The following is a 60,948-nucleotide window of genomic DNA, read 5'->3' on the forward strand; positions in this document are numbered from 1 at the left end:
ACAAAGCTACAATACTACTCGGTCCATACTAATATGCATACATAAACAAACGACTAATGTTTTACAAATATAATATTGTACAATGGCATATTATGGGTAATTGTTTTATCACGCTATATTCCCCATTAGTATATCTAGGCCTCTAAATGAGCAAATATAAAATTATATATTACTACTACTTGCATGAGTGAGTGTGGCTGTGTGTGTAAGTGTGTGTGTGCGCGCGCGCGCGCGCAAGCGTGTGTGTGTGTTTGTACATGCGTGCGTACGTTGCGTGTGTGAACTTACACCGTATAGACATAGATTAAGATGGATTATATAAGTATGATATACTTAAAAAAGTACGTATCTTTATCGAATTAGAGAGAGAAAAAAGTACTTAAGTTTGGAAATTACAAACAATAAAAAAAACAAGAGAACAACAGGATCAAAAAACACACAACACAGATATAAGGGTGGTCTAGTTACACTGTCATGATTAAACTGGTTTGCACAGGTATTACACATACGTGAATATAGACTGTTAATGATATGATATAACAAAAAAAAACACCGTCAGTTCTAACACGGAGAGCCCTATGTTACCGGCGTCGATTTGTGCTAGCTGAAGCCCTGCTGGCGTACGATAGTGAAGCTACCGCCTTCGGCCATGGTTTGTTGAGCCACGTCTGAAAATGTTCGTAATCGATTATCTCAGAGCGCTCTTTACCTCTGAAGCGTGCATAAAGCTTCCCATCGAACGACCACGCTCGCTCCACCGTCTCGGGCTCCTTCAGCCTAACGGACGCTAGAACTTCAGCGTTCAATTATGTCATTCAAGAAAATACCGGAACCTTTGAGTAGCTTTGCATTTCGCATTACATCCGATTTTGTTTGGCGCCGTATGAACCTGACGATGACCGGTCGGATCTTCTCTCGGTGATATTTCCCTATCCTATGCGCTATGTCTATATCCTCCTTTTCAACGCGCAGACCAAGCTTGGAACTTAAAAGGGACGACACATGTTCAGTCAACGCTATTGAGGACTGAAATTCTTTGTCTCCTTGTAGACCCGTAATTCCGTGTTTCTACGGCTATACTGCTCGTGCTCATTTAAAATTTCTGCAGTACGCTTTTCTGAGTCATTTAGCTTTGTTTTCAGGTCTTGTAGCTCTTTGTCTTTGCAGGTTATTTGACAATGTAACGATTCAATTTCCTTTGTCTGGTCGAAGATGTTGCATTCAATGATTTCCAACCTTTTGACGGCTCAGCTAAAAGATTTATCTTTGACTTCATCGAACGTTTCCTTAATCATGGTACGAATAATGGAGGTGTCATCTTTCGTAAGGACTGTAGACAACTTAGAACTAATCTCTTCGAGCCGCGATTCTATTGAGCGAATTGATAAACTTTCATAGATTGTTGCTTGGGACTTTCCTGTTCAATTTTTTTCTCTTTCGAGTCTTTCTTGGACTTCGGCCCCTTTAAACTTTGAATACAGACGAGTCTAATGAGCTATTGTCTGTTAACTCGCTCGCAGTAGATGAATGCTGGCGTTTGTTCATGATTTCACAACTATCACGGGATTAACGGGACAGTATTCACAATAAACCCTTAAACACTCTTGTTCACTTTAGCTACTGTCACGGTGAACTATTAACATGTTTATTGATGCGTCACAGAGGCGCCAGACAATGGCAATGACAATCACAATGTGTGTATACACATATTATGTCAATATCCAGGGTCTTTCTCACACCCCACCCGTCAATAGAAAAATACAAAAGCTTGAGCAAAGGCCTTCACAAAGTCACAAACCTCGTTATTATTTTTTTACATGTCACATCCTGTTTAATAAACTTCACATCGCTCACAAATGTTATTTGTGTGCTCACATGCGTTTTTTTTAGTTTTTAGAATTACATTTTAGAAGATAATGAGTATGAGTAATTAAACACACTAAAAACATATTGTTTTTGCGCTGTCTGTTGGTTTGTTTGTTTGCGTCAAACTTTAACATTTGCCACGACTTTTGCAATATTGAAGATAGCAACTTGATATTTGGCATGCACGTGTATCTCATGGAGCTGCACATTTTGAGCGGTGAAAGGTCAAGGTAATCCTTCAAGGTCAAAGGTCAAATATATAGCTTCAAAGCGGCGCAGAAGGGGACATAGTGTTTCTGACAAACACACTTTTGCTCAAAGGTACTATTTTTTTAATCTAGTTGTTTACATTTTTTTCTTGCACAAAAGTATCCCTTTTTCAGTGTTTCTAGTGTGTACTATTTAATCATACTCTAACATTATCTACTACAGTAGTGTAGGTTCCAGCTGGTGTCAATGGATTTATGAACAAAACAAGAAAATAAGGATTTCCAAAGCCCAAGAAAAAAGTGGTTTATAAGGTGAAAACATGTTATTATTTACTCTTTTTAAAGATTTCATTAGAACTGGTTCATGTATCACTGAAGCATATGTTATTTTAATTGTGCACATTGTTCCAAACTTCATAATACAATGTTAATATAAGAAATTCTTGTTTACCCCTATCACTTTTGACCATTTCAGAAAGTGATTATGTCCTTAACTTTGTTTTCATTTGTCTTACTTCTTCTGAATAAATACTGAAGAACAGTATGAAACTCATTAGCTGTTATGTAGTTTTATAAATCATCTTTTTAAATTTGATATTTAGAATTAGAGGTTTATAATTTTAATTATCAGCTTCTATGCGAAGATTTGAAGGTCAACTTTTGTTAAATCTGAATAAAGTTTTTATTGAATCGTATATTAATGCTTACCATTATGTATCTGCTTGATACTTCACTGCAGTTATTAAAGTGTTATATTGAACGCGCTTTCCGGTCTTTTAAATGTAAGATGTTTAGATGTCTCTAGTTGAAAATGTGAATGTTTTGTGTGAGGAACTAATTTGCATAAAGCCGAATTAAATACCAAAACTAACCTACTTACATCGATGAAGCGAAGAAAAGAGCGCTTCAATTCTTATACAGTCCTACTCAGTTACTACCAGGACGGCTAGATTTTAGCCATCGGCTTATCAGCAGAACTAATAAGTGTTAACTGTTCTGTGGTCATAAAGCACACTCCCCTGTCAGGCTGACAACAGCCTTCTTGGCGATAATAAATGAACCAAGGTGTTATATCTGGCTAAAGCTGAATATGCTGCAACATGTTTCAGAGAGTTATTGACCAGTGTAATTATCAGTTGTGCCAAATATTCATAGCCAATACAACATTTATTTTGATTTTTTATATTTATAAAACAGGTAAGCTTGAAATTTGTTAGTAAAATAATTTTATGTTCACCTTTGTTAGATTTTAAATTTGACATGTTACAAGCACCGAACATGTAATATGAAATGATTGAAATTAAAACTAATAGAAGTTATATGATTTTAAAAGATAGTTTTCTTTACTCTTTCAGATTGACAACCAAAATGACTTTTCATATTCCATCACTGAGGTAACTTAGAATAGTTTTTGACGAAACTGATTCAGAATATATTATCTTTGATGAGTTCAAAGCATTTCTAAAAAACAATAAGTGTGGAGATGAACCAGCAATTTAAAGTGGCAACATTTTCAGTTGGTTGAAAGGAAAAGATCACAGTGTAAAAAGTGTTGAAGGAAAACCTTTATTTAAACTGGAGAGCATATAGTGCAATACTGTATGTCATATCGCGACACACATGAAGTGTGTAGACAGGTTACGAAGGAATTAAGGAGATATTAGTTAAACAGTCAGAGGAAACCCCCATTACATCTACAAAAGAGATATACAAACATATAGTTAATGCTGATTTTCTATCTAAAGTCCTTTTGTCGGAAATTAAAATTGAGGAAAGTGACATTACAACATTAAATTCATTTTACAAAAATGAGTTTACTGGAGAAAGCTGGAGGAAAATATGTTTCTTTGAAATGCATTTTATGAGAGAAGGAGATACCATATATGCAGACAATAGCAAAAATGTTGCTTTCAAATTTTGTAGCCTTATGCTGCATAATTACATTTTACTTTAATTCTGATATACATTATGTTTTATTTTGATTGTGTAGGAAGTTGTAAGGGTTCGAACACATGATATCGATAAGTTTATACATAATGTTAGTTATCGTTAGTATTTATCATTATTAAAATCTAATTGATCGGGTACCATATAACGGCGCAACCTTTCGACTGACTTAATGTAAGCTAGCCTACATAGTGTTGGAATGTATGTCTTGAACCTGAATTGATGTACAATTTGTGTAAGTGGTTACATATAAAACAAGAAGATATACGGCGTTGATTGTGGTCTATGTTTATGAACGATCAAAAGTTATCTCTATGAGATAAAAAGTAGCGGATGCCTTTTTTCTGCGCAGTTCTTAGCTACATCACAAGCAAATCAATTACGGGGTGTTGCGCCAGATTTCGTGGCTTATTTTGCTTTATGTGATATTATTACTCAGATATCTATAGTTACAGAATAGAAAAACACAAGAAACATGAAAATAAACGAGTGCATATAGGTCAGCCGGCAATACTCGAATCTTATTTATTTGCATAATTATAGTATAGTGAATTATTATGCTCATGCTTAATAAACTGGTCTAAATGGATAAATATTTCTAATTAATTTTATCAAAATTGGTCCTTATCATGCAAATGTTGAAAACATATTAAAAATCGATGATTGACATACCACAATAATATCGCCGAATATCTTTATTTAGTATCTTTCTGATCAAAACAGACTTCAAGTGCACAAAGTTAACGAGACGGCGTTTTTATACAGATGTCTGCAACTGACCGCAAACTGACCTTGATACATTGCGGATTGGAATGCAATGCATTAAAGTTAGGTAACAATTCTGCTGCTGAAACGACGGCTTGTTTACGCCAACTATACACGACCAAGGCAACAGCTGTGCCTCAAATATTGATATATCGACAAAGCGACTAAACGAACTATTTACTCCATCAGACAAAAATAGCATAGATTCCAATTTTTTCTTCCTTCAATGAAAAGATCGCAACCCCTTCTGCGAACTCCGGTGATGAACTGTATATAAACTCTGACTTTCACACACTGGCCGCGAATTGACCCGAAACCTCGCGGGTTGAAATGCAATGCAATTAAGTACTAAATATGAGAATATAGCCTTTAGTATAAACGCTTTTGCGCTGGTAATTCTCTGAAAATAAAAGGTGAACGCACAAACTGTATTTATGTCGAAAATTGATTGTAAAACTGTTCTATCTATTGAGCCTTTTCATTAGAGATAAAATTGTTTCATGCAGTAAAACAGTGTTACAAAGACGAGGATATGTTTCCAATGTTCTGGTGTTATACTCAAATCAGCCAATGGAATAGATGAAGTGTATTCATTCGTACCTAGCCGCGGGAAATTTTATTTGAATATTATTGGACACTTACAAAGGTCAAGTCAGGGTGAAAAGCTGGCTTAATACAGCTTACGCCGAAAAAATAAGTGTACACAAATACAAGCATGCTGTTATTTTACAGAGAAGAATTTCAAACAATAAAGTATTGTTCTTGTTTTTCAGAAAGAAACATGATGTTTGATGAACCAGTGCACAGATGGAAAATATGTTTGAAGTAGATCAATGCAAAATTCATGTTGATAAGACTTTAAGTTGGGACATTTTGGTATTTAATATTTATCAACCACAGGATACTACATCTAATTAATTCATTTAATTATATAATTTAAGTTCAACACTCCACTAGCAAATATCATGCTGGATACTCATGTTGATAGTCCTGTAAAGTTGTTTATTAAAAAAATTGTTTTTTAACTTACTGATTAGTAACATGGTTACCCGTTATGTATATTATGTGAACATTTGTTATGTGAATTACAAAGGTGAAGTTGGTATTTGGTGTATAAATTAATGTTTTTTTCCATGAAATGTCCTTGCTAGAAAAGTTTGGGTTACAATCATGACAGTACTTAATATAAATGTATACAGCAGCTTATCATTCTATTATTATAAATTGACAAGAATTCTATAAAGTTTATGTGGCATACTATTAATGCTATTTCAACTTGTTTATATGAACATTAATAGATGCACATTGAAAAAATAAGGAATATTCAATTGCTTACTTCTGAATAATTTGATAATTATGTGTAATAAAAAATATCTGCATTATAATTTTATATAACATAATTATGCTCTGAGATCATTACATACTCTTCGCATATTCATATACTTTACATAACATAGTTAATTAACATGTTGTTCAATTCAATAATAAACTATGTACAAGTTTTGATCTGTTTTTTAATATTTTAATCCATCATTTAAATACAAGCACGATGCTCTTTATTAAAATGTGCTTTAGTTAATTAATATTAATTAACTCTTTGATACCTATTAAAATGCATGCCCCTGTATTTTTCTACAATCAAATTATTCATTTAGTGTGTGAGCAATGTTTAAAACCCTCTGAATTCTCAGCATTCTACACCAGTATCTTGTAATTAGATATGGCCAATAAATCCCCTCATGTTATCACTTCCAACAGTGATCAGCCCTTCACACCACTTTGATAATGACCTCTGAACAGTTATATAGATTAGCCCTGATCTTGTTGAATCTATGGAGAAATGAGTAACCGAGTAGGACTGTATACATGCAATTACGATTATCATTCTGCATATGTTTTCAATGGTTTGGCTAAAATACAATATAATTTGGGATTTATTCGTGCATGAATTTAGTAGGCGCCCCTTTTAAAATATACAGTTTTGACTGTGTGCATGTCGCACATGGCATAATTAAACCAAGTTGTCCCACGCTCGATTTTCTCGTGCGCTTCATGGAGGCAACTCGCTTCATTGAATATTAAAGCCCAGTCAAATGATATACTATAGACAATCAGAATAATGTACACTAGTGAAACATAGGGCAATTGTAATTTTGTAATAAACTGCAAGAAACATAAAATGTTATTAAAGTCAATCGTAACTTGTATATTCGCCGTGCATGTTTGTCGTTTTACAATGATGACTGCACGTAAAATTGGCGTTTAAATGCATAATTCGCTTTCAATAATCCAGTTGAGTATATATATATATAGGGTAAGACCATAGACCGATCTGGTCAAAGGGTACGTGTATCACAACTCATATAAAAATATACCGGCTCGTAAACAAATATTTCATTTTTTTTTAAATATTTTGATAAGTCATGTGCGATGTGGACATAATATGGAAATAAAAGCAAACTACAACCTTACTAGCTTTGAAGACTGTTCATGTTTTGGTATTATTGACACAGCTGAGTAGGTGATTTCGCTTTAGTGCAAATTTTGACGGACAATGAAGAAAGACCGATCACATTAACTAGCCCTAAAATTGATCTACAAATAACCCAATTTTGTGTCACATTTGAATAATTTTCCATATCCTCAAAAACGAATTATTTGACCATTCAAAAAATAAAAAATAAAAAAATATAATTGCAGTTTGAACATTTATTTCAAACATGTACTATAGACACTGGAGTTTCAGGAACAGAAAATCAAGTAAGAAAATACAAAATAAACATATCATATATTTGCGACAGTGTCAATATTAAATATAAGATTTACAATAGTCGTTTCGTTTAATATATTGAAGTTTGAAATAAAATGTTAATACATTTTTTGAAAGAACCATATTTTAAAAGGAACATTCCACAATTTACGAGGATTTCATAACTAAATTACCGCCATGTTTTCAAACAATTAGTAACGTTTCATTCATTCTTTTGCAATCTAACAATTAAATGAAGAACATTGTGAATCTGTTTTATTCCAAGTTTGCAATGTCTGTAAATCTGTACAACAATATGAGTGAATTTATTTTAGCAAACAAAATAACAACGTTTAACTACTTCAAGATCAATTCCAATAACAAGAATATCAATTTGTGTTGCTTAACGAAACATTGTAAATAAAACTCGAAACGAAACTTACTTGAACTAAACTAACTTAACAATTAAATTTGCAAAATATAACAAATTTTTAAGCATATATTTGTGCATATGTAATTATCCAATATTTCAGTGAAGGCCAAGAACAAAGAAGTTGCACTTTCAATTGATTCAGGAACTGGCAGTTGCTCCCGCTGCATTTCACACACATGTTCTAGGACGGGTATGAAGTCATCTTTACACCAATACTGCGGTTTCTTTACAAAGTATCTCTCTTGAATACGATCAATGGTTTCCAATTCGCAAGGAAGCCGAAATGAAAAACCTCGGGTTCCATACGCCTCAGGCTGGTAGTACATTACCATCGGTATCCCATTTGGTGCTTCCGCATGTCTTTGCTGCCGAATCCGATGAGAATTCCATAGATGGGTGAATGATTTCAGATCACGTTGCATCAATGGTATGAAACAGAATCTCAAGCATTCTAAATGCACAAGATCATCAATCCGTAGCAAGCTGCTGTCTACCATATCCTTAAAATAGTTCCTCTAAAACACAGTAAAACTGACTCTTAAATTTACCCCAAAACGTTCTATTGATTGATTGCCAATGGATCTCCCAGTCATGTAACTGTTCATTCCATACATGTTAATTCTGTCATTAAATCTAGACGCTATTTGCATAGCCTGTACCCGAACGTTTTCTGTCCCTGCATCGCCACGAACCAGACTTGGAACGCGACCAATCCGTTTCACAAGGTTAATAAAGACGCCCGCGATAATTCGAGGGTCATTATTCGAATAACATGCCTCCAGCCATAATATTCATCTGGAAAATCCATCAACCGCCCCGTGTATAGCAATTCCAAAAGGCTTTAGCTTATCATACCCATCCATGTGTATAGTAAAATTAGGACCTTTATTGGTATAGACTCTGCGTCGCAGGCGATGTGCAGACCTGAGAACAAAACCCTAAGAATCAATTACCTTCAATACACACCTTGTTGTTTCTTGGATAACTTTGACATTTGTGATTGTGTTGACCAGTTTCCATATAGTTTTATAACCACATTCAGCCATCCCTCTTTTATAACTGAACGAATCGCTCGTATAACGTCTGGAAGAGGAGACGACGCGTTGCGTCTTTTGAGTCCTTTACCTATGCAGTATCCGTTTCAGTTGACTCAAACCGAGAGCAGTGTTGTGTAGGAAAAGCAATAATCAACATATATCCAGACGCGTATAGCCCTGTTTGTGATAACGCGAAATCCAAACATCCCTTCCTTGATTTGAAAGTACAGCTAACGATGAGTCAACATATATCAGTGCCACTAAGACACAAATCTATCTGCAATATAAAAAAAAGTTGTGAGACGTTAAACACACGTTTTGCATGTATTAGTTAAAGAGAAAAATCTAAACGAATCAATCGAGATTTAAGCTCTCTAAATGCCCATAAAATCCAACGAACACATTAATATTTATTGTTTGCAAATGTTATTTTTACCTTTATACCAAGCATTCCTGATGTAAAAATGGACTGTCTGAGGCCTTGCGTGTTTTAAAAGAATATACCAGAAACTAAAAATCTGTTCGACGCCGGAAGTCATGAACCAATGTTGCAATGATGTGATGATGTCAAAATTCTATGACGACATGATATGAGAAAGGTGTCATGGCTTAAAAATTAACTCATCGTGTCGACTAAAACTATGATGGCAAGTCATTTCCACAAGAGCATGACGTCGAAAATTATGTAGATTTGTCGACTTAGATCATGTCGACCAAATTTATTTTCAGGAAAAGCCGTAAACATTTACGTCGAGACTTCAACTTAATGTCGTTATGACGAGTAAAATTAAGGTGGGAAAAGCTACAAAAATATGTCGACATACCATGTCATTTCACAGTAAGACGGTATAAATTATTCCGGCATGACCACAGTATTGGGGTGTACCATATACGTTTCCGTAGTTATATACCAAATATATTCATAATGGTTCCAACAACTTTGCAAAATAGTGACTTTTGAAAGACTTCACATTTTCTGAACTATTGGTTTACGCGTTAATGCAATATAAATGCATGATAATTATTTTTCGTGCAAGCTACTCTAACCGTTTTGATATTTACTTGAGTAATGATTGCGAAAATCTTTCCTGTTCATGATGCTTACTTGTCACTGATAAATGCGCACAATGGCTTTGACTATGTTTATGACGACTTAGATTGTGAATGCGACTTATAGAGTTGATTGTTAAAACATTTCTAACATAATGTTGATTTAATACTATTAATGACTTTGGATATATTTATTTTGCCTTCAGATACGAATATGACAAATATGATTATGATTACGATCATGATGATGATGATTTATTATTATGAATATGAATTATGACTATCTTTATGATTATTAAGATTGTGATCACGATAAAAACGACGATGACGATAATGATTGTTACAATTAGCATTTCATCATTAAAATTCATATTAATAAAAATCTATATGATATATTATTACATAGTATAATTGTCATTATCATCATTTTTTAGAAGTAGTATCAGTGTTATCTTTTTTATTATTATTATCCCCATGCTTGTAAAAGCGTGGGATATAAAAAGCGTGGGATATTGTATTGATCTCCGCTTTCTGTCCGTCCTGGTCGGCCACTATCTCCTCCTACAATATTAGCACTAGAACCTTGAAATTTACACGCATGGTACAAACATGGACGGTGACGGCGACGGAATTTTGATTTGACCTCTGGGTCAAAAGTTTTGGGTAAATAAATGGGTAAAATGGATAAAACACTCATTTTACTAACAACATGAAACGCACATGATAATAACTTTTTACCCAGGGGTCAGATAAAAATTCCATATATTGAACCGTCGCACATATGCTCATAGCTACAATGTATGTAAGTTTCAAGGTTCTTGTGCTAATAGTGTAGGAGGATATAGTAGAGAACCACGCCCACCAAATCCTTTAAAATGGGTAAAAAAACTCATTTTACTAACAATATGCGACCCACTTGATAATAACTTTTTACCCAGAGGTCAGATCAAAAATCCAAATAGTGCACAGTCGCACATAGCTACCATGTGTGTAAGTTTCATGGTTCTAGTGCTAATAGTGTAGGAGGAGATAGTGGGCAACCACGCCCACCCAAAATTCAGTTTTAACATAACTTCTTCATTTATTCACAAATTGACTTCAAATTAATATCGAGCAACTCTTATGACAACAGGGTCTATCTCAACCATTCATGTCCACATAACCCACCCAGGGCATTGATAAAGGTAAAGGCAGCTTGGTTCCCGTCTTCTTTAAAATTTATCGAGAGGTCCACGGGTACTACCTCCCCGTACCCCCAAATTTGTTTTCATACCCAAAAGTTTTCGTACCTTTTTGTTTCGTACCCAATTTTTTGTGCGTACCCAAATTGTTGTTCGTACCCAAAAATTTTCGTACCCAATTTTTTTCGTACCCATTTTTTTCGTACCCAATTTGTTTTTCGTACCCATTTTTTTTTTCGTACCAAACATTTTTTTTCGTACCCAAATATTTTCGTACCCAAATAATTTTTCGTACACAATTTTTTTCGTACCCTAATTTTTTTCGTTCCCAAATTTTTGTTCGTACCCAAATTTGTTCGTACCCAAATATTTTTCGTACCCTCATTTTTTTCGTACCCATTTTTTTCGTACCCAAATTTTTCTTCGCACCCCATTTTTTTCGTAACCAAATTTTGTTTAGTACCCAAAATTGTTCGTACCCAAATTCTTGTTGTACCCAATTTGTTTCGTACCAAAAATTTTTTCGGACACAATTTTTTTCGTAAACAATTTGTTGTTATACCCCAAACAAAATTCGTACCCAAATTTTATTTCGTACCCAAATTTTATTTCGTACCCGATTTTGTTTTTGGCATAATTTTTTCGTACCCATATATTTTCTTACCCAAATTCTTTTCGTACCCAAATTTTTTTTCGTACCCAATTTTTTCTCGTTCCCAAATGTTTGTCCTTCCCATTTTTTTTTCGTTCCCATTTTTTTTCGTACCCAATTTTTTTTTTCTTAACCAATTTTTTTTTCCTACACAAATTTGTTTTTGGCATTATTTTTTCGTAGGCAAAATTGTCGTACCCATTTTTTTCGTGCCCTTAATTTTATTTTATCATAACTTCCTTATTTATTCACCAATTGACTTCAAATTAATTCTGAGCATCTCTTATGACAACACGGTCTATCTCGACCATCCATGTCCATATTACCCACTTCGGGGCCCCACCTACATAGGCCTTGCCCACCCAAAAATGACTTGTAATATAACATCTATACGGCGTGGGGATACACGTCTGCCTCTGCCGCGCCACTTCTTATTTGTATTAGTATTATAATATAAGCACAAATGTGCTTTTTGTAATCTTACGTTTATCTTCATATTAACTATATTGCTATCTAAACTTACATAAAAAACCAATCAAATTGTTACAGCTATCAAAGTGACCCTGCTTGTATGACTCCCCAATACCAAAATATACCACGCTTGAACCGAAAACAAAGAATGTGTTTTGTACTGTGTATAATTATATGTTACCCATGTTGTATCGATGTATATCTGGAAGAAAATAAGTATTGTTCTGTTTTTTATATTATATGCGATCCTTATCAATCTAATCAGCACACTCGTGAGAAATCCATTGAGAATGCTAACACACGCAATTGAAAAGTTTAATAGTAATTAATTCGTAATAACACATACATCATTTAGTCACTCAACACCTTTGTTTTGGGGCCTTTGGTACGGTTGTTTATTGCATCACGTATAACTAGTTATGGTATGTTTAATCATTTTATAAATTAGTGAACTCATATTATCGGAAAAGCAGCATTAATCAGACTTAAACTGCTGTTGTTTACATATCATGCCTATGCTTTCGACATCAGAACTGTTAAATGAATAATGTTTTAGTCCACCTTCACTTAAATTGTTATAATAAACATGTCCGGGTGAGATAAAATCGGTGTTTAAATGTGAAGTACAAAATGAACTTCCGTATTGTAACTGACCCTCTATATAGTGTTTCAATTAGTGTTTTTTCGTAGGAGTAGTAAAATTGAGTTATGTAATAACTTTAAAAGTGGCTATTTACACATGTTCGACAACGTACGTGGCAAAAGCGTTATATAACAATTTAGATTAGTAGAGTTATTTACATAACAATGTCTAAGATGAGCGTGGTGTGTGGTGCTGAAAATCTGAGGCACAAACTATAGTGGAGGATATATATTACGGTTGCCTTAATCACCACTATGCGTATTTTGTCTGAAGGTACTGACATTACGTTAGTTGTGCATATTTAAATGATATCGTTCATATAGGGTTATTAATGCATTACGAATACATCATAAGAATATACACACGTAAATTGTTTTGTTTACAACAGATATAATACGTTTAATAAACCATTTGTAATACGGCCGTAAGTATTTAATTAATACTAATAAAATAAACACATTTTGTGTTTTCCGCATATTGTTTACAAAGGTTGATGATCAATGTTTGTATTATATATTCTAAGCATTTTTATGGGTTTTTTTATTTTTACATTTTACTAGCACAAACTTGTTCAACCCCGTGTCTGACCTATGGTCAACAAACAACGCATGCGCTAGCTGTGTGGATGGATACTATCTGTATAACAGCCAAACGTGTGTTCCGTGTACGATCACTGGCTGTCTGACGTGTGACTATCAATATAGTTGTATTTCGTGTAAGCAAGGTAAATACGGTGTAACGTGTCCGAATGAATGTAGCATTGGATGTAAAAACAACACGTGCAATGTATATGATGGACAATTCTTGCGTGGACGGTTATTACGGCCAATATTGTTCACAGAAATGTTCGGAGTACTGCTCTGATGTATGTGATAAAGGCAATAGGTCATGTCCATGTAAATCAGGATACTATGGCAAAACTTGCAAATTTAAGTGTTTCACTGGATGTCTAGACTGTGATGATATAACGTGTTCAGCATGCCCACCTGGCAGGTACGGCCAGTTTTGTCATTTTTACTGTACACCTGACTGTAATGGAACATGTGATATCAACACCGGTAATTGCAAATCATGTCCCTCAAACTGTGTATCATGTGACAGTGTAAATGATAAATGCTACGGCTGTATATCGGGATATTATGGGAAAATATGTGAACATAAATGCCCTTCGCAATGTGCGACTGGATGCGATTCGTTTAACGGTAACTGTGTTAACTGCACGTTGATTCAGTCTGGTAAATATTGTAATGCCAGCTGTCCTTCAAATTGCATGGGCAATTGCAGTTCCACGGTGAAATGTTTTCAATGCAAGGCGGGATACTATGGAGACAATTGTGAAATAAAGTGTCCTACCAACTGCTATGGTCAATGTGATATGCTCAGCGGGGAATGCTTTAAATGTTTAAGCATGTGTCCCGCGTTATGTTCAACCGGATGTGACCATGTATCCGGTGCTTGCAGCAATTGTTCAACAGAGAGGTGTGGTCAAAACTGCGAGTTTACGTACTCTACAAATTGTGTTGAAAACGTGTGTATGGCATCTCCAGAGTCATGCGTTCTGTGTAAATCTGGCTTTCATGGAGTTTTCTGCTATAAGATGTGCCCAAGCAACTGTGGAACGTGTTTTATTGGCACTTATTGCACACAATGTAAAAGTGGTTACTACGGTAAAATATGTCAGAACACATGTCCTAATACGTGCGACAACTTAACGTGTGACATACATTCAGGGGCATGCCACAAATGTATAAACAATACATTATACGGTGAACCGTGCAATATGGCATGCAGTTCAAACTGTAAGTATACAGAATGTTAAAAAGACAGTGGTGCGTGTACCAGAGGTTGCATTCCCGGATATTACGGTCTTCTCTGCGATCACAAGTGTCCTGAAAATTGTTCAAGATCTGCAGACAACACGTCCGCTGGTTGCGACATAGATGGAAATTGTATCGATGGCTGTGTGGGAGGGTCCACAAGGAAAACATGTGGTGATTAAACGACTTTTATTAAAAGTTCATATATTAGTATTTGTATTGTGTCAATGAGCTCAAAATCGCCCAACGAGCTTTAGCATATACATGTATTGTATTTTATATTTAAAAAAACCACTCACTTCATTCACGGTAAAAATCTCTCAATATTTATTTGTAAACCTTGCAATTTCTTAAAGTCTTTTAGTGATACATTTAGAATTAATTAAAAATACACATATACACGTCACATTGACGTGTAAAATGTGTAAAATGTGTAAACTGTTTGTGTTTTGTGCGGCAATTCAACGCATATAAAAGTATGGTTCTACGCAGATGTGAATATAACTTCCCCTGATGGAGTTGAAAACAAGAGTGATCCACCTGTAGCTATCATTGCCGGTGCAACAGGAGGAGGCGTGGCACTTATAATAATCGTAGTAGTTTTTGTGGTCGATATAAAAATGAGGTATTTTTATTCGTCATTAAATTTTACCTCTTTGATCTTGCATATGTATTCCTTGCATTCCATTTATAAAGACGTTTGGTTTGGTGTTTATTATAATATTAGTTATATTGAATCTGCTTGATTTATTAAAAATATGACAATCGTATCGTTGTAGTTGTGTTCACTTTGTGCGTTATGTTCAAATAGTTGTAACGTATCAAATATTTGAACATTATCTATTGAACATTTAAAAAATACTGTATTTACAAAATGAACAAGATCAAGGAGCGTCCTTATGTTTACAAAAACCACGATTTAATGGTGTGGCATTATTTCAAGTTATTAATTTATTTACCCAGCCGACTTCCCCATGTACTGTCAAGACGATAGGCCAACAAATTCATTTATTAATTACATTACTTAATAAGCTAGACTTTTCTTGTTTAAGTAACACATCTTACCATGCATTACAGTGTTAAATGGGTATATAAACAGTCACTTTTGATATTAGAGAAAAAGTCGGCCCACGATAGACGACCGGACATTGCGGTCACATATTTTGAGTTTTTCACGGGATGGCCGTTAGCTTGTTGTTCAGAATATTTAACCGGCATTGGGAAACTTTGTGTAAGAAATAAATAAGCAAAAATAAATTGCAATGAAAACTGAAATGGACTCGTGTACGTGTATCGTGTATCAACGACTACATGGCATAGTGTAAGACTCAACAGACAAATATATTACTTGGTTTTACGTTTGCTAAAATGGTTCCAATACCTTGAATCGCATACAGCACCCTCATCCACACCGAATGCTTGGCATTGACTATTCTACGGTGGTTATGCACATTTTGAACATTTTATGTGTCTAGTCGGTGTTCTCATATACAATTTGTGTATTGGATAAGAATAATATTTCTCTTCTGATATAGTTTCTGGAGGTTCATTTCTTGCTATATTACCATTAAATGCATTGATGATTTCGCTTTTAATAATTGTATGTTATATTGTTATGTTAAACAATTAAAAACACTCTCGGTATTTGTATGAACTTCATTTAAAAATCGACTTTATTATTTTAATCTACATAGGCGGCTTCAAGAAAGTAAATCTCCGGGAAATGTGTACGAAAATAGCGCATTTGATGGAATGCCGGTTCACGCCACAGTCAAAGGTAGTTTTATAGAAACAATTTCATTGACTCAATATGCCTTTTTTTGTAGTGTCAACAAGTAAAATCGATGTAATTTGTAAAGGAACCTTAACTTTTTTAAACATGGTCCAACGAGCTCAATACAAATCACAGCAAACATATGTTTAATGCCACATTTTTCAATTTGGATATAATGTTAATGCCACATTTTTTAATTTGGATATACAATCATAGGTATGATTTTAAACATTCTTATAAATAGTTTTACACGTCCCCATCATTACAACCATGCTATATGACATCTATTCATTGCTGTACTGATCAAAGGTGACAGTAGGACATGTCCGACATATTTCACAAACTGACACGCACATTTATCTTTCAAGACATTATTTTGTTTTTTGTGATATATTGAGTATAATGTTGTTGTTTTTGCTTGTTACATAACTGTTACGCGAATTTTGCAGATCCAACAGGTGGACTTCAAACATCGACGTCAGTCTACAGTAACTTGGACCTTGGACGATAATCCGGATATGTCTCATACATATTCATCATTGGCATTCAACGCTGCTGGCATAATGCCGGATACTTCACATACGTATACGTACCTTGATCCCAATGCTATGGGTGACAAATCTGACCAGTCGAACACATATACGTCATTGGCTAACAATGCGGTTTGAAACAGGAGGATGATTTTATATGTAACATCCGTAGTGAGTAATGAATGTAGAACTGTAGTGAATTATTTATTAATTACCAATGTGTTTTTTGTATAGTACCAGTGTGCGTAATATATCTGTAGTGCTTATGTGAGTTACGTGTGAATTACCAAAGTGAGTTATATGCATAGTACCATAGTGAGTTATATGTATAGTACCACCCTAGTGAGTTATATGTTTAGTACCTTTGTGAGTTATGTGTGTAGTACCATAGTGAGTTATATGTAAAGTGCTATGGTACGTTATATGTGAAGTGCCAAAGTGAGTTATATGTGTAGTACCATAGTGAATTATATGTGTAAAACTATAGAGAGTTATATGTAAAGTACCATAGTGCGTTATATGTGAACAAACATAGTAAGTTATCGTACCAGAATGAGTTACATGCGTAGTACCATAGTGAGTTATCTGTGTATTACCATAGTGAGTCATCTGCATTTTACCAAAGTGAGTTGTATGTGAAGTACCATAGTGAGTTATATGTATAGAACCATGGTGAGTTATATGCATAGTGCCATATTGATTTATGTGTGTAGTACCATAGTGAGTTATATGTTTAGTACCATAGTGAGTTATATGCATAGCACCGTAGTGAGTTATTTGTGAAGTGCCATTGTGAGTTTTATGTATAGTACCATAGTGAGTTATATGTATAGTACCATAGTGAGTTATATGTATAGTACCATAGTGAGTTATATTTGTAGTACCATTGTGAGTTATATGTGTAGTACCAGAGTGAGTTATATGTATAGTACCATAGTGAGTTATATTTATAGTACCAGAGTGAGTTATATGTATAGTACCATAGTGAGTTATATGTATAGTACCATAGTGAGTTATGTGTGTAGTACCATAGTGAGTTATATTTGTAGTACCATAGTGAGTAATATGTATAGTACCATAGTGAGTTATATGTATAGTACCATAGTGAGTTATATGTGTAGTACAATAATGAGTTTTATGTATATTACCATAGTGAGTTATATGTGTAGTACCATAGTGAGTTATATGTATAGTAACAGAGTGAGTTATATGTATAGTACCATAGTGAGTTATATGTATGGTATCATATTGAGTTATGTGTGTAGTACCATAGTGAGTTATATGTATAGTACCATAGTGAGTTATATGTATAGTACCATAGTGAGTTATATGTATAGTACCATAGTGAGTTATATGTATGGTACCATAGTGAGTTATATGCGTAGTACCATAGTGAGTTGTATGTATAGTACCATAGTGAGTTATATGTGTAGTACCATGGTTAGTGGTGAAAAAGCGCTTTAAAATATACTGTCCGAACATTATGAGCCATTTATTATGGACGTTAATCCGTACATCCGAAAATTAAGTATTTGGGCTAAAAATGCCACTCAGAATAATTACAGTATTTGCGTAGTACGCTGAGTTATGCGGGAAGTACCGGTGTGGGTTATGAGTGTGTAGAAGTGTGAGTTAAGTGTGCAGTTCCATTTTGATTTGTGCATATAGTGCCTGTTTGAGATATGTGTACAGTACTGGTGATAGCTCTGTGTGTAGTACGTGAATGTGTATCCATAAATTTTAATAAGATTAGTATTAAATAGTATTCTGTTGTAAAGAAACGAATTTAAACCATTTTTAAAAGTTGTCGATCAATGAATGTCGATCACTTACAATTAAATAGTTGATACGCATGGCTTCTTTGTTTGTTGTTGTTTGTTTAACTCTTTACCACTAACACACGTATTTTGACGCATTTGTAGTCTCTTCGAAAATTACATTTAATTAAAGACCTTTCTTACTAGATTCAAAAGGCTTCATTTCCAATCCTTAGAAACGGATGAGCAATAAATTGCATAAAACCTGAACAGACTGCGAGTTACTCGCAGGCTGTTCTGGTTTATGCTGTTTGCACATAGCCGTTTTGAATTTGCTTTTGAGAGGGAAAGGTTTAATTCATGCAGAAGTTTTAGCTTAAGAGTTTTATATGAATGTTTGTGAGCAAAATCCAAACGGATTGCGGGCAACGAAATCACTTGTCTTCACTTCTTATCAACACGTATTATGTTTTAGGAATGGGGAGTATATGCATTGATCACATTTATTGTGTTAATGTCTTACCATAAGTGTGAACTTATCTAGATCGTTATGATATTGATGGAACATTAAAAGCCATACATATTTTTCAAAACTATTTAATTATATACCATTCGACTAACACAAAAGATAATTATAGATGCATCTTAATTTTTAATTATTATTATACCGGATTTATATAGCGCCCTTTTCATGCAAGAGTGCACGTTCAAAGGCGCTTTACATAAGAACATTTAACGTATCGCAGATACGAATACATTTTGCAACACTGTTTCAAAAGAATCGATCAAATCTACTCTATTATACCTATGCTATAAATACTACGAAAAAACATGCACAGTAACCATATTTTAGAAAGATCAACAAGACACTATAAAACTACCCTATGTGTATAGCTATAAGACAAATAATGAAACAATAAAATCTAAAACTTGAACTATAAGTACTACATAAAAAAACATCATGCGCAGCAACCATAGATTAGAAAGATCAACAAGACAAAACAGAGACATAGCAGAGACAAGGGTAACGTCAGGATACCATTACCACGAGTCCACAAACCCCCAAAGGAATAATTATGCTTCATTTGAAACGGTTAATTCAAGTTCATGCTGATTTGGGCAAGGGTTACGTCAGGATACCATTACCACGAGTCCACAACCATATTTAACCACTTAATTGTGATTGAGGCATATTATATATTACATTTATTAATGGTACAGATCTTTTAGGTAGGAAATTTATTTGAATTTACATTTTAAATTGAATGAATACAATGTTAATGAATTTTTATTAATAAAATATATAGCAAACACATTTTTCTCTGACACAAGAATATCATATACATATCTTCTACAGCACACATACGAAAACAGTGCACATGGCTCAACATATTGCTTTGAATACAGTATACAAAAGATGTGTATGTAACAGCTTTAATTAACTATTGATTATGTTCTAACAAAAGATAACAAACAATGCAATCAACACTAAGCCATTGATCTGAGTTAATAACTATATTTCACTTTTGGAAAGTTGGAATTAAAATTTCTAATAATAGATATATTTCTCAAAACGGCCGAAACACGTGCTTTAAATAAATGAATGCCTTATTTAACACATCTCTTACATTTATTTATATGGAATAGTCCGCTGCTTTTACCAAGACTATACTAACATGAAGTGTGTAATATGAATACTATAATGAGATGCATAACATTCAATGCAGACCGTTATAATATGTGTACAGCGCAATAACAATCTTGTAACACAATATATCAGCAATAGCATGTTTAACATTCAACAACATGTAAGCACAGTTGTGATGAGACCGCTGTATTACGTACGTATTGGTCACATGAATCTATCACTGACGTTTGTATTGTATCGTTATCTGTCGCGTCAGTTATTGTATTTAGACGTTCCGGACTTAGCACAAACATTGCATTGGCATCAATGAAATTCTAAAGCTAGCCATTAATGTTTTTTTTATACATGTATCCATTATCCATCAAGGCAAAACAAATTCGAGGCATTTGACATATAACGCATATAAATAATAAACGCCAATTACTTACATAGGTTTATGAGCTCATAATTCATTTAAAAGGTCTAATTAAAAAAAAGATTGCGAAATGATATCAGCAATGGTTAAAAGGGCTGCGAAAATTGTCTGGTTGAATACTAATTGGCTTCTGTACATGTTTGACATTAATACGATCCATGTTGCCCTATTTGTTCCTTCTCAAAGATCCCAAATGCATTTTAAAATGATATAATGAGAATACATTATCACAATATGGATACATATACTTGATAGCACTGATTTAAAGAGCGAAACCAACTTAATGACTGATACATTTAAGTCAGCATATAAGCGGCTTTGATCATAATTTATATAAACACACACAGACCATCTAGTTGTAAACACACACACATAACTAGCGCGCTTCAGAAATTGAAAGTGACAGTTTTGTTAACCGTTTGGTAGATTTGACATTGATTTTCATGAAATTAAAATTATGCTGTTATTTTTTACAACCAACACTAATTTGTATTTTAACTTAAGACAGATGGTAAGACTTACGAGACTCTGTTTTGATATTCGTGTTGCCATGCGTGCCGCTGAATGTATTTTCACGAATAAACCCATGATGATGCATTATCGTCCATCCAATCCGAAAGTAGACTATCCCCATAATCACCATGGAGATTACGCACAGCAATAACTGGACTACAAAATAACCTTGTGGAAAGTTCGAATCTTGCATCGTTGGGTCAATAAAACATTCGGTTCCATTAACTCCGTGAACCCCTGTGTCAACCAATGCAACCAATAGGTCGCCGTGGTGTAATGGATATGGTGTCCGCCTAGCAACCGGGAGGTCACGGGTTCGATCCCCACCGTGACAGCGTTCTTTAGATCTCCCCCAAAGACACCAAGTACTGGTTCTAGGCCCAGGAAACGGACTCGAGAGCGTTTATATAAGCCTTAGGCTTTCGATGCAATTGAGCTAAAATAAATAGGTTTAAACTAACCAATGCATCACCGTACACAAATATGGCGGGTAAAGCAACAAGACATCAAAGAGCTACACACAAACTGCACATTATTTTAATCTTGGTCGGAGTTATTTGTGTTGACAACGGGTAACGGATTCTCTGGTGGCGTTCTTTTGCAATTCCTAAGACGATAAAAGCTGAAGACATAACGAAAAACATGTGTAAACATCTGAGCGTCTTGCACGCTGCCTCGGATGGGAACACGTACGGACACATCAAACTGTATATCAAAAGAGGCATCCCAACAGTGCAAGCTATGAGGTCTATCCATCCCAGACATAAAATAAACGAGCGGTATGTGGAAGGTGAGTACTTGATGGTATAGATGTAGACGACGAGGATGTTACCCAACACGCCGACAACCATGAGGATAGCGACGTATATGATGGAGGGGATGTTGAGATCCACCAGAGAGTTGTTCAGCTCTGCGAGTGTCACATTTTCCCGAAAATCCTCCCGCCAGACTTTTGGGATCGCAGAATACATGGCTAGGTTGTCTTTTTCGACTTCATAGACTGTAATCAGTAGAGCTTTATTTATTAAATTGATGAAAAACTTATTGATTTATTTCATTTGCTTGACAATTTTCTGTAGATATATGAAGTGTGCATCACTACATTATAAGACAACAGAAATACTATATTGAGATAGATAGCGATATTTAAGATATGTTCTGAAAATTTAAAACCAAGATCTGATGCATAAAATACATGTATTGATGTTCGTGCAATTTCTAGACTGTTTCTACGCACGTTCTTTACATTTATTATTTTCCCGCGTTTTAATAGTAAATCACTTGCTAGAATCTAGAATTAAACACATATCATGTATTCGGCATTTTTTTCAGAATCTGCTTGACGAACAAACAGTTTTATACTTCCTTCCAACACATCTTTTCAATACATTTGGTATATTTGCTGTCTATGTTGCTTTGACCTTAATAATCACCGAAACACGTGGCATTTTGTTTAATGTCGATGTAAATGTTTTGAAAACAAAACGGAAATTCACTGTTCTACAAGTATTTTAGAAAAATCTGCTAAATCATATTATTAACTGTTCCAAAAGCACACGTGTTTGTTGTAGGGACCGATAATAATGACAAACACAATAGCAAAAGCAAATATTCACCTCCTCACTTTTCAGATAAAACTATGCAAAGGCCCTTTTTAACATGAGAATAAAGTAATAACATTCGAAAACAAACTTTAGCAACGAAATCAATGCTTTTTACTAATATATTTCAACGGTAACATTCACGTGATACTCTTCTTAACCGACAATTGACAACTCGATAACCGACGATTTACAAAACAGATAACCGACAATTTACAAAAAAGATAACCGAAGATTTACAACTCAATAACAGATGATTTACCATTCGATAACTGATGATTTACAGCTCAATAACCGATGATTTACAACTCGATAACAGATGATTTACCACTCGATAACCGACGATTTACAACTCGATAACCGAAGATTTACAACTCGATAATAGATGATTTACCACTCGATAACCGATGATTTACAGCTCAATGACCAATGATTTACAAATCAATAAACTATGATTTACAACTCGATAACCGGTGATTTACAAACCAATAACCTTATATTTTTAACCCATTAACCTATGATTTACAATTTGATAACCAATGATTTACAACTCAATAACATATGATTTACAACTCAATAACCTATAATTTTCAATTTGATTATCGATGATTTACAGCTTAATAACCGATGATTTATAACTCAATAACCTGTGATTTACAACTTGATAACCGATGATTTACAATTCAATAACCGATGATTTACCACTCATTAATCGAAAAGTTACAACTCACACCGATGATCTACAGCTCAAAAACCGATGAGTTTCAAGTCATACCGGTGATTTACTGCTCAAAAACCGATGAGTTTCAACTCACACCGATGATTGACAGCTAAAAAATCGATGAGTTTCAACTCACACCGATTATTTACAGCTCAATAACCGATGAATATCAACTCACACCGATAATTTACAGCCCCATAACCGATAAGTTTCCACTCAACAACCGATGATTTACCACTCAAAAAATCATTCGAAAACTCAAGTGTACCCCGCTCAGTATGTGGATACTGAAACTTAAAGTGAATATGCACGTTCTGTCAGTTTCATTTTGCCAGACAAAATAATGGTTCCTTAAGTTCAATAAATAATTAAAAACTAAAATTTAGTTCCTTTGATAACGCAACACGTAATTGAGCTAGCCTAAGTGTTTGTACCCACATATGAAAGAGGCGTTTGTATTATAAATATTTATATGATCGTTATGGACGTAATCAATATGTATATAGTTGTAAACGATTTTTAACATATGCCATTATCGTCAACGAAAGTGTTTTTTTTTTTTATATGCAACGTATTACATTATAAAACTAACAAACTTTTTATCGAGGATCTTGAATGAACGTCAGTGCGCGCGTTTTATCAAACATAATAGAGCTTTCATCAGGCACTATAGGCATGTGTCTAAAGATTTTGTTCCAAAGATAAAACATAAAAAAGCAAAAAAAAAAGGCAATGACAAATGGAAGGGTGAGTAAGTGTTCCTTTATTGGTTTTGTCGATCCTAAAATTTTAAACTTTATCTCGATATAAGATTAATAAGTAATATAAAATAGACCACATTTTTAACGCCATTATTATAAAGCCGCTGAATAAAAATGTATGGCAAAGAAAGGATGAAAGGCAAATGTTGAGATAACGTTAAGCTCGGTACCGCTGAATAGTTGTGCGCTTTGTGATGGATGTTTCGGATCCAAATTAAGGACGATTTCATTCGATTAACGTTGCAAGCGAAGACACGAGGAAACGTCTTCTATGCGAAAAGTGTTCGATTTTTATTGTATTTCCACTATGACCTTCGTATTTATCAACAAACATATTTAAACTGATCGATCTTTAAGCCAAATCGCTATGAATATTAAACAGATTTCGCGCAGTGTTTTAAACAAAATCGCTACAAACATGGTACAGATAACGCGCCCAGTGTTTTGAGGAATTAATCAATATACCGATCAAAGTAAGCTTTTCAAAATGTAAAGGTCTTATTTCAGTTAATGGTGAATGTCTTGATAAACTTGAAATGGAGGATTAAGCTGAATTTAATTAACAGGCAATTATTTTTTAGTGAAAGAAATGCTTACAAAATGTGTACAACGCATCGATATAATGTATTATTGTAAACAGTATCTCATTTGATGTGTCATATGTGTTATAAATATAACTTTGCGGTTACTTCGCTACTTAACCACACAGGAGGAAGATAACTCAAGACTGTCTAGTTTTATGTTTCAATATAATTAGAATATTTGATTAACAGATAACTCAAGAGCATCAAACGTCAAGGCTCCAATCTGTAAATTATACAAATACACATATTAAGACATATGATTAATAATAATTTCTATAATATTATTATTAATATAGATATCCTAGAATTAATAATAACATTTATAATATGTCTTGTTTAGTGGCTTTACAATTGCATCTGAATCTTAAACATTATTTTGCAATACAAATAATAACAAACATACAAAGCAACAAACATATATCACATGACAAGAACATTGCATAGTTACTGTACACAACACACAGTTTAATTACCAATTTGTGGAACTGAATGGATTTCACTCCCTTGCTCCTTCCCACGCTTTCTGTGACTGCTGCAAGTTAATCATGCACAAACATTATTAAGTGCATTTATTAGTAATGAGTTAAAACAATTCAAGATATTAAAATATCAAAAGAAAGAATTGTATCCATTGTGCAACCATTTCAACAACAGCGAAAATATATGACTCAACATTACCAACATGTCAAATCCTTCTTTAAAAACAAATGAAACAGTAACAATGGTTTGAATGCAGTTCAATACAACCAAATACAACATACTAACTAGTAGAAGTCCTGATTAACCATGTATTACTCAAAATATTACATGGAAAAAACCTCTGTCTTTGTCTAACAGTTTCCATCCAAAGACTGACAAAACCATTCCCATTAGTAAGAGAACTGACCACAAAAATAGGTTACAAATAAGTAAAATAGGGTTAAAATCCACTCGGGTACATACTCCCCCGCTTTCCTAAATGAGGTCCCGTCATAAAGTATACGTCTGTGTTTGTCCATGCAATATTACACTAAAATGTTATCCACCATATACACTACAATCTTTTTACAACTACGTAGTACTATTCATATCTGTAACACTACTGAAAGTTTTACATGCAATCAAACTTCATCACACAGATATGTAATATACTTTGTACTTCATACAAAGTATATAGTTATTCACTTTGCTAACTTCCCCCATAACAGAAATTGTGACCGCACATTTCCAAATGTTTTACTTTAATTTTCTTCTTATGTAAAACAATAATGATAAAACACTTATTAAAACATTTTATATTTTATAATTGATTTATGAAAATACATAAAATTCATTTCATAACAGCTCCAATTATCTGGTTAGCTATGTTAGAATCGATTTGATCTAAAATACCAGCATCAAACAATACAGATAATGCTTTAATTTTACAATCATGAGAAGTATTAACCATGCAATTAATATGGTAATCTCTTAGTCGAGTCGGTGGATGTCTTTCTCTGGTAGGTCTTCTAGGTACTGGGACGGGAGGTTTCTCTAGTTGCCTCTGTCGAAACAGACTGACTTCTCCGTGTCCTCTCTGCACCATCTTCTATTCTGACATCCTGTTCATCAGTTCATCAGTTCTTTCTTCAGGTTCGTCAATGGTTTCTTCTGTCCGCTCAGCAGAAACAATTTCTTCTAAGTCTCCCAGACTACTTTCCTGTTTTTCTTCTTGACTCTCTTCAATGTGTAGATCTACATCTGCTTCATTCACTTCTATGCATGGATTCCAGGCGTCCCCAGTCTGTTTTGAAGTAGCTACAAAATCCAATCCATCTTTACCATCATCCTCAGTGACGTCACATATAACTTTCCCATCTGTTTCTTCTTTATCAGAATTCACTTCTGACACCTTTGAACTTTTCTCAAGGCCAATATGTTCTGTTCCTCCACTATAAAAAACTTCATTCTGACTTCTAATCAGAATCAGCAAGTTTCTGTGGAAAACTTTTTCTCTACCTGAACCCATTTCTTTGACTCTGTACACTGGAATGTCTTTTTGCGGTTGATCAATCACTTAGTATTCTTGTTCTTCAAATCTATCAGCAATTTTATGCTTCCCATCAAATGCCACCTTTCTTACTTACTGCATATTTTTCTACAATTCGTTTTGTTGTTATCATCCTAGATCTTACATCCTCCATGTATTCATATGCAGATTTGTTGCCAAATTCCTCTCTTGACTTCTCAAACACTGCATCAATGGGCAGTTTTGGTTTTCTACCAAAAATCAATTCATGTGGTGGAAATCCAGTTGAGTCATGAGGAATACAATTATACGCATAAACTAATGAGTATATATAGTGTTTCCAATCTGTTTTCTGTTCTTTTTCTAATGTTCCTAACATATCTAAAAGTGTCCTATAAAATCGTTCAGGGCCGGCATTGCCTTGGGGATGGTATGGAGTTGTATGGCTCTTTTTTATATTTGTAAAATTACATAGCTTTTTGATGATTTCACTTTCGAAATTGGCACCTTGATCTGAATGTAGGCGTGTCGGTATCCCATAATGTATTATGAAATTGTTGTAGAATGCCTCAGCTGTTGTTTTGGCTGTCTGGTTTCTGGTTGGTACTGCTAAAGCGTACTTTGTGTAATGGTCTGTTATTACAAGTACATGTATAGTGTCAATGCCACCTTAAGCTGGTTCCAGTGTTAAATAATCAAAACACACCAACTCGAGTGGATAGGTTGTGTTAATGCTAACTAATGGAGCTCTCTCATTAGTATTGTTTTTTCTTCTCAAACACCGTTCGCAACTATTAATCCACTGTTCTATATCGGCTACTACACCTGGCCAATAGAATCTCTCTTTCATTAATTTAGCCGTTCTCTCCTTTCCCGGATGTCCTACAGTGTTGTGTAATCATTGTAATATTTCTTCTTTGTAACAGTCAGGTATGACTAACTGTTCAATTAATCTATCTTCTTCCTGAATGATTCTAAAAAGAATGCCTCGGTTTATCTTAAAATGTTTAAATTTCTTCCTCATAATAAGGTCTTGTTTAGAATTAAACTTTGTTGGTATTTTCTGGTCAATTACCGCTTTTCTCCACCTATCAATTAGGGGATCATATCTTTGTTTCTGTCTAATTTCTCTGAACTCTTTCTGTGCTAATCCATGACCTTATTCTTCTGTTGTCTCAATAATATGCATACTAGCAACTGGCAGTGTTTCTATTATTGATCTCACAGTATCTGAGTCGCTATTGCATATAGCTTTGACTGTTTCATCATCTATGTTAATGACATTTTGTGTTTTACATTTCTCGTATGGGTAACGACTCATACCGTCTGCATCGGCATTACTGGTTCCTGGTCTGTAAGTAATACTGAAGTTGTATTGCCCTAATGCTGCAACCCATCTTTGTCCTGTTGTATCTAACTTAGCTGAAGTTAAGATATAATTTAGTGGATTGTTGTCTGTTACAACAGAAAAATGTTTTCATGGCTAAATAATCTGAGCACTTCTCAGTTACAGACCACTTCAAAGCTATAAACTCTAGTTTGAATGCGCTATAGTTCCTTTCAGACTTAGTAAGAGCACGACTGGCGTAAGCTATGACTCGCTTTTGGTCGCCTTGCTGCTGATATAACACAGCGCCTAATGCTTTATTAGAAGCATCTGTGTGTAATTCAAAAGCACTCTCAAAGTCTGGATAGGCAAGAACAGGTGGTGAGCAAAGTATTTCTTTTAATATTTCAAATGTAGCTTGTTCAACTTCAGTCCATTTCCATTCTTTAGAATTTTTATGTTTATTTTTGTTAATAGTAGGAGGCAAAAGTTCATTCAATGGTCTTGATATTTTACTAAAATCTTTGACAAAGCGTCGATAATATCCTGCGAAGGCTAAAAATAATCTCAATTCATCTGAATTATGATCTCAGGTACAGGCCAATTGATAACTTCTTCAATTTTAGCTGGATCTGTTTCGATCCCATTACTACTAAGGAAAACGACACATATTCGCATATTGAGTCCTTGCAAACATTCTTCCATTAGGCGTTGGTGGGTCGCTGGGGCGTTCGTGAGTCCGAACGGCATTCTATTAAACTCAAAGAATCCTATAGAATCTACTGTAATTCCTGTTCTTTCTTTATGTACTTCTTCTACTTCTACTTGATGATATCCTGATTGTAAGTCTATAGTTGAAAAATATTTTGCCCCATTTAAACAGTCAAACATTTTTTCAGTTCTAGGTAGTGCATATGAATCCTTCACTTTCCTTTGGTTCAACATCCTATAGTCAACGCATAATCTCAGTTTACCAGTCTTTTTCTTTAATAGGACAACATTACTAGTCCAAGGAGATTTAGAAGGCCGTATGAAACCACTCGCTAAGAGTTGTTCGATATGTTGACGAACCTCCTCTATCATACCAGGTGGTATTCTCCTATGACGTTGTTTGAAAGGTGTTTCATTGATTACGTCAATCCTGTGTTTTATAGAATTACATTTGCCAATGTCAGTATCAGATACAGAAAATATGTCTTTATGTAATTCTAATTATTCTTTTAATTTCTGCTTTTGATCATGATCAAATATGTTATGCTCATCTATTTTCAACTGATCAAAAACTTTCTGCCTTTCAGATTGTTCAATATTTTCAAATACCTCTTCAGCAATAGTGACGGGTTGAAGTTCACATAGAACAGCTCTTGGAGATATAGTGACGGTATTAGATGTTAAATTTGAAGGGTAATATTCACCTCTGAATAGCCATTTTTCTTAAATTGCACAGCGGCTGGTGTAACATCCATGTATGATGGCAAATTACTCAGGGTTGATTCCTGTACAATAGCTGTTGTATCTGGATGGTTAACTTATTTGTCTAAATATCCCTTAATGTTGATACACTGATTTGGTTTTAAAAGTATTTTGTGCGGTATAGCACTTCTGACAATAGCAATTCTTGGATTTCTTTTCCATTCTCTTTCTCGCAGAACAATTGTTCTTAAACTTAAGTACCATGGAGTGTACATTTTTGTTTTCTGTAAAAATTGATCGCCATTTTTATCCTGGCAATCTGACAAAATTTCCTGCAAAACATTAGTTCCTAGAATAACTGGTGTTTTCTTAGAGTACTTGGTGTCAGGCACAACAAGTAACAGACAATTTCTATTCTTAGCTTTAGGTAAGCCATTTTTAATTTGAATTTCAACTTCAATATACCCTTCATAAGGTAAACTATTTCCATCAGCACATTCAATGTTTATTATATTTGTCAACGGTTGTACTGTGACTGAAGATAAATGTGTATTATAAAATTGTTTTGAAACAACACTTACACAGCTGCCTGTATCAAGTAAAGCAATGGCACTGATATTATTTATTGAAATTAATGCTTCATTTGTGTCACCAAATAATTGTGGGTCTGTATCCTTAACTAATAACTAAACTAATCTGTCTTGCAATTAATCAAATTGTCAATTACAATTTAATTTAATTTAAACTACCCTGTCTTGCAATTAATCAAATTGTCAATTACAATTTAATTAAATTTAAACTGAACTATCATTCAAAATGACATATCACATTGAAGTTGAATTAATTCAATTGTATAGAACTATTCAATTAATTATTGTAATTTACTTTTATTATATATTCAATTGTTGCTCTTTTAGGATACAGTACACTCCACGCGTTTTCCCCAAAAAACGCGCTCCCTCCGCGTTTTTTTTCCTGCTAGCGACAATCGGGACTCCTCGGACAATTCCGCCATATCGGCGATCGTGGTGTGGTGTAGCCCACTGTCCGATGCGTTCAGATTGTGCTAGCGAGTGTTCACGCGGCGTTTGGAGAGCGAGGTGAACTCGATAAAACGCTCGGCGTTACGCCGCGTTCGCTAATTCCCGCGGCGTGTATTACTTTAGCCTAGTCGGTTAATGCAGACAATTTCCGTTCTTATTAATGACCGCCGCGCAACGCCGCGTTAGCAGTGTGCTACTGGGCATACCAAAAAAAACATTGTTATAATAAATTGTTTAAATATTGTAGTACATGTATAAAAAAGAAAATTGTATAAAAAATTAATATATGTTTTTATTCACAGAGACGTCTACAATATGAATAAATACGCCAGGTGATCGTTTAAAGTTTATAAGGATAAATGTTCCGTAAAATTTCCAAATGAGAATAATAATTAGTAATCCGAAACACACTACGATTTTAAATGTTAACACGACGTTTACAAATGCTTCCAATATACAGTAATATAAGATGATTTTCGGCTTGTTGTATTACCAGTTTAAGGTCAAAATACTTTTAATTGACATTTACACTACTGTGACCCAAGCTTTAATCATATTTCGGCAAGCTGTCTACGATGAGCTATTTCGGCTAAATAAGTTTCGACCTTAATTTCCTGAAATAATTATATGCAGCGGATATATTGATGGCTATTAGATTTCCACTCAATACCACGTTTAAGGGAATGCAAACAATGCTTTAATTTTAACCGCTTACTCTTGCCAAAAATTTTAAATAAATATTGACATGCTTGTTCACAAATCGAACGCCAAAGAAATTGAAAGACATGTGATCAACATATTTAATGGCATATATTCTACAACTGTAAATATATAACGAGTAATTATACTGGGGTGTTATGATCAGACTGTTGTATTCATTCAGGGACAAAATTAAGTACTTGTAGACTATATAAACGTTAAACTGTATAAATAGTCAGTCAATATTGCAATGCAATGGTTGGGAGGAAGGTAATAAGGCACCCCTGCGAGTTGAAGTTCATGAATTCATGAATGATTCATGATGTTTATAAAAGTGTTCATGAACAGCTCATGCATAGTTCATGAAATTGATGAGAGCAAGTTCATGGACAAAAGTTCATGAATGATTCTTGAACACACATTCATGTGAAGAATGGTTCATAAACAAGACGGTTTAATAATTTATTCAAGACAGATTCATGATTTGGTTCATGTACTAATGATGAACGATTCATGCACCTTTAAAGATTATGTGGTTCATGAATTGTTCATAAGACATTTTTTACTTTGTTTTAAAGAACTCATGAGGTTTTTTATGAATCTGAAAAATGTAAATGATTCAACAACAAAAATTGTGAAATATTCCCTATTTGGTAAAATAATTGATCTATAACTTTTAATGAACTTGAACTAAGAATTTGATTCAAAAAAGGTATATTGAATAGTTTTGCCTTTTTTATGAACTAATGAAGAACTTTTCATGAATCCGATCGTTTGAAACAAACGTCCTACCCAAAAGTTGCAAAACATTGACATCGATTCCCAACCAAAATCCAATAAATAAAAATGCAACAATTACTGCATACAAATTACACATGCTGTAAACTTTACTTTACTTGATAATCCTCGACAGTAATATGATCCAGAACGTCGATATTTCACAGCAAATAAAAAAAAAAATCTAATACTACCATAAATAATAAATATGCTGTGCTAATATACCATATGCATGAAGATGTTTATACATCAAGTTTTTATGAAACTTATTGTAATAAGCAGACTGATTTCAGGGTGATGAATGTCCCCCATATGGCAAACTTAATCTTGAGTGGGCATCCACGACCGAATGCTGGAAAAAGCTTCAAACAGACAGCAGTGTATTCTGTCTTCAATGTACTAGGCTTGCACTAACTGTACATTAAATGAGTATTATGTCAGTATTTGTTCGTTATTAAGTATAATAATCACTTACGGGAAGTATCTTATTTTTGGGGCTAATTTGAATTTTTAATAGTACTTTTGTCTCGTTTAATTTACCCCAGATAGTTGTCCTACAGAACAATATCAGACCAATCACCATGCAGGGTTAGCCAAAAAAATCAGACTTTACAGTTCATTTCCTGTTCTAAGATCCCAATATATATATTTATATATATATATATATATATATATATATATATATATATATATATATATATATATATATATATACATATATATATTACTATAAACCTTTTTATGATTTTTAATTCTGTAGAGCACATGTGAACAGTTTAACCCATACCAAAAAGGACCCGGAGGCAGTGCATGGTGTTCAATATTCTCAAATATGCGCCAGAAAGGAAATAGGAGTGTGTTCAAGACTTGGACAAACAATTTGAAAACAAAAGTATATGCTAAGCCTGGCAGTCTGTGGCTGGTGACATGTTTTATTTTGTACAAAAAAGACCAGTTATTTATTTTTGTGGATTGTATTTTTTGTCTTTTTTTGTCTTAATTTAATTGTTATTTAAATTCATGAATGTGAAACTTGAATAATTGAATAAATTTATTATGATAATTGAATAAATTTATTATGCTTTAGGTATTCATAAAGGTTTAATGGCCGGTTCATAAAGTGATAATGAAATGTTCATTAATATGTGAGTTCATGAAGGTTCATGAATGATTCATGAACACATTAACTCATGAATGGTTCATGAACTTATATTTCAATAACTAATTAAGAATGTGGCCATTTAACCTTCATGAATAGTTAATAAATGTTGTTCATGAATGATTTACGATTGATAAATGAATGATTCATGAACAAATCATTAAACTCTCACAGGAGCTGTTTATAGTTCATTGTAAATACAAAAAAGTATCGTGTACTTACTGTTTGTTAACAAATAATAAGACATACAGAGAAATGCAAATTTTGTTCGGGCTTATATTCTGAACATATTTGACTTGCCAACCCGTGGTTAAATTATATTCGTATTTCCATGTATTCCCATTCATATTCTGTACGAACCGCCTTGGCATGCTCACCTCCTTTGTAGCCCCTAGTTGTCAAGGACTCCATCTGACATTAGCACTTGTGAAATCATATTTCTTCAATGCAACTGTTCAACCGTTTCTAGCTTGACATACATCAATTATGTAATGGAAATTAAGTAATATTTAAAACAGTAATACTTAATTTGGAAGAACTATTGACCATTACAGTGTGCGCCTTTATTGCACTGTAAAAATGTTTGAATATACAAGCAATATCATATTTTGTTATACATAGGCCTTACTTAAATAGTATGTTTTGTTTTTGCAAAATTGAACTTCAATTTAATGACAATATCTGCTTCAGAATAGCAATCTAATTATAAGAGAATTGATAACAAAACTCATCAAGGTACATCATCAGTAATGCAGTGAATGCAGTAAAAGTGGGATAATATTTGCTGTCAGACAATACATACTAGTAGTTTGAGAAATATCTAAAGAAACATAGCAGTGCTCTGCATTGTATTAAGTGTTTCTATTGGCTTCCCCCCCCTAAAAGGTTTTAAAAAAGTCCCACGAATTTTTCATATACAGTAACGTACAATGCCTGCACGTTTGTCATGTGTGTGGGAATCCCGTAGGACTAGTTTGTGTCTGGGCAGACGGATAGACACTTTTTAAGTTTATAAAATGGCGCGGAATGTCCATCATAAGATAAGTTATTCAGGGGGAAGCAGCTGAAATTGAACTCAACCAGAATTGCACAAATTAAAACCCGAGCCAGATTTGCGTGTAAGCTAAATACAGACACAACTTCGGCACGACACCTCCATCATAGCCTTTGTTGTCGAATAAATACTATTTTGTAAATCCTTATTTTATAACCAAAAACATTTCAACTTAATGATCTGGTTAAACATTTCAAATGATGTTCGTATATTACTTTAATATGAATGGTTTTATGAATGGTTTTATTCCCAGCAGCAATACAAATGTGTTCAAGTGATATACAGTTGCCAAACACGTTGATATTTATTGAATAATTAATACGTGCACGTCATGCATTGAGCACACAATCAATCTTAATATTAGAAATGTATTAACAAAACATGATAAGGTCTGACAAGTGCCTGCAGCACTGCATAACCAAAGTTTGTTTGTTCTGTTTGCATTTTGGTACATACCAATATTATGGTGCAACGGTAGGCACGTTAGGCCATTAAATCATCAAATCCGCAACATTATTATCAACAGCTTCCTCCTCGTCTAACCATAAGAGTGCAGAGTCACACCTTATTGACTTTTTCTAGGAAATCATAAACGCGAATTGAAATCACATAAGAAGATACCAAATCCATCGCATTTTTGTTTGATTACGGTTTCTAAAGCACGAAAGCACGAATGCAACCATGTCGGATTATTGGCACAAACTAGTAATTGCTTAAGACAACATACACTCAACAGGCGAAACAAAGTAAGATTGAAGTTTCCATTTTAATGATTTGATTTTTACAATGAATGTCAAGGGATGTGACGTAAGACCCAGAAGAACATACTTGTCGGGAGAGAAAAACGTTATAAAGGCACAACAACAAAAGATAATATTTAAAAGTTAAAAAGAGGGTTATAATGCCCTATGTCGCTTATCTGAGACATGAGGAATAATATGTTATATGCAGCTTTATGTTGTTTGTATAATAACTATGTGTTTTGGTTTTTGCTCTGTTCGGCACATATGTTGTATGGTAAGAGACAAATTGCACTATATAAATTTAAAACAAAAAGTTACCCATAGGGTGGGGCCGGTTGACCGATGGGGCCTGATGTTAAACCATCTTAGTAGTGGAACACTTTTAAATGTCGCATCCTTAGTATTAAACACATAAAACTTGTGTTTAAAGAGAAACTTTGTTGTTGTTTTAATATTATTAAAACACCCCCTCCCGACACCCGCACACAACCCAGCCATAAATTGACTTACGGTACGATTATCATGTACCAGTTTTTCTTCGAAGCATTAACAACAAGTGTTATTACTGAAGAAGGCTTTGGCTTTACTCTTCTTCATTATATAAATTACTAGCAAAACAAATGAAATTTGTATTGCCAATATACTATGACAGGCATCTTTGGGTGAAAGTTTTATTTGATAAACAACATGCAATAAAACACTGTAAAACATTTGTGGTCGATAAATGTAGAGGATATTTGCTGGTATAAACTAAGAAAACAAATCTTATAATACACATTACACGATTGATGTATGACATTTATACGAAAACAATGGACAAAGGAAAAACATATTGGCAATTATGATGATGATGATGTGGTAAAGAATATGGACGAAGTAATACAATCTTATGCACAAGACATTTCAATACAAAATGGATCACATGTCAAAATAGTTAGGCACCAACCGATATCCGTCCAATAAGATTTTAGTACATAATAACTAATAAATCAGTGTAATATATATTGCAATAAAAAAGGGTTAGTACGGTTAACCACAAAATGTTTGCATATATAAATCACAACAAGTTTAAACAAAAAATTCTATTTATACATCGTATGTTATCTGATGTGTTATTCTATGTTTGGCATTTATGTCAACCTTTAAAGATAGAAATCAAATGTCGAATCACTGACAAACACACAATTCCCAACCATATCAACAAGATGGGTCAGGTCGTAACAGAGCTTAATATATGAAATGCATCAAAGTGTAAACTACTCATGACATGCAAGACTTGTACTTGTAAAGACTAAAGGTCGTTAACGACTTTTACCATAAATACATTTTCTTGTCATTAGAAAGGATCCAATATACACACAGCCTTTTATGTGCTCAAAATAAAACGATGTTTAATATCGTCGCTGTCGTTCTCAAACCTCGTAGCTACAAAATGCCAACTTTTCAGGAGAGAGAAAAAACCGTCTCATTTTTTTTATAGGAAACCTCGTAGTTGCTAATAAAAAAAATTATAAAAACGTTTTTGTCAAATTTGTCAAAACGAAACGACGTACCTATAGGTGAAATGGCGTCGCTACGACTTTTCGCCGGGAAAAAAGCCAACAATCATTCTACAACAGTTCGTCACGTCACGTGGCTTTTTTAAGGGCTCTGAATGGCGTAGAGCTACGAGATATAGCACAAAACACGCGCCAGACTTCATATATTCGGAAAAGACGAAAAAAATATTTTGAAAATTTTGGAGCTAGGAGGTTTGAGAACGACAGCGACGATATGCAACAGGGTAAGCGTATCAAATAATATGCACTACATGTGTGGCATGCATTAATATTACACGGTCCGTGTAAGAGTTTCGTGCAATAATGAATGAATGAGATCATAATCGCTACGATGCATTGAACATTGCATTCAATTAGTCTAGTATTATTTATTAAATTAATGCCTACAATATTGGAGCAATTTGCAAAACAATTTCCTACAGTCGGTTCTTAAGTCTCTCATACAAATAAAATACACCACTGGATTTGCCATATTATTTATCACAAACGACCGTAAACATATATTATACGCTATAATTCCGCCAGGTGTCATATCCTGTGTAAAAGTCGGATAATAAGTTTGGTAAATAATTATCGTAAGGTGTGGAATATATGACAAAACGAAAATTAAAGTAAGCCAACAAAACATCGTTGTCAGCTCTCTAGCAACGCGGTTTATATGACAACTTTGTGTGGATGCAACGCTTACTTTAGGCGCGTTTGCACAATAGTGTTCGCCGTCCTCTGAAGTTGATGTCTTTAGAAGACTTTCTGTTTTTGACGTTACCCTGGGTACTTGTGTAGAGTTTAATTCCAATTCGTTCGAATAAGAAGAACGCACGTTTGATGTGGCACGAGTGTATGATTTTGAAAATCTTAGATGCCACTTCAATTGTAGCCCAATTCTAACGTACAAAATCACCATGATAACAAACGCTATTAAACAGATCGCGAACTGGAGCAGATAAAACACTTTCGGCCATACTGAGTTGGTTTCTTCAAAATGGTCCTCCACAAAACACTCTATGCCTGTGATATTAAACACTCCAGTTTTCACGGTCCTCTCACCGTACACAAATATTGCTGGGATGGCGACAACGATTGCAAGCATGCACGATATCAGACACATCTTGTGTATCCGGGCCGTTTTCATTTCCACCACATGGAAATTACATATGGCGCGATGTCTTTCAGCTGCAATACAGACAAATATAAATACGGCGGCCGCGACGAGAAACACGTGAACAAATCGGAACGTCTTGCACGCACCAACTGATGGAAATTCGTACGGGTGATAGAGGCTCATGAGCAGAAATGGCTTTCCTAAACAACACGCTATTAGGTCTATGAAACCGAGCCATAAAATAAACACCCGGGAAAATGATTTGGGATACGGGAAATAGATACGTAAGACGGTTATGTTGCCGATTACCCCTATAACCAATAATGTCATAATAATAACAATTGCCGGAACATGTAACGTCACTAAAGCGTCGTTTAACTCCCGTAACGTGACGTTCTCATTAAAATTGTGACGCCAGCTTTTTGGAATTTGAGTGAACATCCTTTGTTTTTTCGCCGTTACCTTTTACCTGAAAATAAACAACACATGCATTGTATGACATACCTGTATGTTAAACGTAAACTATTTATGGTTTATGTCTTTTGTTCTAATGACATGTCACTAGAATAAAAGGAGAATGTGTAAAACCCAACATGTTAAATACAATTATAACATACATCGCCATGTGAAGTAACTATGTGTCTTAGGTAGATTATTGCGTCATCTAAGAGGTTAAGTTTACTGCCTTTCTAAGAATTTGAATTTGTAGGCGTAAAACTTTTGTGTTGCGTTCTTTAAATTGTATTTTGTGTTGTGTGCATCTCCGCTATAGAGGAAAAAATGTCACTTGAAGGTTATGTTAAGCTACAATAGATTATTATTATAGTGGGTACTTCCTTTACAGTTTGTGAGTATGATTACTTTACTGGAAATGTACAATTATACGCAGGTACATTTGTAGTACTTTATACAGCTTTGACATACATTCAACTCGAATTCAATATATTTCTTTGCATGTGATATGTGAAGAGATTTATTTTTACAAATATATGTATATCAATCATAGTCAACAGCATACAAAATAACCTGTCAAAGTGCGAAATAGGTGGGCGGTTTCTGTTTGTTAAGTGCTATCGTGATGAAATGTGGCGTTGGTTTGCAAGTGAGCACTGGTCATGCATTAGGAATGTTGTTGATGGGATTTCTCTCTTGCTGTGACAGTTTCCGTATGTGTGCCATATCAATCTGTGACATTGATGTAACATTTGTTAAAGTAAATGTTAATTTAAAAGTTCAATACAATGATCATGAAGATCTTTAATACACGAAAGCTTGTAAGCCAACGGATTATATATTGCTACATTCCAGCTTTTTCAAGGCAGTTATCAACAGCTGGACACACCTGTAGAACCTTAATGTACTCATTTTGGTATAAAGATGCTATTGTATATGTGTCTTAAATTGTAATGTAGACAATCAGTAGTAAGTATTATATTTAAGACTACCAGATGTTATCAATAATTACTCCCTAAACATGTTTCGGGCGTTTTATTATTCCTTTATTTGTATCAACAGTAAGATCGCGCTCCGCAAACCTGTCGGCACATTATTTACACGTCTACAATATTTTCCCCAGTAATGACTCAGTAAAACTTCATATCACGATTCAAAGCCAAAAAGAACCCACACAACATTGAGTGCATGCAGATAAAGCTCCATAAAAATAAGTAACATACTCGGTTTAATTAGTAAAGTTAACATTTGATGGTTTAATGTAAACGAAACAGAATTCTTATTGTAAAGTGTATCATATTTTAATGAAATCATGTATGATCATCATAAGGCACCAAGAAGTTGTTCATCGGATATATGTCAAAATACTATAAATCGTAAAACTACAACTTTCATTAGAAAACAAACATTAAGAGAGAAACTTCTAAGCATTCTCGTCTTCCTTAATGATGATCATTTGGCAAATGGAATATAAATGCCATGCTTCATTACATGTGCTTCTGGCGCATTACCCAAACGTATTTACTAAATCGCATGCAATTAGAAACTTTACCAATAATAATGCATATGAATGGATCTGAATCATTCTAAGTATGTTCAGCATTACTTAAACATTGTTTAGTGAAAGTCCATTAATTGCTCGCTGAAAATGTTTTAAATGCACATCACGTTTTATTTTAAATACCTTTACATATTTAGACATGTTATTCATCTAGTATACGACTTATTGTTCTCCGAAGACCTGGTGAACGTTCAGTAATGCAAGATCATCTCTATTTGATAATACAATTGATCAAAGATTTTGTATGCGATTCAATAAAGGTAAATCTATATTTTCGGTAATATTGCGTTCTATTTGTAACGATATTAACTTGTGAACAGTGAAATATAACGTCAAAATAATAATAATAATAAAATAATAATCAGTATGTTTCGCCATAACATGAACATGAAGACTATACTCATTTATTTGTTTCAAGGTGAAATTCCATGCTTTTTAAAACCGTTAAAAAAACTTTTTTATCGAATTTAGTGTATATACAAACGTTTTTGCACTTCGCTTCGATTCAAAGACGATGTAATTAGCGAGATCAAATATGACAAAGTCGCGAATTTTCACATATTCCGATCTACTCTCCATTTTCATTAAAACTGGTGGTGCCGTGGGTTGGACCCGTGTTCATTCGCCCGCAATAACAAACCGGCATAATAGGGCTTTAGATGTGGAATTTCTCGCAACTTTTGTAAGAAACATAAATGAAAATAGAATATGATAGTGCTTATGGAGAAATTTCTGTTGAACCGTACATGTTACTTTTGTATGAGACGGAATTTCGTGATTGTCAGTAAGATTTTTATAAATCTGACTCGGACAACGAGGAATCTTTTGTCGATGCTCAAAATGACCATCGTGTAGGGAATACGGATTGGTAAAAATATAATTTTTTTTTTTTTGCTTAATGCACATGCCGGAAACAAATCACAATTTATTTTTCATTTCGTTGATTGTAATTCTACAGTACGATGGCGTTGAATATGACTACGGTGTACGGTTCATAATTATCGACACAATACGGATACTTGCTAGAAAACTGAAACTGAATTGATTTATTGAAACTTCAAATACAACTTCCGTTATAGTAATCTGATGAAACCAAAATAAGGGCATGTGTAGATAAAAGGGTCAGGGTGCGACAGGGTGCTGCATCATTGTATTAGGCAATAGTCTGACAGAAGTAAATGTTTATAATACAAAGTTGATTTAACTGGGAGAGCTCTTATATCTTATCTGATACCACACTGTGACTGCAATAATTAACTTGAGATAAATCCCCTGATAATAAACATTTAAACACCTTAATAACAAGAAACTACATACCACATCTGTACGATATAATACACAGCGCTGATATCGTGCGTCAATTTGATATTCACCTTAGCTGGATATTTGCAAAAGATAAGAAAAATAAAATAGCGATCAGTCTCTGTGTGATCTTTTATATTTAACCCAGATAATTATTATAACTGAGAAATGCAAAGCTGTTAAGTGTTTATAAAATCAAGACTAATTAAAATTATCCATGCACATATCCCTTAAGTTATTTATAAGTTGAGAAGTATTCGCCCTTTTATAGTTGGTGTGCTGATAAGCTCTTTATGATAAGCGAAGGGTTAAAAAATGTGTTTTGATATCAAACAATCGATGCGTAGATGCTTATAAAACATAGCGGCATTTCGAATAACCCGTATCTATGATCAACATACATGCATAACAATATAGAGAATACTAGGTTAGCGTTGAATACAGAGAAGTTTATGTTGCGAGGCTTAGAACGCCGGAAGCGCGAGCCTTGGCGAGCGCTTTCGGTGTTCGAGCCGAGCAACATAAACTTCTCTGTATTCAACGCTAATCCTAGTATTCTATTTATCCCATTTGATTTTTTCAACGTGACATTTAACATAAATAGATCTAATAACATTAACAATAATTTTAATTCAGTCATAAAAGCGCTTAAAATCTGACAAATGTAACCATGCGTAGTGATATACATGTATTTGTTCTGGTACGCAAAATAGTCTTTAAAAAATTCACACACAAACTGTAAAACAAGTAAAAATATCACCATATGCCTACATTCAATTTTACGCAGTATGCGAATTTAAACACATTACGACCGCGAAAAGAAGATTTTACTTTACTATAATTCATTTTATTTTCGAAAGAAAATGATCAAAATCCAATATGGCGGCGATTGCTCCTGACAAAATGCTGTCGATGTCAACATACATGTACACCATCGACGACCTAGTTCTGGCTACCATAACTTTAAATGTCGCTTTTTATGATTTTTGACTGGCGCGACTTTGTACAGGTCTGTCAATACTAAATAAACTGTACGCTGAAGTTTCTTTAGCTATGGAAGACCCAATCGTGATACATCGGCTATCTCGGATTCCTCCGTAAGATAGGCCTCGTGGCTAACGGTCGCCATATTGCCTTGTATTACTACTTTACTACCCAAAAGGTTGTCAGTCTATTGTTATGAGGCTGTATACGATGCGCGTTGAACTAGCGCCAAACTTTTTACCGAAACTTTGATATAAATAGCACTATTAACGTTCATTTGTGTTGCATTTTGACCTATTATCCAAGTGATTTACTTTTCCATTTTTATTTAATCACCCTATCATCCAATTTTTAAGATGAAATTACGGTGTTTACAAAACCAACCAAACCGAAAGTGAAACTGGATGCATTACGTTTCGCGATGTAAACATTAAATATTTGTTCAGTTTGAGGAAGCGAATCGATAATAGACGTTGAAATATGTATGCAATACAGACTATCATTGCCGATTGTAGTACTGGCTAAAAAAATACCTTTTATGACAGGTCATGTATAGAACGTTAATCAAATAGTGACCATAAATCACTACAAATGTCAAATGTCTGGGTTGTTCATTAATATAATTAATGCACGTTTCTGATCTAATTGCCTGTATCTAGTTGTAATTAACATGATATTGATAAAATTAAAACGTTTTTTTCATAAATTAACATGACATGTTTTATTTTTATCATTTAGGGAATATATAATTGTATCATTATCATCATTAAATATTCTGAAAATGATCTCAATTATCATGATTACTTTAAAGTAGAATTTTTAAATTTTACTCATTGTTTTTAATGAATTTGCACATTTGCTTGATTCAAAATAAAATGTTTTAATAAGGGTTTCAGTTGTTAGTTTTAACCCATTTTTAGTTCGATTAAATTTAAAGTACTAACTACGTACATGTATGTGAAATGTTCTTGAGTTCGTTTCCTGGGCCTAGAACCAGTACTTGGGTGTCTCTTGGAGATTTCTTAAGAATGCTCCCACACTGGGGATCAAACCAGTGACCTCCAGATCATTAGGTGGACACCACATCCATTACACATCAGCGACCTTTAATTAGTAAATTACTTTAGTATTGCAGCATTATATAATGTAATGTTGCTAAATATTTTTGGAAAATTATTAATGTGCAGTACTAAATAAATCTAAATGCATACAATTTTAATTGTGTATATTGTGTGATTATTAGTTACAAATTCCCTTTTTACAGGTTTACTGGATTATGAAAGACTGATAAACATAAAATTGACAACTCATCTCCCCAACGATACTTTGTGTGGCTCATTCTCGGAACAAACCCATAGTCAGTGAGAAAACTACAGTGTAAAAAGACCACTTGATTGTGACAATTATGGCTGACCAAGCAAATGTTATCATTTAAAATAAAGAAAACTTCCAGTTCAATATACATTTTATACCAATTATGACATTGGCCAACACAGAAAATAATTATCAGGTTGATTTTCTCAAAATTGACTGTTACAATTGGATACTGTTTTAAGCTTCACTCTACTTTGTCTGAAAATAAAAGTCCTTAATGATGTAATAGAAACATACATATTTAATTTTTAGTTTTACAAGGATATATATATATATATATATATATACATATATTATAATATCTTTTTATCGATGGTCAATCAATTTAAGTTTAACTAATATATACATACACATTTTATACATGTGTATGCTTTGATTTTTTTTCTATTGAAGCCAAATTTATATCCTATTAGATAGATAGATAATATCACAGCAGTATTCCTAGTTTGTCTGCAAGTACTGCAGAAATCATGGATTATTATTTTACTGAGTCAGCCTTAATCTTTATATTATAATTGTTAAAACAGATTAAGATGTGCATTATACAATTTAGGATGCATCAAGATTAAAAAATGGTACATGTATAAATTAATAAAGAATCAATAACAATCAGAAACTGTGCATTTTTTTCAGTATTGTGTGGAAGGATTTGAAGTAATTATGTGTTTTTGAAAAATGATTTATGTGAATTTGAATAAATATATAAAATTTAGTGATTTTCTCAGACAAAACTGTTAATTACATACTAAAGTATTCAGAATGTATTTTTGTAATTTTCATTCGAATTTTTTAGTACAAAAAGCACTTTTCCCTGGCATTTGTATTTATAGTAATTGCATATTTTATAATTCTGACAGCATTTATAAACTGTGTTCATGCAAGCATGAAACCGGTTTCATTTTTTTGAGTATTTAAACAAGAGGGCCATGATGGCCCTGTATCGCTCCACTGCTGAAAAAAGGCTGAAACAAATTTCTCTGCATGTGCAAATACTTAAATATAGGCCCTATTTAAGCACATGTACACTTTTGTGACCTTCTGGGCTGGGTCAAATTTAACCCCAGGGGCATAATTTGAGCAAATTTTGTAGAGGACTACTATATCTCACTACATACAAAATGTGGTAGCCCTAGGTCCTAGAGTTAAGGACAAGAATATTTTTAAAGTTTTCACAAAATAAGCAAGATATAAGCGTATATAATGTTCAATTTTGTGACATGCAGGTCAGGATCAAATTTGACCCAAAGGGCATAATTTGAACAAACTTGGTAGAGGACTATAAGATGTTACTGCATACCAAATTTGGTAGCCATAGTCCAAATGGTTTTCGACAAGAAGATTTTTAAAGATTTCACAAAATAGGCGCTTTAAAAGCGTTTATTCAATTTTGTGACCCCCCGGGGCAGGGTCAAAGTTGACCCCAGAGGCATTATTTGAACAAATTTGGTAGAGGTTTATTAGATGTCACTACATACCAAATTTGGTAGCCCTAGGCCCAATGGTTATGGACAACAAGATTTTTAAAGTTTTCACAAAATAGGCCCCATATAAGTGTATGTTCAGTTTTGTGACCCCGGGCAGGGTCAAATTTGACCCAAGGGGCATAATTTGAACAAACTTGGTAGAGAACTATAACATGTCACTACATACCAAATTTGGTAGCCCTATGCCTTATGGTTAAGGACAAGAAGAGTTTTTAAATATTCACAAAATAGGCACTATATAAGCATATTTTGTGGCCCCCGGGTCAGGGTCAAATTTGACCCCTGGGGCATAATTTGAACAAACTAAGTAGAGGACTATACAATGTCACTACATACCAAATTGTGTAGCCCTAGGCCTAATGGTTATGGACAAGATTTTTTTTAAAGTTATCACAAAATAGGCATTATATAAGCATATGTTCAATTTTGTGACCCCCGGGGCAGGGTCAAATTTGACCCAAGGGATTAAATTTGAACAAATTTGGTAGAGGACTATTAGATGTCACTATATACCAAATTTGATAGCCCTACGCCGGATTGTTATGGACAAGAATTTTTTTGAAGTTTTCACAAAATAGGCCTTATTTAAGCAAATTTTCAATTTTGTGACCCCCAGGGCAGAGTCAAATTTGACCCCAGGGGCATAATTTGAACAAATTTGAAAGAGGTTCACCCCAGGAACATTCCTAAGAAATTTCATCAGAATTGGACCAGTAGTTTAGGAGAAGATGTTTAAAGGAAAAGTTTATGCATGGATGCACAATGGACACAGGACCTTTGGCCAGTGGAGCTAAAAATCAAATTAAACATTTAGTTTTGATGTAAAATCAGTTTTTATATGCAAGTGTTTATTTCACTTATAAATTAAAACAGCATATTATTCATTATTGAAAAGATTATTCCAAGCTTGATGTCATATTTCAACTTTGCATAGTGTAGTTAATTGAACATTGTATTGAACTGTATGGGCAGCTATATTTTTTAATTTATGTATGTTGTATTATACAAAATGCATTATTTCTACCACAAGTAGACCATATAAGGCCTACTGCTACTAAATAGGCACTGGTATGAATTTGACACTGTTTTTGATGCTCATACAAAACTTTAATTATTACTACACTTTAGTATATTAAATATTTTCAAGTTTTTGTTCAACATTTTTTTGCAAAAGAAAAGAGTGTCTTAATGCATTTGAAAATATACTTAAAACAAACTAAAAATGCATTTTAACATACCTTTTTCCTTGTAAAGTGTATTTGGGATGATAAAAAATACACTTGAAGAGTATTAATGCTGGAAAAATGCAGAAAAAAATACATTTGTTTCTGTTAGAAGTGTGTCTTGTCTGCATTTTTAAGTGTATTAAATGCACATCAAATGCAGATAAATACAATGCCAATACTGTTACATGTATTGTAATGGACATAAAATGCACTTGTTCTTGTAATTAAATGCTTTAGTGAATTGAAATAACCTTTTATAACGTTTTAACAATTAATAATACCTTTTTATATAAATTTTCTTTTGAAATGTGACACTTAAATGATTTTTGCACCACTAGTAAGAGGTATAATTTGTGCTCATAATGCTTTATCATTACACTATATAATATCATTTGTTGTATAAAAATTGCCCGTAAAATTCATGTGAAAGCTCAAGAGATCAATAGCAGCGTGCTATACCCTGCTCCTTTTTACATGACTTGATGGTATTTAGTCCCCAATTCTACATGGCTAAGGGAAAATTAATGTGCAGATTTGACAAATAAGTCTTAACTGGGATCCAATAGGCAGACTTTCATATTACTTGTATTTAATTTAAATCATGATCTGAATTGCTCTTTGGCAAATCTTTGTTGGTCACAGTATTCAACTGAATTTTGTTCACTTTGTAGTGATTATATTTTCTATATTTATCAGACAACACCTTTCTTCAAAAGTTTAACATGATTGCTTGGTTAATTTAGAAACAAAATCAATGCATCATAACATAAAATGAAAATATGTGTAATAGTAAAAATGGCAGCAAAAAAGCACTAGATTATCTGCCTTAAATCTGAGACGATATGTTGATGTATTAGAATTTCTCATAAATAATGTGTTCCATAGTTGTATAATTGTATAGTATCATGCATGAGTGGTGTCAATGTCACAATACCAATTAAAGCCTATAATTTACTAATACAATTTGAAGTTTGATGTGTGTTTTTTTTCAAGATCTGTTATATATAATTATATATACATGTATATATATATATTGTTGAAAAGTTAACATGCAATAAGTTTACTGAAAAGTGCCAAATAGTTTTACTGATTTGGTTGGATGCATATATGCAGATATATCATGGTTTGTGCAGAGGACAGTAGCAAAAACAAGAGCTGTCTCCGTAGGATGACATATGCCCCCGATAACCGCTTTCATAGAAGTTATGAGCATTTTTCAAAACCTAAACGCCGACCCTAAGTTCAAGGTCAAAGGGGTCAAAATTTGTGTGTGTATGGGAAGGCCTTGTCCATATACACATGCATACCAAATATGAATGTTACATCTGAAGCGACATAGAAGTTATGAGCATTTTTCAAAACCTAAATGCAAAGTGTGACGGATAGACAGACGGACAGTGCGATCACTATATGCCCTCCTTTGGGGGCATAAAAAAGTGTTTCACATTGTTTTGGTAAATTAGTAATGTAGTTATAAGAACAGAATCATCAATTATAAAGTTATTGATTATAAAGTGTTGCTGGCATATTTGATGCATTCTTGTAGCTATAAGAAGGTCCCTGTTTTATCCCCACTGGCACCGAGTGAGGGTTCTCAAAATCTTTAAACAATATAAATAACTACATATAGGGTCAAGAGCCTTGTTGATATGGGGGCTAAACACCTGAAATCAAAGCGACCCAGGATAAAGGCCGAGGCCAAATAAATAAACCAGAGGCCGCATGAGCCTGCTATACTCTGAACAAGTATTGTTTCTTCTCAGAAAACTGGCTTAAGTGTCTTACTAAGCTTTAGACTTTGAGTTTCAGTGCAATCAATCTAAAATAAATTGGTCAAATTAAATAATAATTTGTAAAAAATAAACATTCTGCACAAATTCAATTATTTACTTTACCTGTGTGCATGAATCATTTCAGTCTTGATGGTTAGTGAACTATGTCAAAAGCACCATATCTATGAAACACTTGTATTTTGAATAGTGCAAGGTTCCACAGAAATAATGCTGATGATAATTCTACACGATGATGAATTACTAGATTACATATATTTCTAAATTCCATTTCCACCAACAATTCGGTTATTCCACTACCAGTTCACATGCTTCATACACAGTTGAAAATAACACTATTCCACTCAACAACCGTGACAAATGTACTCATTTTTTCAACTTTTCGCAATTAAAATTGTCTTCTACTGTTATTGTTGTTGTTGTACTTTTGAAAGTAGTTCGAAAGATGGCGACTATTAACCCAGAGATTGATTTATGAAATAAATCGTCTGCTGATCCAGAGTGTGGAAGACCTTGACAATTTTGACGAGTAAACAGACAATTGCAGCGACTGACACTTTATTTGACAAAATACAGGGCAATACGTTTTCCGACTTCGGACGACGAATTTAAGGACGCGCATAACGTGTTTTTATATAATGTTATGGGTATGCCGTGTGTGATCCGATGCATCAATGGCGCCCATGTTAAAATAATTTCCCCAAGAACAGGGAACGACAAAAGTACAAACAAAAATCAAAACACGTAAGAACTAGTATCTTACCTTTAATAATCCTTTAAAATCCATCTAATAATCCATTTAACTCAATAATTGACGATATTGCATCTAGGGTCTTTAATAATAATTTTAGCATAGTTAAATAAAGACCCTTATGCCATTCTATCACTTTATTCAAATGAGTTTATGAACGCGATAAACTTTCTTCTTCGTCACACGCTACGTCATGTGCTCTACATTACTGCTGTTCAAATGAACCGGAGCAGTTTATCTAATAATAGCCGTTGGTAAACTCGGTTGCATTTGCAGATTTCTGCATACAAACATAATTATGTTTAAACTTGCACAATGTTTTATATATCTATGGTAAATGCCCTTATATTGTACGAGAAAATAATTTAATATATAAATACACAAAGAATGGAAAACATTCCAGTACACAACAGATAAATGAGTAGAAAATACCCGTGTACAAAATGGGACGTTCCAAATTCCAGTGTGGTGCTATTTTTACCATCTTATACTTTACACAGCTCTATGCCTAACGTGAATTAAATAGGAAAGCAAACATAGCAGATTATTCATGAACTGTGCGATATGTGTATGGCTTGTTGTACATTCTGAATATTTAAGTTAAATGTCAAAAGTATATGCTTTGGTTATAAACAATGCACATTACACGAAATAAGGAAAATGTGATCAATTGACAATTCAGATATGTCGACATACAGTACATCGAGGGCTGAACGGAAAACTGCAGTATCTCCTTCTTAATATAATATAAGTTACAACAGTCTTCCGTTCACCCCTCGACATGTAGAAAACATGTGAAGTAAGTCGCGTTTATAATAAATCGTCAAAAAAATGGGGAAAATGACGCAATAAGTTTGTCATTTTATGACGCCATCAATCAGCTGATTCATTATACGGATGGCGAAAAATTATGTCATATGACTAGATTTAAAGGTTGAAGGTCGTATAATTTTGAAGCTTAAGTTTTGTCGACTGTGTTTCTTATGAAAAATCATTCAGTGGTAAAGTAAATATAAATAAAAAAATAACAAAACAAAAATCGTGTAATTTTATATTTTATTTCAACATTTCTTTTGGTGAATATGTTATATATATATATATATTTCTGCAAAATATGCACATTTTCTTCTAATGGGTGACCTTATAATTCGATCAATGAACCAAACAATATCGACCAAATTTTAGCGCATATCGCATGACGTCATTTAAAAAGTAGTCCGTGCACGCGACAGGTATATTCCACAGTGTTGAATACAAGCAAGTATATTCCACAACGTGTTATACCGTCAATGTCGCGGTGAAAATGGGATAAAATGCGTTTTCGTGTTTCTAGTAATATTAATACATTTCGAATATTGTCGCGCAATTTATGAAAATATAAAAAGCATTGTAAAATCTGGTGTGTATATTTCGAAGATTTGCCCGGACGTTCATGCACCCGAAAGCACGACACTGAACCATGTCAAATAACGTTTGTCCTTCGAAAAACTAATTTCAACACAAGCTTTAAATAAAACTCAACGAAAAACTAACAAAATAACACGATGTTTACTCTTACAGTTGACGTTAATCGCTAAGTGTTCCAGCTCCAATCCGTAATAACAATCGACGAGTTTCCGTGTCATGCACGCTGTGTCAAGTTTACGTCACAACCAAAATAGGTTGCGAAAATACCCGAGCGGTTTACGGAAAACATAAACATCATATAATTATTTATAAAAAAGCATTTTTCGCTATAAAAACGGCAGTTCTCCTTTATCAATTCACGGCTCTCGCAATGTGTACAACATTATTGAATAAATGCTCAAAATATTAATCATAAAAACGCACGAATTATACCTTGATATTTCATGTATGTCTCTGAAAACTTGAATAGCGCTTAAATGTGCAAAGGAGTTTTGCACCAAAAATGCTCATGATTAAAACAGCTGCGAGCATTATTTGTTTTCTTAGTATCGTTAGACAAGAATGTGACTTTTTTACAATTGCTTAAACAAATATTAATGTTACCTGAGCGTATAAACTTACTTGAAAGTATATCACGCTGAAAACAATTAACAGAATCAAAAAAAAAAAAAAAGCGGTATTCTGTATTCCGTCTTAACACACGAGCGAAGTTCTTATGATTGAAATATAGCAAACCTTTCATATGTTCTGCGTACGCATTCAAGTAATTCACTTAATCTCCGGTAATTGCGAAGATTATTGGCAAAAGAGAGTGAGATGAGCTGAAATGCGCCGAACAATCAAGAGGTTGTTGTGGCATCTCTGTGCTTGAATCTAGGACGAAAGTACAAATGTAATAAATGGCCCGTGCTCTGTGAAAAAGGGGTTTAATGAATATGCGTAAACTTACGTCCCAGATTAGCCTGTGCAGTCCTCATAGGCTAATCAGGGAAGACACTTTACGCACATTCATTAAACCCCCTTTTCACAGAGCACGATTAAAATGTTTGTGTTCAATACACATGTACTACAGTGCATAGAACATCAGCAACAGTTTTATTAAAACGTATTATACCATATCATATCAATTTAAAAACATAAGTTGAATTTGCTTAATACTTTGTTTTATTTATGTCGCATATATATACAGACGAAATGCAAACAGCCCTGGAAGATCTGCCATGAGCCGTTCCGAAAATACTTTAAAGAAAATAAGAGACACTCAAGTTTCATTAAAAACATTTGCTCATTAAAATTGCTGCTGCAACCTGAAAGAGTCAATTGGTTGGGTCATAAATAAGCCATAACATGCATTTTGCTTGAATGTTGCTCGTACAATGTGATTTTTAACCATTTGGAGAATAAGGGCCGGGGCCCCTTTGAATTGGGTAAAATCACGCCGTTTTGACTTAAATTATTAATGTGTTGTTGTTGTTCTTTTTTGCTTAAAAATTATTGAAAAGTACCCATCTGCCTATCTCTAAAACTCTAAAAAAAATACAAACGTTTCTTGTTTAAGTATCGCGTAATCAGTATTCGTCGATAATATTTATATACGTAGATAAATGTTATGTTTTAACGTAAATAGTTCCGTAGATATTCATTAAGAAACTATGTAAGATCTCATATCAAAGCAGTACAGAACTGCCTTGTTCTTTAAACTGTAATATTTCTGTATGTATGCTTTTTAATTAAGATTAATATTTAATGAAATACAAAATATATAACACGAAATAGATTTAACTTACATTTTTTCCGGCTAGATCTATGTGCCATATATTGCCTTTACGCTTTTATGTATGCTTCAATTTTCTTTTTTGTTCTTTTTTATACTTTAGTCTTTGTTGTGTGTTTGTCGATTATGATAAGTTATTTATTTGTTATGCCAATCATTTCTCATAATTAAACCTCAATGATTTCATACAAAGCGTTTTTTTACCAAATGTGTTATAATAAACCAATCTCATTCATTTAAGTTCCTTTAGGATAAATAAAAGTTATTTCGATGTTATATGATTTTGAAATTACAGTTTAACAAGTTAAGCATTAGTTATGTTCATGACGATGATATATAATATAGTTCAATACCGCAATGTGATCACGGAGTGAGATTTACTGCACTGTGATATATTTGGAGATGGCTAGAGACAATCCCTGGCGCTTGACACAGGTTGTCCCATAAATACGATGGTTATCCGGACCATGACATTCGCGATGAAAACAAATATAGTATTGGGAAAATGTACAAATCGCTATCATGTTTCACTAGGCTACACATTCGTCTCTCGAGGTATAATTGTTTATATGGTGAATTCATGCGTGATATGTTTGAAATGAGACTCGGAGTCCTTAGTTATAATTTTATCACTTATCGATAGTATATTGAGCATATAAAATATTTATATAATTGTGATTAAAGAATAATTAAAGCATAATTTTAAGCAAACAAATACAGTTACTATAAATTACATACTGCAATCTCAAGCTACAAAGCATATTAAAGAAAAAGAAAACCTACTTGGCACAGCAAAATCAACACTTGGTATGTGAACAGAAGGGTGGTTCAATACGTTCAAGAATATTCACATCGCACTTTACCTATTGATTGAATACTTTCACAATCGAGTAAAGATTACTTCCAATAACAAACGCAGGTTTAAATCTACCAGAGGCGCACGTTGCAAATTACAAACGAGACCCAGTTAGTCCACACGTTGATTTTATTGTTAAACACTAACATTGATAATATAAATTTAAACCACTTCACAAGAGATACGTCCACATTTAACCGGTGTAAAGTAGTCATTTATTGTTTCACAAATCGGTAACATTTGTCAAAGCATAATCAGATACATGAGTTCATAGGATGAGACGCATTTATTTGACAGCGTAATTGCATTACAGTGTTAACACGACTGAATGAACTGTTATCAGAAAGCGTCGCTAAACGCGTGGCTCTGTGGTCATGTTAAGGTCATAATACACTAAATAGTTTCCCTATATAATTCAATGTAAAAGCGACAACTTTGAGCGAAAATAAATGCAACATTTTGCACATAGAGACCCCCATAACTATACATTTTCTTAAAGGCCATTCTAAGCGGAATCGATTTATGCAATAAAAAAGATATGTCATGTACAATGCAAGAAAGAACTTGACACAAATCAAAATCGACTGTTTTTGCAACTTTTTTTTTCGGCCGTTTCTTAGTGGAATGTAACCTTTTCTAGTGCAATGGTTTACTATAGTCTTCACGTGTATCATATTTCAGGGATTCAGTATTGAACACCTATTCATGCCCTACCATTATCTCCGCAAGATAACACCCGAATAATGGTAAAAAGTATAAAACATGCCTTCCTGTCAACTATGATATTTTTTTAGAGAGTACAGCCCTACATGAAGCGATCATTTAGTGTATTGTAACCTGTAATTTTTAACTGATGTCTTCTCGTGAAATAGGGGAGGTCACTTATGCGTTAAGTTGGAAACCAGTAAATAGTAAGTTTCCTAGTACTTACAATACACTTAATATAAAGTTTAATATTAACCGTACATTTTTTGCTGTTGCAAGAATAGTCGATTTAAATATATTGATTCACTTTAAAAGTTAAAAAATAAAGTTGTGTGCATCTTCTGATTTTTTTTTTACTTCTTAATATTGGACTTTAAAGAGGCCTTTTCACGTTTGGGTAAATTGACAAAATTGAAAAAAGTTGTTTCAGATTCGCAAATTTTGGTTTAAGTTATGATATTTGTGAGAAAACAGTAATACTGAACATTTTCCATGCTATAAAATAGCCATTATATGCATCTTTTGACGATTTAAAAACCCGAAAATTATCAAGCGTTGAAACGCAAAACGAATTAATTATTTGGAGAGTTCCATTGTTGTCGTTATATTTTGTGAAACTATGAGGATTGCTTATATTTAGTACAAAATACATCTGGCATTGTATCCGGAAGGATGGTCGAGTGACTTTTTACTCCAGGACTCCAAGGGTTTGTGGTTCGAGCCCTGCTGAGGCTTACCATTTTATTTTTTTTTATTCTTGATTTGTTACTGGAGATTTTTATATAAAATGTTTTCAATTATCAATATAAAACATATAGTGACATACTTCAAAACCTGCCAAAATCTGTGAAAAGGCCCCTTTAAGCCCATAATGTATAGGTTAAAGCTTCATCAATATCAAATTGCTGTTGCCATTTTTCTATTATCATCATAATACGACTTTAAATATGCATATGGAATAAGAGAGAGAGAGACTCGAGATATTAGTATCTTAACTTCTTTTCGCAAGAATGTGTACATTTTGTCAATTTATTCTTAACATTCATGAGCAAACGAATACAGTCAAAACTGACTTAACGGCCACTTGATAACAACGGTCAACTGCAGACAACGGTCAGTCTGGATTCCCCGACGAAAATCAATCTAAATTACACTTGAAAATAACGGTCAATTGTACATTACGACCAACGGCCAGTATATTTCACTCCGAAAGTCATGTTTGAACTGAAAACAACGGTCATGCCTCAGTCGTTCCGAGTCAAGAAAATTAAGAACAAAAAAGAAACAGGTGCACGTAACAATAAGAACGTGTATAAGTAACAATTATCGGCTGCATTCATAACGACAAAGCATAAGCGCGTGACAAGCAAACAGATCTTTATCGCCGATTAAGTGTTAAAAACAATAATTTGTTGGCGAGTGTTGTCATAATAAAGCGATAAAAGGATTAGTGATCGTCTATTCAGGAAAAATATACATTGAATTGAAACTTTTATAACAAACGTAATATTTTAAACAATATTTTTGCGTCTTTTTGTTTGAATCAGAACGATACAGTTACATCGTACTTTCGTTTTCTGACAGCGAATCCGCTTTTTTACTTATTCGGACGTGACGTTAATTGCATGTGACAATCTTCATTTTAAAAATACATCCCAATGAATGTTATGCGTACTATCGGATTTACTGAATGAACGAAATGCATGAGTAAACAATACTTCTATCGTTGATAAAGTCATAGATTTAATTTTAAAATACTTATGGAATTAAATCAATTTATAACACATCATTTTCGGCATTATTCAATATAAATTATTCATGTTATTATGCTTAGTTATCGGCAATGAGCCTTTGTTTTAGAATGTTCGCGAACGACTGGGTGGGGTAACGACGTGGCAATACTACCAACTTACCAACCATCTAAAAAGTGGTGATCCGAGAATAGAGGTCACTCGTCGACAATGGTCAATTTGGCCATTTCCCTTGACTGACCGCTGTTCTCAGTTTCGACTATAATTGTATATACTCCGCATGTCTTGGCAAAAACATTTCCAGATTATTTTAAACGCAAAATCGTAGTTATACAGAAGTTCATATTCGATAAATAAGAAAACAAGTATATATATTGCATCACACCATAAGACTTATTAAACCTTATTAAATAATTGATAATTTGAATCCAATTTAAATGACAGCACATGCCTGGTTTCCACGATCGGTGGTTCTATTTTCGAATAATTTTATCAATTGGTATTTGAGATATTGAAATATTTGTACACAAATGTGACTGGTGTAGAGAAAGGTCAAACTGATATGTGTCTATATGTGCATATCTTTTATCTGCGCACGTTGATGAAGGGAATGTTTTTCATCTAGCGTGTTATAAATTGTGTAATCACAATGATATCGAATATCCATAGTATTATATTTGACGACTTTACTTGTATATATGGTGTGATTGTTTTTCAGTATCTCATCCCTAGAGTCTTAACAATCTCAAAACTGATCAGCGTCCATTCGCCAGAAATACCAGTAGGGAATCGGCACTACCACCCTTTTGACTCAAAAAGTGTTTGCTAAAAACTAAGACGTATGCATTATAACTGACGTTGTGTGTTATTTAAAAGTAAATAATGAAACAACACTTCTTCTGGTAAGTTCTATAGAGAGCTAAACCAAAATGTTAAACACTAACAGCATCTTGATAAAGCGGAAAATATTTACAACTTACCCTGCTGAGATTAAATTTCCTTTTTTCGGATTAGCCCAACTATACAGGTACGAAACCTGAAACATCATAAACGTTAACATTCAAGAAATGCTTCATTACCTGACCAGCTGTCATAATATAAATAACAAGCATACCACTGTGCGTCACTGACAGGAGGAATCGGAAGATGTCTGACAGAGAACAAATGGTGATCACTATTATCTATTGATTCCAAACCACTCTGCTAGCTCCATATCGGTCTTCTAAATTGTGTTTTCTGAATTATCATAGGCGTAAGTGGTCCATTGCGACACGATAGCTTATTCAACAGTAAACAAAGATAAAAGCATTATGCAGTCTGAGCGTCTAAGCAAACATGGCAATGTTTTGCTTCAACAAAACTGCGAGGCTTTCTAGGTGAATTCTAGCAGTTAACGGATCATATTCAACATGCCAATATAATTATCTTTTTCTCAATCACAGTCTTAAAATACACCCAATTGATTGTTTGAGTTTAAGATGTTTAAAAAAGTTTCAAAATAAATACTGTGTATAGTGTAATCATTTCTTTTTTTCCAGAATATAACCTTGAACACCGTGTCTAACCATACGTGAAATGTTGGCCGCGTATCATGTAATTCATATGTGATTTACAAAATAAATCTACACTCTATTTGCAACACAACTTTTCTGGTGGTCAGCAGCAACAATTATTCTATCCACAAATGGTCTGTGTTTCTGTTGCGTAAACTGCTATATTATACATTCATATTTTGAAAACGAGAATATAAAACGACCACCAGAAAAACTTTGCGAAACCGAAATTTCGCAAACTTAAGTACCCGTTGTCTTGAAGATTTGCTACTTTGAGATATAGTATGCGATTAAAGTATTATCTTTGATAAATAATTGGTTATTTTTGGTTATTTTGCGACAGAAAATGAACACCGTGGTAATATTGATCTTATATATACCCTCTGTCATTAATACTGTTGAAAACGTGCAACACATTAACAATAAGTCCATGCAAAATACTTTGTGCAAATACCATTCAAAGCTATATACACATTATAAAGGTCAGATGACCCGCGTCATGCGGAAATGGATCTTATGTCATATGCGGCCAGAGTTGGTCCATGCTAGCTTGCCTGACCGCGCAGTCTGGTCAGGTGATACGCTGACTGCTATAAAGTCAAGCCATGTTTCGTGGTCTCATATCCGAACTCGGTAGCTCCTGACACGACTGTGCTAATGCGGATATGGCATAAGACACATTTTGGCATGACGCGGCGCATATCACGTCTATTATTTTGATTACATTTCTATTAAAGGGATCTTTTCACGGTTTGGTAAATTGACAAAAATTGAAAAAAGTTGTTTCAGATTCGCAAATTTTCGTATTAGTTATGATTATTGTGAGGAAACAGTATTACTGAACATTTACCATAGTGCAATAGAGCCATTATATTTATCCCATTTTCACCGCGACATTGACGGTATAACACGTTGTGGAATATACTTGCTTGTATTCAACACTGTGGAATATACCTGTCGCGTGCACGGACTACTTTTTAAATGACGTCATGCGATATGCGCTAAAATTAGGTCGATATTGTTTGGTTCATTGATCGAATTTTAAGGTCACCCATGAAAAGAAAATGTGCATATTTTGCAGAAAAAAATATATATGACATATTCACCAAAAGAAATGTTGAAATAAAATATAAAATTACACGATTTTTGTTTTGTTATTTTTTTATTTATATTTACTTTACCACTGAATGATTTTTCATAAGAAACAAAGTCGACAAAACTTGAGCTTCAAAATTATACGAACTTCAACCTTTAAATCTAGTCATATGACATTATTTACTGTAATGTGCATTGTTTATAACCAAAGCATATACTTTTGACATTTAACTTAAATATTAAGAATGTACAACAAGCCATACACATATCGCACAGTTCATGAATAATCTGCTATGTTTGCTTTCCTATTTAATTCACGTTAGGCATAGAGCTGTGTTAAGTATAAGATGGTAAAAATAGCACCACACTGGAATTGGGAACGTCCCATTTGTACACGGGTATTTTCTACTCATTCATCTGTTGTGTACTTGAATGTTTTCCATTCTTTGTGTATTTATATATTAGATTATTTTTTCGTACAATAAGGGCATTTACCATAGATAAATAAAACATTGTGCAAGTTTAAACATAATTATGTTTATATGCAGAAATCTGCAAATGCAACCGAGTTTACCAACGGCTATTATTAGATAAACTGCTCCGGTTCATTTGAACAGCAGTAATGTAGAGTACATGACGTAGCGTGTGACGAAGAAGAAAGTTTATCGCGTTCATAAACTCATTTGAATAAAGTGATAGAATGGCATAAGGGTCTTTATTTTACTATGCTAAAATAATTATTAAAGACCCTAGATGCAAAATCGTCAATAATTGAGTTAAATGGATTATTAGATGGATTTTAAAGGATAATTAAAGGTAAGATACTAGTTCTTACATGTTTTGATTTTTGATTGAACTTTTGTCGTTCCCTGATCTCGGGGAAATGATTTTAACATGGGCGCCATTGATGCATCGGATCACACACGGCATACCCATAACATTATATAAAAAACACGTTCTGCGCGTCCTGAAATTCGTCGTCCGAAGTCGGAAAACGTATTGCCCCGTATATTTTGTCAAATAAAGTGTCAGTCGCTGCAATTGTCTGTTTACTCGTCAAAATTGTCAAGGTCTTCGATAGCTAAAGAAACTTCAGCGTACAGTTTATTAAGTATTGACAGACCTGTACAAAGTCGCGCCAGTCAAAAATCATAAAAAGCGACATTTAAAGTAATGGTAGCCAGAACTAGGTCGTCGATGGTGTACATGTATGTTGACATCGACAGCATTTTGTCAGGAGTAATGGCCGCCATATTGGATTTTGATCATTTTCTTTCGAAAATAAAATAAATTATAGTAAAGTAAAATCTTCTTTTCGCGGTCGTAATGTGTTAAAATTCGCATACTGCGTAAAATTGAATGTAGGCATATGGTGATATTTTTACTTGTTTTACAGTTTGTGTGTGAATTTTTTAAAGACTATTTCGCGTACCAGAACAAATACATGTATATCACTACGCATGGTTACATTTGTTTGATTTTAAGCGCTTTAATGACGGAATGAACATTATTGTTAAGGTTATTAGATCTATTTATGTTAAACGTCACGTTGAAAAAATCAAATGGGATAAATAGAATACTAGGATTAGCGTTGAATACAGAGAAGTTTATGTTGCTCGGCTCGAACACCGAAAGCGCTCGCCAAGGCTCGCGCTTCCGGCGTTCTAAGCCTCGAAACATAAACTTCTCTGTATTCAACGCTAACCTAGTATTCTCTATGTATCTTTTGACGATTTGAAAACCTAAAAATTATAAAGCGTTGCAACGCGAAACGATTGAATAATTTTGGAGAGTTCTGTTGTTGTTTAAATTTACGAAACTACGAAGATTGCTTATATAAGGTATAAAGTACTCAATCTGCGTGTACCCGGTGGAATAGCCGAGAGGTCTAATGCGTTTTTACTTCAGACTATTTCCATGACTCCGGGGGTCACTGGTTCGAGCCATGGTACCGGCTACTTTTTTTTTCCTTTTTTAATTTTATTCTTGATTTTTTACTGGAGCTTTTAAGATCCAATGTTTACATTTATCAATATAAAGCAATTAATGACAAACTTCAAAATATGCCAAAATCTGTGAAAAGGCCCCTTTAAAATATCGGGCAGTCTTATTGATTTGATTTCTCGAAACACGTGGCTAGGTTTTACAAATACGGTTAAGGTTAACTAAAATCATATCAGAATGGCATAACCATTCATGAGGAAATATATTTCATGCAACAGCGTTAAATGAAATAATTTCATGTAATTTAATGAATAGTGGTAAGTCACGCAGTTAAATCTGACTCGATTTCTCGCTTCTTTTAATATTGCTATATATATCTTCATATCGGATCATTCGGATGTCATTATTTGTTTTATCACGTCACAGTCCAATATGTTTATCGTATTGAACGCAAATGTACAGTCAATTTTCGAATTTTGTATTTGACGGCCGGCCTATAAACGATAGTTTTCTATTCCTTCCCAAAAGTATCATTTAAAGAATCGTATATTGAAAACGGCTTAAAATTTTGCAATATATGTAACACCATTTTACACTTTCGTAACAAGCAATTAATAGTTATATTAAAATTTTAATATAATGATGATGTTGTTGTTCTTGTAGTAGCTGGGCCGTATAATGTGGTATCCTGAAATAAACAACCGTAAAAAAAAACCCATCCAATATGAAGTTACAATTAAACAACACTACCTCAATGTATTCACTAACGACTTCATTCGCGTCATAAGGGTCGAAAGCTGTATGTGATTTTGTACGGATTTAATTCTGCAATCTAACTGTACATGGTGTGTTTTATTCCGGAGTAACTCTATTGAGCATGATTCACTTAGTAACTTGTCTTCAGATAATCTGTTATTTGTAAATGAGGTAAAAAAAAATACAAATTACTAC

General features: G+C 33.8%; 1 protein-coding gene and 1 long non-coding RNA gene across 8 annotated transcripts; one reads left to right on the forward strand and one right to left on the reverse strand.

Annotated features, from left to right (window-relative positions):
- Nucleotides 1-19,462: 19,462 nt before the first annotated feature.
- LOC127871113 (uncharacterized) lies at nt 19,463-56,562 on the reverse strand. Of its 7 annotated transcripts, XR_008045159.1 has the most exons (4): nt 52,877-53,295; nt 37,574-38,456; nt 25,598-25,656; nt 19,463-22,457 (listed from the first exon to the last, which is right to left on the reverse strand). XR_008045159.1 is itself a non-coding variant. In XM_052413848.1 (3 exons), exons 2-3 carry the CDS (start codon nt 38,426-38,428, stop codon nt 25,621-25,623), a joined length of 891 nt encoding a protein of 296 aa, XP_052269808.1. In that variant the 5' UTR covers nt 38,429-38,456; nt 52,877-53,295; the 3' UTR covers nt 25,437-25,620. The 7 variants fall into 7 exon arrangements, 6 of the variants coding, with proteins under 6 accessions (XP_052269808.1, XP_052269795.1, XP_052269803.1 ...); XM_052413848.1 differs by lacking the exon at nt 19,463-22,457 and having other exon boundaries at nt 25,437-25,656; XM_052413835.1 differs by lacking the exons at nt 19,463-22,457; nt 25,598-25,656 and adding an exon at nt 51,055-51,192 and having other exon boundaries at nt 35,984-38,456.
- Nucleotides 42,366-44,373, forward strand: LOC127871139 (uncharacterized). The gene is made up of 2 exons (XR_008045160.1): nt 42,366-42,832; nt 43,552-44,373. It is a non-coding gene; the product is annotated as an uncharacterized LOC127871139 (long non-coding RNA).
- Nucleotides 56,563-60,948: the final 4,386 nt, after the last annotated feature.

The sequence above is a fragment of the Dreissena polymorpha genome, chromosome 1 (genome assembly GCF_020536995.1).
Source record: "Dreissena polymorpha isolate Duluth1 chromosome 1, UMN_Dpol_1.0, whole genome shotgun sequence".
In the NCBI taxonomy this organism is placed as follows: domain Eukaryota; kingdom Metazoa; phylum Mollusca; class Bivalvia; order Myida; family Dreissenidae; genus Dreissena; species Dreissena polymorpha.

Bases quoted from the DNA above. Each gene is read 5' to 3' on its own strand.
- LOC127871113 (XM_052413843.1), bottom strand. From the start codon at position 38,428: ATGTTCACTCAAATTCCAAAAAGCTGGCGTCACAATTTTAATGAGAAC.